The sequence below is a fragment of the Lagenorhynchus albirostris genome, chromosome 9 (genome assembly GCF_949774975.1).
Source record: "Lagenorhynchus albirostris chromosome 9, mLagAlb1.1, whole genome shotgun sequence".
Lineage (NCBI taxonomy): Eukaryota > Metazoa > Chordata > Mammalia > Artiodactyla > Delphinidae > Lagenorhynchus > Lagenorhynchus albirostris.
In genome coordinates this window covers 16,469,643-16,541,731 of record NC_083103.1, presented here as the reverse complement: position 1 = coordinate 16,541,731, position 72,089 = coordinate 16,469,643, and the positions used below count along the sequence as shown (strand labels likewise).

Sequence of the window (72,089 nt, the reverse complement as noted above, 5' to 3'; positions counted from 1 at the left end):
ACCTAAGCCAGCATTCTCAACCTTAGCACTAGTGATATTTGGGTCGAATAATTCTTTGTTGTGGAGAACTTTCCTATGCATTGGAGAATGTTAAGCAGCATCCTTGCCCTCTACCCACTAGATGCCAGTAACATCTCCCCCAGCTCTAACCAAAAACATCTCCAGACATTGCTAAATGTCTCCTGCAGGGCAAAATTGCCCCTGTTGAGAACCACTGACCTAGCAATTATATTCTATTAAGAGTGAAGAAAAAGCAATGATCTGAGTACTCTTTACTGAGTAGATTTGGGTTAGGAAGAGAGTAATGGGGGGAGGGGAAGTATCATTCTCTGCCTGTACTTTGTAAACATATTCATTCATCTAGAAGCTGCTACTCTTCTTATCTGATGAATCCACATCATGAATCTTTAACCTTTGCCTGAAGTACTTTGGATTATGACTGCTAGGGCTGTGACATCAGTGCCTCTGATGTCACAAGGCACCGATGGAACGTCTGTCACTCACTATACTTCCCTCCCAGCTGGAATCTCTGAAAATGCTGAGGGATGGTGGAAACTGACTTGAAGAGTGATCAAAGAGATCTTGCAAATTAAGAGGGATGTCATTACTGAACTTTAAAGGAGACTGGCAACTAAAAAGGAGAATCATTTTGCTCCTCTCTTTTTAAAATATTCAAAGAACTCCTAGTTTAAAACCTTGAACAAGGGCTACAAGGCCCTGAATGATCTGGTCATCTCTCTGCCCACTTGTTTCCTCCTTTCCTTGCTCCTCCCTCCCTGGCATCCTCCCTATCTCTCTACTGCACTCAGTTTCCTTTTGGACTTCTCTCTTCCTGGATGGCTTTCTCTAGATTCTCTGCCTAAGTCCTATTCATATTTCAGATCACAGTTGTCAGTTCCTCAGGGAAATCTTCCTTGACCCCTCAGACTAGGATAGAGACCTCTTTTACTTTCTCACAGGAACCTTCATAGCACTACAACAATTATAACTAACAAATATTTCTTTAATGTTGAGTACTAGATTAAGAGTCCCTTGAGGCCAAGAACTGTGTCTCCTTTGTGGACTGCTGTATCCCAGCACATAACACAGTACAGTAGACCCTCAATAATCATTGAATGAAGGAACACATAAATAGATGAATGAAGGAGTGGTATCAGGGAGAGAAAGAAAGGGGAGAGAGACAGACAGACATGGAAAAAAGGCAGGCAGAGAGCATCAGCTTGCCTTCTGATAGAGTGATTTCATGTCAATGAGATCCTGGGGGCAAACACCTCCATGCCCCTGATCCCCAGAAGACACAAACAACACTTCCTCTCCATGTCTGACTAGTAATTTCAGATGTCAGCCGACTCCCTCTGTTCTCCTTGGAGAGACACAGCCCTGAGGAATCGGAATACACTCCCTGCACATTCCCTTGTAATAGCAGACATGGTGAATTGAATCAGCAGCCTGGGCTTAGGGACAAATTGCATTTGGAAATTGTATTTATGTATCAAAAACTAATTACTGACAAGTTCCACCTCAGTAGTACTTGATGATTTCATTATTAGATCTAATGGCACTTCTATTTAGGAAAAGAGTTTACTGTCTTTTCATTGATAATGGAAATTGAAGATACAAAAACGTGAATGGCTGTGAAGCCTCTTTCCTTAGATGATTTCTGGTCCGTGCAAAACAAAGTAGCCTTCACCACTTTCAGGCCAAAAATGCAAATGTTTGTTTTATGTTTGCCTGTGTTTTGTGGCCTTTTGGTTTCTGCTGACCTCCAAAGATGAGACCCAACAGTTTGTAGCCACTTTTAGGAATACACCAAAAAATATAAGCTTTCACGTCTGAAGTACTCACTTTCACAAAACCACAAATGGCTTATTCCTACGAATATCCTCCATTCTTCCTCTGACATGAGAGGCAGAGCAATGGGAGGTACATTTCTTCATAACCATTTGGAGAGCAGGCTGGTGCCACTGTCCCCAGAATCGGGGCAGCTCTGTCTCCAGCTGGGATGGAAGGAGCTTTGGGCTAGTGTCATGGAGTCACCAGCAGGACAGGTGAGGCAGGATGTTTTTCCCACTCACCGAAACTGGGAGCAGCAGGGCCTTCCATACCACTGGGTCCTGCCACGTTTTAATGAAGTAAAGCACCAGATTTTCCCTGTTAGCGTTTCTGATTTGTCATTTTTATTGAGTGGCGAAAAGGGCAGCCAGTTAGCAGCTGAAGCAGAAGAAAGAATCTGAACTCCCAAAATCTAACAGGAAGATCCCCATCCTGACCTATGCCCAGAAAGAAGGAAACTCTCTGCCTTAATAGTGGGTGTTAATTTAAAAAGAAATTCAGGGAAACATCACACAGGGCTCTGGAGGTATTTTCACAGCTGTGGACTTCCTGCCACCTCATCAAAGGAGCAAATGTTGGCTGGCTGGGTGGACGGATGGCTTGTGTGTTTCCTTCTTATGAGCAAGGTCCCGGCTCCCTGGCTTCTCACACCTTTACCTCTTTCAAGTGCCTCTATTTGGCCTGCGGCTCTTTAGCCTGGGTCTACGCAGTCAGTCAGCTGGAGGATGACAGCATGTAACCACGGTGTGCAGAGATCCAAGGGCCAACGGGCAGCTAGAGGACAAGGACACAACCTCTTTAGGAGATGAAATTTGGCGGGGCTCCCACTGTTTAATCAAGTTCTTAATAGGCTTCACTCCCTGGTTCCATCACATCCTGCTCTCATCAGAGAAGCGACGTCCTCTCTGACACTCCTTGTGTCTCTTTGTCTCAGTCTTTGTTGTGTTTGGTTTCTTTTTCTGTCTTTCTTTTATTCTCATCCTCTCTCTGTCTCTCCCTCCCTCCCTCCCCCCACTCCTTCTGTCTCTTTCTCTCTCTCTTGGTCTATGTATCTCTCATCTCTCGCTCTCCGTCCTCTTTGTGTCCCTACCTCTCCACATGTCTCTAATTTCCTCTGTGTCCACTTTTCTCTCTCATTAGAAAAGCAAAGCCCAAGGCTGGATGGGGGGTGGGTGGGTGGAGTCTGGGAGAGAATGGATACATGGACATGTATGGCTGAGTCACTTTGCTGTACCTGAAACTAGCACAACATTGTTAATCGGCTATACTCCAATATGAAAATAAATAGATATAGATATAGATATATTTTGCCTTGAAAAAATCTAAAAATTAAAGAAAAAATTTTAATAAAATATATAGAAAAAAGAAGAAAAATTCTCAATTTTATTAGTAATTAAAAAACAAATTACAGGCTTCCCTGGTGGTGCAGTGGTTGAGAGTCCACCTGCCGATGCAGGGGACACGGGTTCGTGCCCCGGTCTGGGAAGATCCCACATGCCACGGAGCGGCTGGGCCCGTGAGCCATGGCCGCTGAGCCTGCGCGTCCGGAGCCTGTGCTCCGCAACAGGAGAGACCACAACAGTGAGAGGCCCGCGTACCGCAAAAAAAAAAAATTACAGAAAAGAAAACGAAAGAAAGAAAAGCAAAGACCAGACCTTGCCTCCTGTTCGGGCTGAGCCGCCTTTCCATCGGCCCCCCTAACACCTCCACAAGTTCATCCTTTCTGACCCCTCCTCTCCCTTCTCCCTAGAAATCCAGAACCAGCTCCTGGCTTCCTGGGGCCCACACCGACCTGCTCCTCGACTTTGCTCCCCTTCTCAGGCTCCACAGCTTTCTGGTGCTTGCTCCCTGCAGCCTTGATTAGCCCCTCCTGACAACGGTTCTCCAGGGTCTCACGCTTCCTCCAGCCCTCCTACTCCAGTCACTCCAGTATTTCTTTCACCTGCCTCATGGAGCAACCCATCGAGGAACTCCATGCTTCTCCTTTCCCAAGAATCCTGAGTAAACCACAGAGCAACATTAAACCATTCCAGTGCAAAGCCAGTATGTGCATTTCTTTTTTTTTTTTGCGGTACGGGGGCCTCTCACTGCTGTGGCCTCTCCCGTTGCGGAGCACAGGCTCCGGACGCGCAGGCTCAGCGGCCATGGCTCACAGGCCCAGCCGCTCCGCGGCCTATGGGATCTTCCCGGACCGGGTCACAAACCCGTGTCCCCTGCATCGGCAGGCGGACTCTCAACCACTGCACCACCAGGGAAGCCCCAATATGTGCATTTTTAACGTTCATTTTTAATAATATTGCTTCTGGCCAATTCAAATAAGGAAATGCCCAAAGCCATATCCATTTTGAAGATGAGAGATGGTACCATGCAATCTCTGCAATGTCTACGTGAAAATATTTCCCCTGCCGTTCTGTGAAACGAATGTGTTTATTCATTCTACAAACATTTACCGAAGGCCTACTACATGCTAGCACACAGGGCCACTGATATAAAAACGGAAAGTCATATTCCCTGACATGCTCAACAGGCCATGATCCAGCACACTCATCCCCTGCGTAATGACTCTCATTTACCCCTGAAAATCCTGCCTCTATGTGAAAAACCATTAAATAAAACAATATTTTCATTAATTTTAATGTTAAAAAAATAGAACATACGGCATCCTAACCAATGATAACCAATTTGCACAGATAGAATGATACATCAGTTGAACAGTGAAGGCAAGTTTCTACAAGTAATAAACAATAATTTGAAAGTAAATGCAGTCAGCACATGAAACATGGTGCAATCGAGATTCATTACGTGTCACGCGGGATGAAGAGCAGGTGGCAGGCGATGGGTGAGAGGAGGTGAGTGGGAGCCCAGTCGGGGAAAGGTGAATTCTCCTTTCTGCACCACTGGCTCCATCAAAATGCACTCAAAATAAAGTTATAGCGCAGAAAAATACATTTAGGAGAAAATGAAGTCCAAACAGAAGAAGGCTTCTAAACATGGGGAAATGATGCTCCTACATAACGCGCTGAAAACTCCTCATGGATGTGACCTCCTCCTCTTTTTCTTTCTAAAATGGACTGGTACAAAAAAGCGTGCAGGTTAACTTTGTTTGCAATGACAACAACTATTTTTAAAAATGATTTTAAAAAAAATAACCCTGACCATCACCCAAATGCCCTTTGATAAGGAATGGAAGTAAATCAAGGTACATCCGTGCACAGTAATCATTTGTAATAATTTTTTAATGAACAAGGTAAATCTATAGTTAATGGTATAGAACAATGCCCAAGATATAGCGTTAAGTTAAGAAAAACAAGCTGTGGAAATATGTGAGTATGATTTATACACTCATAAATATATGCTGTTTTTTTAATGATCTTAGATGGATAACACAAGAAACGATTTACAGGTGTTAGTCCTAAAGGGTGTGAAGGAAGAACAAGGGGTAAGAAGGCAGTCTTTCACTTTTTTTTTTTTTTTGCAGTACACGGGCCTCTCATTGTTGTGGCCTCTCCCGTTGCGGAGCACAGGCTCCGGAAGCGCAGGCTCAGCAGCCATGGCTCACGGGCCTAGCCACTCTGCTTTATGCGGGATCTTCCCGGACCGGGGCATGAACTGGTGTCCCCTGTGCTAGTTTCAGGCAGGCAGACTCTCAGCCACTGTGCCACTAGGGAAGCCCTCACTTTTATTTTATATCCCCTGTGACTGTTTGAATTTTATCATAAGCATTGATTATTGTTAGAATAAAAAGTAGATAAGAATTTTTGAATTAAGATCAAAATATAGAGAAAATTTTGTTAACTCTGAAAATTTCACATTGTTATCTAGATGTCTGGTTATTCCAGGGTCCGCAGCAGTGCTGAGAACATTCCCATTGGGATCGTCTTTACGTTTTGGATTTTCCCGAAATGCTTTCTCCTCCAGCCTCCAGCTCAGCCTGTCCTCCTCAGCCTCTCCTGGTAGAAGGGTAGGTACTTCACAGCATCCTCATTTACCTAATTTACCCTCTCCATGAAATTGCTTGAGGGATTTTCCAAAGTAACAATACCCTCTTCTAGATATTAATTAAGGAGTCCTGTTGCCACTTCACTTACTATCCTAAGGTCCAAACAGAAAAGTCTAACTTCTCTGACTCCACAGAGGCCAATAAAATGCCTCTCTGAGGAGACTTCATATAAGCAAAGAAAATTCATTTGAAAAGGTGAAGCCCATCAGTCAGCAGGAAGCTCCCAATCCTGCAGCAGGTACATGCCGGGTGCTTACCTCCACTGTAATAATATCTGTTTCTGTGGAGAGGGAACTAAATTCCATCACGCTGGGCTCTCAGGGCCCCAGTTCACGATGCGGTGACCTGTGCTGATGCCTCCCGAGATGAATCTGTTCTTTTGTTTGTTAGTTTGTTAAAGCAGCTTGGGTACTCTTTCTTTCTTCCTTTCTGTCTTCCTTTCTTTCTTTCGGCTGTGTTAGGCCTTCATTGCTGCACGCTTTCTCTAGTTGCGGCGAGCGGGGGCTACTCTTCGTTGCAGTGTGCAGGCTTCTCATTGCCGTGGCTTCTCTTGTTTCAGAGCACGGGCTCTAGGTGCACAGGCTTCAGTAGTTGTGGCTTGCAGGCTCTAGAGCGCAGGCTCAGTAGTTGTGGCAGACGGGCTTAGTTGCTCCGCGGCATGTGGGATCTTCCCAGACCAGGGCTCAAACCCGTGTCCCCTTCATTGGCAGGCGGATTCTTATCCACTGCGTCACCAAGGAAGTCCGTGAATCTGTTTTTGCCATTCTAGTTTCCCCATCTCTTAAATAGAGGTGCCTATTCTTGCCTCTGCTGCTATTTTGGGGGGAAGAAATCAGTCAGGGATGGCCAAAACACTACATAAGTGTCTATAAAATACAATAAAATAATCGTAGCTCTTATAACTTAAAAACCCACCAGGGCCTCCAAATCACTTGGGGAAAGCATTTTATGTGTGACTATAAATCATACCATCTGCTGCAGTCCCCTGATTTTTAAATCAGATCACTGCCAAATCCAAACATCAAAGAAAGAAGCAAATAAGACCTTTTTGAGCTTTCTCATACCTTTGGGCCTCTGCACCCCACAGCAGCTCAGTTCTTCCTTCTAAGACCTGGGTCTTCCCTAAGGATATTTATTCAGATCAACTTCACAACTGACTGATTTTTAAAAAAAATGTATTCATCACACACACATGTGCCACTGGAAGGCACTCTCCAAATACTGGAAAGAATTGGTATTGGATTATCATGTAGGAAGGAAAGAAGAATTTTTTTTAGAAATTAACCAAACTAGGGATCTAATTCTGAAGAAGTTGGTGAAAAAGACTAGAAAGTAAAAGATAATCTACACATGTAAAAATGTGTAGCCTCCTCCAACTTCATTCGATAAATTTTTATTAGTCACCTACTGGGAAGGAGTGGGGAGGTCTGGAAAGAACACAGGCTTTGGAAAAAGAATGAACCTGGGCTCTATGACTTACTACTTCTATGGCTTTGGGCAAGTTGCTTCACCTCTCTGATCCATAGTTTTCTCTTCTATTAAGTGAGGATTTTAATATCTCCTTTACAGAATTGTTTTGGGAATTAATAACAAAACATATGTAAAATATTTAGCACAGTCCTGGCGTATGGGAGACCCTCAATGTTTGTTATCTATTCTCATTCTCTGTCCCGAGAAACGGTGACAGGAGAGACAAATAAGACACTTCTGATCCTCAAAGTGCTCACGAAGAGAAACGTTCCTCCCAAATCCTTTCTTGTTCAGGGAAATACTGAGTCACACCTAGATTGGGGATGTTAACATCTCATCTGCTTCCAGGTCACAAACACAGCTGAATTGCACACACAAGGGAAGATCAAGCAAGAAACCCTTTCCTGAGGAAAACTGGGGCCAACCCTGAAAGGCAAAACTGCATCACACCAATTATTCTAATCCAGGCAGAGGTGTCTGGACGCAGCAGATAATTAGTGGCTGCCCCAGTCTTTGCAGTGATATGACTGGTGCTGTTTACTGTAATTACATTACAGTAAAATGATGAGTTTTCCCATAATTGATAGTTACAGCATAATGGTGACTACACAGAATATTAACACCTTAGTTGCCAGAGCCTTCCAAAAATATTAGCTAAGTAAATATTTCCCTTCTCTCTGGGCAGCAAAATGAGGGAACTGGAACTTTCTAGGACAGCCTTTCACATCTGCCCTTCTCGTACTTCATACACCAATCTCCTCAGATTTTTCAAGGGATCCCACTTTGATCTCTGCAAGGACCCAATGTCATGGACTTTCCACCTTCCTTCCCTATTAAACGTGTGGTGACAACCAGCAAGCATCTGACAGATTCATTTTATTTGCAAGTATGATAGCAAGCACTATGCTGAGAGTGAGGCAGGCCTGGTTCAAATCCTGACTTGCCCACTTTATTTCCCTGTGACTTTGGCAATCATGTAACCTAGCTAAGCCTTCTTTTCCTCACTAAAATGGAGATTATACCACCCACCTCGTGGTGGTACTAACGCTTTCAACGAGCATTTTGTTTGCCTTATATTTTTGCCAACTTCTATTATCTTATATTTGGAAAGGTACTTGGCAATACTAAAAACACAGAAATTTGTGTCTTAAATTGTGACATCTCAGAATCTCCATAGAGATGAGCATCAAGGTAAAACAGAATTCATTAAATGAGAGGGGACAGGTTTATGCTTTACAGTGGAATGGCTATCATTTTGTCTACCCAGCTTTTGCTTTCTGGTGGGAATGTCATTCCCTGCCCACCCTCCCCACATACAAACTGTAACCATGAGGTTTATATAGGAGTAGCCACATTCTTACAGATCACAACCCTAAGACCACTAATGATTAGTCTTAGATTGGGCCCCAGACTCAAACAGAGCCATGATGATATCCTAACCACCTGGCTGCAATTGATTGGCTCAGGGGAAGCCACCTGACTCCTCCTATCACCCCCAGCCAATCAGGCGCTTTCCAAGGATTGAACCATAGATTGTGTGATTAAGTTGTTTCCAGCGGTAGGAGCTGTAAGACATAAAACTTAGAACCACTGGCAGCAATGCTTCCCCTCCCTTTGTAAAAAAAGAAAAAGAAAAAAGAAACAAAAGAAAAAGAAGCAGTTTCTAGTGAGAAAGAATGCAGGTGACACAGTGACAAAGAGAGGACTAGTGATGCTCCAGCCCTTGTTCTAGTCTTTTCTACTCCTCATATTTCTAGGATTTGATTAACCAGCCTCCCTTAGATTTCATGGGCTAATCAATTCTCCTTTCTGATAAGTTTTATTTCCATCTCTTGCAACCAAAAGAGCTCTCTTTAGATTTCTCCTAAATCCTGAGAAGCAGCATAATGTCATCTTTAAAATTCATATGTAGGTGGGTTTTGACACCTTCACCAAAAACTTTCTCAATTGCTTTCACCGAGGGAAAGAAGAGACGGGCTGTGTGGTTCAGTGAATAAAGCAGGAAAGAGGAAGAGTGTCAGGCCTTGGGCTGGAGAACTACCTCCACCGTTCTCCAGCTAGTAACATGGGCAGGCCCTTTAGCCTATTTAAGTTAGGGTTTCCGCATTTATAAAATAAAAGGATTAGATTACAAGACTTCTAAGACTCCTTCAAGCTCCTAACTTTCAGTTTCACCTCTCTAAGTCAACTGCTTCTGGGGTATCAGGATTCACAGGTGTCTGTCTAGCAGAAGTTGTTTTTCAAAACTTCTTCCCATTCTCCTTTGGTTAGTCTGGAAGCTTGTGTTAGCATTTGAGCACTAATTTTCTCACTCATCCTTTCTTCAGTTAAATCCAGCACTTCCTGGAAACTGGCTGGAAGGCTACAGCTTGGATGACGGAGAAAGAGGATTAACAAGAGCAGCTCATTGGCGAAATAAGACTAATGAAGAAACAGTGTGTGGTGATCGCCTCTCTGGAGAGGAGTTTAACCTTGGGAAGGATTTCACCTGTGGTGGTTGAGGATGCTGGTACCTTTGAGAGAGGGTTGCAGAAATTAGCTTAGGGTTACACTCAGCGAGGCAGAGGGCTTTAAGGAAAGGCACTTGGAATTTGTTCAGGCCCATCTGTGGGGAGCAGATGTCACCAGGAGCTTGAGGCCAGGATGTGAGCCAAGGTCGAGGAAGAAGTCAGGAAAACCCTAGTGACAGATCTGCAGAGCCAGCGGCCACATGCCTTATAAAAATGAACCACTTGCTTCCAACACTTGCAGCCAGCTTCGCGGTATCTGGGAACGAAGATGAAAAGATGAACGGTGCCTGCCAAGCAGATCACAGCCTTGCCTGCGACATCGAAAACGGCATGTTTAATCACTGCAGCGCACTTTCTCTAGCCTCCTAAGGACAGAAGGAAGTCCCTAATGAAATTATTGCTCTGCTGGCTGAATTAATGATTTCCAGGTAGGGTGCTGGTAAACACACTGCGCTACGTGTTCACAGGTTAACGGAGGCCACATTGTGGAGACCCTGACCCCACGGCTAACTCGTCACAGGTAGCTAAGTGTTGGGAAGAGAAAGGGCTAACCAAGGGGAACCAGCTGTGGGTACCATAACACTGAGTCTGGAAGACAGCTTCCCATTAGGAAAAGGGGGAAAGGGAGAGAAGAGGATGAGAACTGTATCTAAAGATGGGAAGGAAGGCACCAGAGGACAGATAAAGCCACTCCTGTCCTTCATGGGCAGCCTCTGCCATCTCCTCCACCCAACTTCCTACCCACTCTTTTTTTTTTTTAATTGGCGTATACTTGATTTACAATGTTGTGTGAGTTTCTGCTGTACAGCAAAGTGACTCAGCTATATATATACACATATATCCACTCTTTTTTAGATTTCCTTCCCATTTAGGTCCCCACAGAGTACTGAGTGGAGTTCCCTGTGCTATTCAGCAGGTTCTCATTAGTTATCTAGTTTATACATAGTAGTGTCTATAGTTATCTAGTTTATACATGGTAGTGTCTATATTATCTAGTTTATACATGGTAGTGTCTATAGTTAACTAGTTTATACATGGTAGTGTCTATAGTTATCTAGTTTATACACGGTAGTGTCTATAGTTATCTAGTTTATACACAGTAGTGTCTATAGTTATCTAGTTTATACACGGTAGTGTCTATAGTTAACTAGTTTATACATGGTAGTGTCTATAGTTATCTAGTTTATACACAGTAGTGTCTATAGTTATCTAGTTTATACACAGTAGTGTCTATAGTTATCTAGTTTATACACAGTAGTGTCTGTAGTTATCTAGTTTATACATGGTAGTGTCTATATGTCAATCCCAATCTCCCAATTCGTCCCATGCCTCCTCCCACCCTTTTCACACCCACTCTTGCAGACTTCACCCTTCCCACCGTCAGCTCCTCTCTCTCATCCCACATCACACAGTTTGAAGCCACACTGAGTCGATTTGCCCCATGGTGAGCCTCATACAAGGATCCAACATGTTGGAGAGAGAGAAAACAAATTTTTTTCCCCTGAATGTGTTTTTTAAAGCCATCAGGAGCCCATCCATCTTTAGAAGTGACAAGCTCACCTGTGGCCTCACAGGGTCCACAGCGAGGATGCCACACACGAGCCAGCCTCAGAGGTGACAGGCTGCATCCCATTTCCTGTGGCTGCTACTGCTACCATCTGCATCTGAGTCAGTCGGGGACGGAGGTGCAGCAGGCCAGCCACAGGGACTGCCAGATGACAGAGGGGGCAGCGCGAGAGCGGCGGGGGGGAGGGAAAGAGGAAGCCCACTATAGCTCGCAAGCATGTCTTCTAAAAAGCGTGTTAACCAAGCAAGCTGCCATCCCTTAATCCCTCCCGCTCCTTCCCCAATGTACACTCATTGAAAATTAAGTTTTCAGTTTGAAGCCATTTTCTAATTCTGTCTCATTCAGGAACAGTGAGAGCCCCGGTGTTTTGCTGAATTCCCAACGTGCTTTTCACGAGCTCCCTCAGGAAGCCGACAAAAGAGCCTTGTCAACATGTCCCTGACAGCAGCAGGTGGGGTCGGGACAAGGGTAAAGATTCTGCAGATCTCGACTGGAAGTGGCAAAGGGAACCCTCTCGCTCATCACCGCCCTGTCCCCAGTGTGTTAGGGAAGCCCTGCCAGTTAGACCATAAGCTCCCTGTGGGCAGGGACCCTGGTACCTAGATGGCCCTTGATCTCCTAGGGTAACTGACTCCAGGGAATGGCTCTACTTAAAGGAGAACAAAATGTCATAGTAAATATTGAAAAACAGGTTTATCGGAGGCTCTGTATTAAAAACTGAAATCGAAAGTTATAAAAATGGATTTATTTTGGCGTATATTTGATAAAATTTAGGTCATTATTATTCCAGAACCAAGAATAAATCATGTGCTGATTCCTCTGGCATAATTTTTCCACACAATTGTATGACTGCACAGTAGGGCATTCTTGATTTCGTATTTAACTTTCACAGCAAGAGCAAATGAGAGAATCATTTTTGAAAAATATTTAAAGTCTTCCTCATTTTTCCCGAGGGACTCTCTTAAGCACTGGATATTCTAATCACTGTCTATTGCAGAAGCTCAGATGTCCTTATCCTTGTCGACTGCTTTAATTTTTAAGGGTTCTTCCCAGTCTTGTTTTGCCAAACAGCATATATGCAACTCAGATGTCCTTCCAACCTCGATTCCACTGACTTCATCAAATCCTACACCTTTTTTTTTTTTTTTGCAGTACACGGGCCTCTCACTGTTGTGGCCTTTCCCGTTGCGGGGCACAGGCTCTGGACGCGCAGGCTCAGCGGCCATGGCTCACGGGCCCAGCCGCTCCATGGCCTGTGAGATCTTCCCGGACCGGGGCACGAACCCCTGCATCGGCAGGCGGACTCTCAACTACTGCGCCACCAGGGAAGCCCATATCCTACACCTTTTACGGTATTTCCAGTTTCACTTTGCAATCGACTTACATTGAATTTGCTTTGCAGTTATCAGATATTCACCCTTCATAAAACATCAAGAGCCTGACACCCACCCACAAAGACATTGGGTAATACAAGAGGAAGGAGACCAGAGCGGATCTGGAAAGGCTGTCTGATGGGAACTGTTGTAATTGGCAGGTTCATTAGTGAGTATTTTCATTTGCAAAACCTTTCCTGTGTGATTTCATAGGATTCCTGTGATTTGTTAAGTAACTCAGATATCCACCACAGGTTGTTACCAAGGGGTGATTTCAAAATAATCTAATTCTAATGAATGGTTGGGCTACCAGGAAGGAGAAGGAAGGAGGCTTTGTTTGGGAACTTAATTAATGAAGCCTTCCCAAGGCATCATTATAAATAAACTACGATAAATGACATGGCCACTGTAACCCCCTTTTCAATGTCTATGACAAGCAAGAAGCTCATGTGCTTTGACTGAAATGTAGGTGTGAAATGCAGATTTTATGATTAATGGAACTTGAGTGACATAAGTGGAATGCTAGAGAAACTGAAATCTTGGGGACAAAAGGAAATGGGTAAATAATATGTGTGAATTTTCCTGGGGCTTGAGGAATCGGAGGGGGAGCAGCGGTGGTGGTGCATAAGCTTAAAGAAGCTTCAGATGGCAGGTAGAAGTAAAAAGATTGGAGGAAACTCCAAGATCAGGCTGGAGAGGAAAGGAAAAGAAAGATCCAAGGAGTTAAAATATCAATTCACCTTGCTGGAAAGGGACTAGGACACCAGCTATTAAAAGTGCAATTCAGGGCTTCCCTGGTGGCGCAGTGGTTGAGAGTCCGCCTGCCGATGCAGGGGACACGGGCTCGTGCCCCGGTCTGGGAAGATCCCACATGCTGCGGAGCGGCTGGGCCTGTGAGCCATGGCCGCTGAGCCTGCGCATCCGGAGCCTGTGCTCCGCAACGGGAGAGGCCACAACAGTGAGAGGCCTGCGTACCGCAAAAAAAAAGTGCAATTCAACTATATCTGAATAAAAAAAGAAACAAAAATAGGTACAATTCACAGAGACAAAAGCAGCGGGTTCCTGGCTTGAGTGCTTATAGCGAATGTAGTTTCAACAAGGAACCTGAGAGTTGCACTTGGTTCCCTCACATGACTGTGCTTCAAAGTCTGACTCAACCGTTGTGTGACCACAGGAAAGTGACCTAACTTCTCTGACCTTCTGCTCCTCATTAATAAAACGAGATGTCACTCTCCAAAGAGATTTCAAGGGTTAGAACTAGTATCCATGTTATTGTGATACACAAATAATTCCCCTACATACGAAGGGTTCTGTTCCAAGAGTGCGTATGTAAGTCCAATTTGTTCATGGGTCCAACAAAGTACTATATAGTACTGTACTGTAATAGGTTTATAATACTTTGCACACAAATAATACATAAAATACAAACAAACCAAAAAAAAACCATTTTTAATCTTACAGTACAGTCCCTTGAAAAGCACAGTAGTGCAGTACAACAGCTGGCATCCAGGGGCTGGCATCGAGTGAACAGGCAAGAAGAGTTACTGACTGGAGGAGGGAGAGGAGGTGGGAGATGGTAGAGCTGAAGGATCGTCAGCAATAGGAGGTGGAGGGCAAGCTGCAATTTCACTCATGCCTGACGTGGATGGCACAGGTTCTGGTTCCTTGCTGGATTCAGTTCTACCATCTTGAAAAAACGATCCAGTGATAGCTGGGTAGTAGCTCTTTTTTTCTCATCATAGATGACACGGTAGCACTGGATTGCCTTCTGAACAGCAGCTGCAACGTTCGTGTACCATTCTACATTCGGGTCCTGTGCCTCAAAAACTATCAGTGCCTCCTCAAATAAAGAAAAATCCCCTTGCTATTTCCTGTGTTGTGACTCTTTTCGGTTCTTCGGTTACTTCTTCTTCCTCTTGTCTCTCTTCTTCCTTTCTCTGGGCCTCCAATTCCATCAGGTCTTGATTAGTAAGCTCCACGTTCACATCTTGGAAAGTTTGCAACTTGAATGTCGGTATGTAGGGGACTTCCTGGATACTATATCCTGACTGGCAGAGTCATTCTCTAAGTGGTAGCCGTGATTATAATGATGATGATGATGTGGGCAGGGCTAACATGTACCCAGCCAACCTGGGGACAGACAGGTAGAACAGTGTTAGCCTGAACCAACAACAGTTACTAATCCTGATCCCACTACAAAACAGACTTTGTTCTCTATACAAACGTCGGAGGAGTGAGCACTAAGGAATACGCTGTCATAGTGAAGTAAAGAAGAGCCTGTAGCAATCCAGCATTGAGATAAAGTGAAGAGAAGCACTCCACTCTCAGAGGTGGCCAGGAGCCGTGAAGAAGCAGCCTCCCCTGCGTGTAGCTGGGACGATCTCAGCCCAGAAATCAGTCACTGTGTGTGGAAAGTTTTGCCATCCTCGGCATTACAAGATAAATGGCAGGAAAAATAAGACATAATCGCAGTACGAAATCATGGAAAAGGCAGGAAGACTGGGAGGTGAAGTCCTGGCTCCTTGAAAATGATAATAACAACATCAATCTAATGCTTTTATCCTGGGTACTTGGGTCAAGTTGGGTTCCCTAGAAGCAGAGCCTGAGGCAGGGACTCAGATGCATGTGACTTGTTGAGGCCATGTGCTCAGGAAGGACCCGTATGGGAGTGAGGCAATAGGAAAAAGCTGAGCAAGGATGCGGTCTCAGATGAAGTCTAGGCTTGGTCAGTAAACTGGGGAGGGGGGAAGGGAGAGAGGTCAACCTCCCAGGCATCTCCAACAAGGTGGTCCTGTCAGAACAGGAACCAAAGACAATTCTCCACAGGAGTTCACAGGTTGGAGTTGTTAGCCACGGATCAGAACGGGTGCACAACCTAGTGAAGGATCTGGGAGGGGCACCAGTGCTTTATACTACAACACCTTTCTAGGCAGATGCTTTAGGTGTATGAATTCACGACAATCCCATGAGATTCTCCTGACTTACAGAGGGGGAAAATGAAGCTCAGATAGTCTAAGTAACTTACTCTCATACTCTCAATCACCCAGCTTATGTGACAGAGCCAGGTTAGGAACCCTGGCACTCTGGTTCTGGAACCCACACACCTGGCCACTGTTCTACTTTATGAGGTACTGTTATAGGTTGAATTGTGTCCCCTCCAAAAAAGATTTTGAAGTCCTAACCCCCAGTACCTCAAAAAGTGACCTTTCTTGGGTATAGGGTCATTGTAGATATGAGTTAAAATGAGGTCATTGTAGAGTAGGAAGTTCTCTTAATCCAACATGACTGATGTCCTTAAAAGAAGACACATGAGGAAAGAACACCACGTGAAGACAGAGGCAGAGATTATGCTGCAGCAAGCCACAGGACTCCAAGGACTACCGGCAAATCACTGGAGGCTAGGAAGAAGCGAGGAAGGATCCTCCCCTACAGATTTCAGAGGGAGCATGGTGCTGCAGATGTCTTAATTGCATACTTCTAGCCCCCAGAACTGGGAGAGAATACATCTCTGTTGTTTTAAGCCATCCAGTTCATGGTACTTTGTTATGGCTGCCCTAGGAAACTAATATAGGTGCTAAAAGACGGAACTAAATATTGGGGAAGAAACTGTTCTGGTATAGTTATTAATTTTAAGCTGAAAATAATGATTTACTCAAATGTACATTATAATCATAGGCAAGTGTTTCAAAATGACATATATACGAGGAATTCACAGAACCCTCAGGGAGATTATAAACTGCATGTTTAAGCTCTGGGGCTTGGAGTCATACTGGCTTCTAAATCAGTTCTTTCTTTAGCAGCTGTGTGGCCTTGGGCCAGTGTATTGACCTCTCTTCAGTTTTTCATTCGTGAAATGGTGATAATAATAGTACCCTCTCCTTAGAATTGCCAGGAGGATTATATGAAATAATGCACTTAGCATTTAGCATACAGCCTGGTACATAGTGAGCGCTAAAGGTGAGCTATTATTTCTATTACTGCTTTGAAATCCAATCACTATGGACTTTGGAAAACCTGAGCTCACTTCTCATTTCTACCCCTGGATATCCTTGCACCTCTGAGCCTCCTTTCCTCAGCTATCAGTGGGATTGAGCTAAAGTATTGCTGCAGTCAAACAGGACAATATATGTGTATAAATATACTCTAGGAATAATAACGCTCTTTGTAAATATGACACATGATAACGATGAGAGCTTTTCACTCTCCACTGAATTAAAGAGAACTAACTATGGGGCTGGCAGGAGGAATTGTTTCCTTCTGAGATCTATAGGCCAGAACTTCTCAAATTTTAAGGAGTATATGTGTCACCTGGGTTGCTGGTTAAACTGCAGATTCTGATTCAACAGGTCTGGGATGAAGCCTGACATTCTGCGTTTCTAAGAAGCTCCCAACTGATAACCACACTGTGGGTCCAAAATGCACTGAGACATGAGATTTACCAGTCAGATGGGGTTCACATCTTGACCCTTAGGACTCCATCCCTTCTGGAATTTAGGGAGATAATGTATCCTCGTTCTGGGAACAAAATAGAAGGCCTTTTGTTATAAATTTTGTATCTGTGCTTACTGTGTTGGGGATAAACACTAACAGAAGAGCTCTAGAGAAGTCCCCCTGGAAATGAACACCTATTTGTGCCCTGAGGGGTGCTGAATTTTTCCCAAGGGAGCCCCCTCAATCTCAATTGTTTCCACCATCCCCGTGGTCCCATGAACAACACAGCCCGCCTCAGGGCTGAAGAGTAAATGCTGGATGAAGAAAAATGATGGAGACTTATCGCCACCTACTGGATGAGGAAAGAAAAGTAAGGGTATGTATAGTAAAATATTGCACGGATCCCAGCTCTTAAATCTGAGAAGGGCCAGGAAAAGGAGGGGAATTATAAAACCAGAAAAGACCTTGGAGACTGCAGGTTCAACCCTCCAATCATTGAGTTCATCCCAGAACATAAACCAGCTAGGCCTGATGCCATCTCTTTCCTCAGTCTTTTTGCCAATTCTGGGAAGAATAACAGCTATAATTCACTGAGGGCTTACTATGGGTACCCAGGGACATAATTTGTATTATCTCATTTAATCCTCATAGCATCTCTCAAGTTAAAGAATACTGTTATCACCACCTTTGCAGAGAAGGAAACAGAGGCTTAGAGAAGTTAAAAAATTTAAGTTCACCAGGCATTACGTATTTGCTCCAAAGTCTGAACCTAACAGATAACTAAGGGCAGGCACAGACCAACCGGCTCTCTGCCTTCCTGGTTGTGTGGGGAAAGCACAGTCACTAAAGTGCGGAGTCAGGATCCCCCTTTTATTCTCTTACCTCTTCCCCCATCATCACCAAATTATATCCTTAACCTTAGTTTTTGGAAACACTCCACAGTTGAGGCTTCTTTCGTCAGCAAGCTACAGAATAGTACCTTCTCCATCCTGGAATGTATATCCCACTGCACTAGTTTTCTAGGGCTGCTGTAACAAAGTGCCACAAACTGAGTGACTTAGAACTTTATTCTGTCAGAGTTCTGGAGGCTAGAAGTATGAAATCAAGGCATCAGCAGGGCCATGCTCCCTATGAAAGCTCTAGGGGAGGATACTTCCTTGCCTTGTCCTAGCTTCCAGTGTTTGCCAGAAATCCTTGCATTCCTTTGTTTGTATTGGGTTGGCCAAAAAGTTCGTTCGGGCTTTAGTAACATGGAACACCCGAATGAACTTTTTGGCCAACCCAGTAGATGCATCGCTCCAATGTCTGCCTCCGTCACCACATGACTGTCTCCCCTGGGTGTCTGTGTGTCTCTTCTCTTCTTATAAGATTACCAGTCACGTTGGATTAAGCCCCCCTGCCACTCCAGTTTAACCTCATCTTAACCAATCACATCTGCAACAACTCTATTTCTAAATAAGGTTATATTCTGAGGTTCTGGGAAGGACTTGAATGGGGATGTGGGGCAGGGGGGTATCATTCAACCCAGTAGATCCACCCTAGTGGCTCTGAGAGTGACCACTGAAGTCCAACTACCTAGGTTCAAATCCTGGCCCCAGCCCTAACCAACTGTATAATTTGGGACAAGCTACCTAACTTTGTTAAACATCAGTTTCCTCACCTATAAAACGGGTATGATAATAATTATGTCCATCTCATAGGCTTACTGTGAAGATTAAAAGAGTTAATACATAGAAGGTAACTCTCAGAACCTGGCGGTATGATGTAATTTCTAAAGCCCAGTTGCCTGGGGTTTGAGTCCCAGCTGTGTTGCTTACTAGCTTTACAGTCTTGGGCAAGCTACTCCACACTCCTAGGTCACAGGATCCTAATTTGTAAATTGAGGAATGATGAGGATGATAATTACACCTACCCATGGGGAGCAGGGCGGTTGTGAACATTTGAAGAGTTAGAGCAGAGCTTGGCACATAATAAATGGCCAATAAGTGTTACCTAATATTACCTAAGATCATCTCTCTCAGAGCTCTGTTGAAGGATTAACTGATGGAATCCATTGAGACCATGGGTCTCAGTACCTGCTCACTAAATATTGATGATGATGATGAATTTACACTAGGCCTGTAAGAGAAAGAGAGAAACAGCTGGAGCCTTAGGCCAGAGAGACTCCATAGGCAGGAAAATAAAGAGTCAGTATTCTCAGTTCTCCAATTTTAACTTCAAAGTAGGGATTATGATCGTAACTGAGTTGGAAGAGTCTCCAGACTGTTAACTCCCCAGGGTGACACCTCTGTTCCCTTCCTTCCTGCACAAGCCCAAAGGCCCTGTCGTCTTCCTGCCTTCTGGTCTACCTCCTGGGGTCTCTTTCCCTCAGGGTTGCTGTGATGAGTGACACAGTCTCTCCAGTTCCTTCCTTCCTTCCTTGGGGTCTCTGCCATCAAGCCCAGTTTCCTTTCCACTTTCAGGGCTTGATTCCTAATCTCTGAAGGAGAAGTAAAATACAACAAACTGGAGAGGAGATAAGTGTTCCTCAACTTCCCCCAGACATAGACCACAGTCTGTTGTTTCAGACTCTCTCCCTTAGAGGATGCCTGAAAATCTTGGGTTTTTTAAATAAATTTATTTATTTATTTATTTTTGGCTGTGTTGGGTCTTCGTTGCTGCACACGGGCTTTCTCTAGTTGCAGCGAGTGGGAGCTACTCTTCATGTGTGCAGCCTTCTCATTGTGGTGGCTTCTCTTGTTGCGGAGCACAGGCTCTAGGCACTCGGGCTTCAGTAGTTGTGGCACGCAGGTTCAGTAGTTGTGGCACATGGGCTTAGTTGCTCCACGGCATGTGGGATCTTCCTGGACCAGGGCTCAATCCTGTGTCCCCTGCATTGGCAGGCGGATTCTTAACCACTGTGTTACCAGGGAAGTCCAATGCCTGCAAATCTGATGGTCTCCTCTTCTTCTCTGTCTTTCCTGAAAATGGTGTTCACCAGTCCTCTGGCTATCACAGACACCAAGCCTTCCTACAGGCACAGGAATTTCTTCCTACTGGTGTAGTTTAGGAAGATTCAAACGGAATTATCCGCATTCATTCATTTGAAAGATATTTATCCAATATTTTCTAAGGGCACATGCTATGCCAGCCTCTGGGCAGTGCAGCAGTGAACTCTGCACTCTCTAGAGCTTTGCTGTCCAATCTGGTAGCCACTAGCTACATGTGGCTATTTCTATGTAAAGTAACTGAAACCAAATAAAAGTTAAAATGTATTTCCTCACTTTAACTAGCCACAAGCCAAGTACTCAAAAGACACTTGTGACTCTTGGCCACTGCATTGGGCAGTGCAGGTATAGCACATTGCCATTATTGCAGAATGTTCTACTGGAGGATGCTGGTCTAGGAGAGAGAGGCAGTGAGCAAATCCACAAATAAATGGATTCAAGAATTGCTTCTCTCAGCATCTCCAGAAAGGGTGGTGTCAATCTTAAAGGGCCTCTAACCCTGACCCACTTAGGAAAAGTCGTACCCAATTCTCTCCTGGGCCTCCTTACACATGGGGGCTCTGAGAGGGAGGGGAAGGGGACACCATTTCTTGAAAGCCCCTTTCCCGCCTGGACTCTGGATTCAGAGCAACACTTCAGGACTGGAACTGTGATACCTGCACTTTTACAGCTGAGGGAGCAGAAGCGGAAAGAAGTTATGCCGAAGGGAAGTTGACGTCACACAGAGCCAGGAGTTGAGGCTGGATTTGACTCAAAGCCTGGGCTGCCTCCCAGCAGTGTAAGCCCACCGAGAAGAGCTCTCTTCCAAGAGGCAGAAGGCGACAACAGAGAGAATCTTCAGTGGCTCCTGGATCCTAGGGCCCCACTGAATCCGAGTGGACCAATATTCTCATTTTTCGTCATCCCTCAGGAGGTAAGCCTTCTTGGGGTTCATAGCCTGGGAAATCTGCATTCCAGTCTGACTCCCACTATTTATTAGCTGCAACTTGGCAATAATTTAGCCTTTCTGTCCCTCAATCTTCTCACTTTTAAAGTGAGGGAGAATAATCGTACTTACCTCCTAGGGTCTTAAGAGGTGGTTTTTGTTGTAGGGATAATTGACAAATAAAACGGTAAGATATTTAAAGTGTACTGTGTTACGATTTGTATACATATATAGTGTGAAAGTGAAACCACATAGCTCAGATTTGGGACTTGAACCCACAGTCTTTTTTTTTTTTTAATTTTTATTTATTTTTGGCTGCGTTGGGTCTTTGTTGCTGCTCATGGGCTTTCTCTAGTTGCGGCGAGCGGGGGGCTACTCTTCGTTGCAGTGCGCGGGCTTCTCATCGTGGTGGCTTCCCTTGTTGTGGAGCATGGGCTCTAGGCGTGTGGGCTTCAGTAGTTGTGGCACACGGGCTCTAGAGCGCAGGTTCGGTAGTTGTGGCTCACGGGCTTAGTTACTCTGAGGCATGTGAGATCTTCCTGGGCCAGGGCTTGAACCCGTATAGCCTGCATTGACAAGCGGATTCTTAACCACTGTGCCAAACCCACAGTCTTTTAACTGAGATCACACACCTGGTCCCAGGACTTAATGAAGCTCAGGTTCTTTATGTCTCATCGCAGAAGGAATTCAGGGACAGACAAAGTGATAGGTAAGAAGTGGATTTATTTAGAGAGATACACATTCCGTAGACAGAATGCAGGGTCCGTCTCAAAAGGTAAGAACGGCCCTGGGAGAAACACACTCCACAGACACAGTGTGGGCCATCTCAAAAGGTGAGAGGGGGCTTCCCTGGTGGCACAGTGGTTGAGAGTCCACCTGCCGATTCAGGGGACACGAGTTCATACCCCGGTCTGGGAAGATCCCACATGCCGCAGAGCGGCTGGGCCCGTGAGCCATGGCCGCTGAGCCTGCACGTCCGGAGCCTGTGCTACGCAACGGGAGAGGCCACAACAGTGAGAGGCCCGTGTACCGCAAAAAAAAAAAAGGTGAGAGACCCCAAAGTATGGCGTGGTTAGTTTTTATGGGCTGGGTAATTTCCTAGGCTAACCGGTGGGAAGATTATTCCAACCATTTTGGGGAAGGGGTGGAGATTTCCAGGGACTGGGCCACCACACACTTTTTGACCTTTGATGGTTAGCCTCAGAACTGTTGTGGTGCCTGTGGGTGTGACATTTAGCATATGCTAATGTATTACAAGGAGCATATAACGAGGCTCAAGGTCCACTGGAAGTCTAAGCTTCCACCATCTTGGACCTAGTTGGTTCTAACCAGTTTCTGTCATGTCCTATGGCTGTGTCACTCTTTTAAAGGTTGTGCCCTGCCCCCTTCCCTCCTGTTTCATAAGGATTCCCACCACTGAAATGTGGATTCCTTCACATTCATCACCTCATGTATTTATCTTTTTTTTTTTTTTGGTGAGAACATTATGAGTTTCAAATGAAGCAAACTTTATGAACCACTTACCACAATGTCTAACCCATAGTAAGCACTCAGTCGTCATCATTATGGGATGGCTGGGGAGACAGTAGAATGGGTAGAGGTTAGAAGGGAACAAAACCTGCCACCCCAAAATGTGTCTCTTTGGCTTGAGGATTAATTTAGACTGATAGTTTTTAAGAAACAAAGGCTCAGCAAGCCCTTTTACCTCCTCCCCTTAACCGTTCAGAAGAATTTAGATAAAGGGCCTGTTTCAGGAAAAAGAAGTATCACCGTGGGTAACTAAAGCATAATATGAACCAGGTGTGGTCATCCGGGGGAAAGTTAGCAAGGCCTGTGGCATCAAAGTCCTCTCCACCTCATGGTCTCTGCATGGCCCAGCAAACATTTGCTCTTGTTCATTTTCCTGTAATTTGCCTTCCTTCCCTTTGCAGTCCTAACCTCTACCCGCTTTCCTTCCCTCAGATGGCATACCAGCTTCCATTGACTAACTTGTTCTTGGGACCCATATTCTTATGGAACTCCTGTATGTGTGTAATTAAATTTGATTTTCCCTTCTGTTAATCTGTCTCATGTCAATTTAATTCTTAGGCCATCCAGAAGAACCGAGAAGGGGAGAGGAAGTGTTTTTCCTCCCTGACAAGGTCAAAGCTCTAAGTCAGCTGACCTAGTTTAAATCCTGCCTTGACCCAGCCAGCACTAGCTTCGTTTCTTGGGCAAGTTATGTATCCTCATTTGTAAGTTAAGGATAACAACGCCTACCTTAGAGTCCTAGTAAGGATTAAATGAGACAATTTCTGTAAAGCGCTTAGCATAGTAACTTGCTAGGCACAGAGTAACTTCTCAATAACAGTTAAAACCAGGCAGGATCCTGTGGGGAACTCCAGGGCATAAAAACCTTTCCCGGTTCCTGGTTTCTTGTTTGCAGGAAGAAGGCTTTCAGTCTCCTAGACGTTCCCTGAGTTCCAAAGGGCAGATTCAAACAGTTACAGGGGCCTGGGCCTGGTTCCTCCTCTGGGGTTGTACCTAACATTTTGATACTTATCTCTGAGTTCTTCCTTAGGAGCTAAGGCCCCCCACCCGGATGGAGGAGGCTAAGTTCAGGCTGAGCCCAAGCACCCAGACCTCAGACTGGTTGGAACCAGAAGGCTGACATGGAAATTCCTGGAGCACCACCCTGTTACCTCACCATCAGCCTATCACAGGAGAGTTACAAGCCCCGCAGCCCTCCCCATAAGTTTTGCCTATAAAATCTTCTTCCCTGAAACCCATTGGAGTTTGTGTCTTTTGATGAGCCACCTGCTCTCCTTGTATGGTCCTTTCTCTGCTCCAGACTCCGATATTTTGGTCTGTTTGGCCTCGCTGTACATTGGGCATGTGAATAACACTGTTAGCTATCAATAGGGTTACTAAAGTGCAGAGGGAAGGGAGGAAGATAAGCCCCTGGCAGACAGAAGTTTCAGGAATGGAGGGTGAGCGCCATCTAGTGGCCTCCAACTGAAGGCCAAGTACAGCAAACAGCACAGTCAAAGGCACAGGACTTCATTTCTAATTTAATATTCCCAAGAAAGAAGATCTTCTAGCCTCTTCCTGCCCACTTCTTCATGTCCAGGCTCTAGAAGCTGATGTAGGAGTAGAAGAGGAGGAAAAAAGCAAAACAGACAGGTAGTTTTCTAAAGCCTTCTCGGCCAGCCCTACTAAAATGCTCAAAACCCATAAACTGCTACTATCAGGAAATGTCTCGAAGGCCCTTGAAGCATTAGGGACAGAGTTAATGGAGCTCCGAGAAGTTAAGCTTCATCTGAGCTGTTTTCTTCCCCACCACGTCATGGTCTTTCTCATCTCTCCCAGTGTACAACTTGGTGCCTGGGAAATATCGTCTCACACCTGAGTTCAAGGCCGAACTCTCCCCTCCACTAGCTCTGAACTTCATGGAAGTCATTTAACTTCATTAAACCACAACTGCCCCATCAGTAAAATTTACCTGTACTGCCCAGTGTGGGAGGAGCGCCAGCTCCCATGTGAGAGAGCTGGGTTCATGTCATGAGCACCAATTTGGCTTTTCTGAACTCCTGATTTCTCTTCCACCAGATGCAACAAATAACTCCAACCTTGATGAGTTGTTAAGAAAATGGCATGAATGAAAGTTTGTAAACCACCTGGCATATAGAAACCACTAAACATATCATAGCTTTCTTCATTAGTTACTCTGCCGGTTTGCTGTCAGGTTTGAATGGCAAGATGTATGTGAAAGCTCATCGCACAGTGCCTGGTCCACAGTAGAAGCTGTATGTTGTGGATGCTCTGGGGTGCCACCCAGATCCCCCCAAAACCATCAGCACTGAGTGGTGATAACTGAGAGCTCACAGCTGAGTCTCCCTCTGGAAATTGTTCTAGACTGAAGACAGCAGCCTTGACCAAGGTCACATCCCTTACCAGGGTGGTCCACACCCAACGAATGGTCAGTTTGTGGGTTAAACTGACGTTTAAAAGGTCCAAACCACTCGCCTCACTTGGGTCCACTCTGCAGGGTTATTCCAGCTTCAGAACTCCCCGTGGGATGACTGAGGCAGCTGAATCACACCCCAACTCCCCCCTCTGCCCATTTCTGCTTCCTACACTTCCCCACAGCTGTCATTCAGAAAGCACTTCCCAATGAACTTGCTTCATGCAAATCTTCTCAGAGTCCGCTTCCTGCGGAATTGCTCCATGACACTTCAGTGTTAGTTCTTTCTTACAGTCCCCCAACTCCCTGCCTCTTTCTTCCCCATCTGTAAACTGGAACAAGTACACTTGTCTCTTACCAGCTTCATTGGGCAAGAATAAAGATAACTGGGACAAAAACAAACCAAAAAACCTAACACCTCAATCTCACTTTCCTCCCCTTTAAATTGACATTAATTATTACTGTGCTATGTATATTTTTAGGCACATCAATGAGATATAGAAGTGAGAACACTTTATGTAAAAATATAAATAATCTATAAAAATCGAAGGAATTAAGAAACTACAGAATTGACTGACAGTGAGTTAATAATAGCAACAATTTGCTGAATATTTAGTATGTGCCAGGCACTGTGATACTTTACATGGTTTGTCATTTAATTGTCACAAAAATCATAAAGGTGAATGCTATTATTATCACCCTTTTATAATTGAGGAAACTTGGGCTTAGAGTACTAAGTGGTTTGCCCAAGGGCATCATCCAAATGGATGGGAGTGGATGGGAGGCAGGATTTGCTTCTCGGCAGCTTGATTCCAGAATCGGCACCCTTCTCCACCAGGTAACAGGGCAGGGCTCTCTATTTCCTTGATGATTATGCAATCATTCTTTTTTTCTTATCTATAGATTTATTTATTTTTGGCTGTGTTGGGTCTGCATTGCTGCATGCGGGCTTTCTCTAGCTGCGGAGCACAGGCTTTAGGCATGCAGGCTTCGGTAGTTGTGGCGCGTGGGCTCAGTAGTTGTGGCTCGCAGGCTCTAGAGCGCAGGCTCAGTAGTTGTGGCGCACGGGCTTAGTTGCTCCGTGGCACGTGAGATCTTCCCGGACCAGGGATCAAACCCAGGCCACCTGCGTTGGCAAGTGGATTTTTTTTTTTAATTTTATTTATTTATTTATGGCTGTGTTGGGTCTTCGTTTCTGTGCGGGGCTTTCTCCAGTTGCGGCAAGTGGGGGCCACTCCTCATCGCGGTGCGCGGGCCTCTCACTATCGCGGCCTCTCTTGTTGCGGAGCACAGGCTCCAGACGCGCAGGCTCAGTAATTATGGCTCACGGGGCTAGTTGCTCCACGGTATGTGGGATCTTCCCAGACCAGGGCTCGAACCCGTGTCCCCTGCATTGGCAGGCAGATTCTCAACCACTGCGCCACCAGGGAATTCCCTTATGCAATCATTCTGATTTTTGAAGACCATTACTTAAGAGTTCTAGGAATTTTGGTCGAAATCCCAGGAAATCTGAGACTTCTGGGCAATAATATGTGGATGGGTCGGTCAGAAGCCACCGTTGTATGGGGACAGCTGAGCCTTTCTAGTGATATATATCAGGCTAGGAGTCTTCCGTTTTACCACCTTCGCTGCCCCTTACGCAGTGTGAAGCCGTCCTGCTCAGACTCCACGGAGCCTCAGGGTCCCAGGGCAGGAGGAGAGAGTGGCCCCCACTCACCCGAAACTTAGGAGTAGGCACCCTTCACTCCCAGGGAAAGGAGCACTTCCACAACCATTTCTTTCTGGCCCTTCTAGAACCTTTTGATGAGAAGCTAAAAACACACGCTGATGACTTTCTAATTTTCCTAGGGCCAGGTCTGAGAAAGGAGGGCATTCCACCTCAGGGAGCCACTGGGAATGAAGTCACACGGTGGAATGTTCTCGGGAATGAGGACGCCTGGAACTCAGAAGAGACAATGGCAGGACGTTTCCATTATTTACTGCAACAAAACAAACTGTCCCCAAAACTTAGTGGCCTAAAACAGGGCCAGGAAACCTCAGCGCGTGGACCGATTCAGCTCGCCACCTGTTTTTGAAAATAAAGTTTGTTTGGAAGACAGCCACACCTATTCGTTTCTATGTCATCTACGGCCGCTTTCACACGATAATGGCAGAATTGAGTCATTGTGATAGAAACTGTATGACCCAAGAAACCTAAAATAATTACTATCTGGCCTTTTCCAGAAAAAAGTCGGATGACCCCTGGTCTGACAACAATTTTTCATATCTCAAAATAATGCAGTCTGTGCTGGTTTCTCCCATCTCACTCGGGCAACCACATTTAGCTGAAGGGATAGCTGGAAGAGGAGCTCAGCTGAGACGGCTGGGAACACTGAGCCTCGGTCTCCCGGGGGTCTCCATCCTCAAGGAGACCAGACCAAGTTCCCCCACATGGTGGTGGCACAAGCCCCAGCACACAAGTGCTTATCAAGCCTCTGCCTGCGTCATGCTTGTTGATGTTCCACTGGGCAAAGCAAGTCACCTGAGGAAGCCCAGGGTTAAAGTGGAAGGGTATGAACACTGCAATCATGAACCCTGGAAGGGGTGGGTCATCAGGAGACACCAAGGCACCGTGTACCACATTGGCTTTCAATATTTTTTGGTTGAATAAATAAGTGCAATAGGTCTGGCTGAAGAGTAGTGTTTATTCATTCACTCATTCAGCAAAGATTTAATGAGCCCCTACCCTACACCGGGCCTGATCTGAACGATTGCATTGGTCCAACGATTTATCTGAAAGTGAGTCGGTGATATATTTTTCACAAAAGCTAAATTTGTATTGATTCTCTTGCAGTGAAGACATATTGCGCTTAGATGTTTTACCTAGTATGTAAACATTTTAATGTATTCTAAGAACATTCAGTTCAATGCGAATGACATGCCTCCCAAAAAGGAACCCAAAGTAATTGTATCTTTATTGTGTCCAGTTTATGAAATGAAAACACATGTGAAAGAAGTGGGAGCTTCTCCATTTGTTACCACGATGCTGTTTTGCCGAAAGTTTTACTTTCGTTACAGGTTCGAAGGACTCGTTAACAAAAAGACACCACTCATCACACCAGTAGACAATTTCAACTTAACTTTAATAGAAAATCATTAAAAAGAAAGAAATAGAAATGAAAAGGGAAAGAAAAGTAAAAGCATGTACACCCTCAGATTGGGCCGACACCTACAGCCAGACTTAGCGCGGAGAAGTCCCGAAAACAGCAATCTGGAGTCCCAATTGGGAAAGGTCCTGGGCGGTGCGTACACTCTGCGGGTGAGACTTCAAATTGCAGTTTAGGGGAGTCCCGCTTATAATACCAGGCTGCAGACTGATATCATCCATTTGCGTGCAAACGTGCAGCTCTGGGTTTCTTCAACAATGCTATTTATCTCATTTTGTGTATCATAAGAATTTCTAGGCCCCCGGGAACTCGCCAGGTCCCCGAGGCTCAAGAAATTCCACAGTCCACTCCCTTCTTCATCTTAAGTGCTGCCGGTCTTGCTGGCGGCAGCTCACAAGTAGGCACATAGTCCAGGCAAGGTCACGAGTCAGTTAGAGGCCTAATATTGCCTCTGAAGCCTAAACAAGACTGCTTCCATTTCAATCCTCCTAACAGATGTGTAGCATGGGTGGTGTTGATTTCAGTCGTGCTTCAGACCTCAAGCTCTTAATAGGCATTTAGTTGTCCTTATAGTAGTGCCACCTCCAGAGGGAAGGGTCCTGGACTCGAGGGCCAGAGTTCTAGATTCTCATCCTGGCTCTACCAGTACCTCACTTTGTGTCAATGTACTGAGGTCAAGATCAATTTTTCACTATTCACACGTTTTGCTAACATCCTGTTTCCCTCTCTTTTGGGGCACAAGGAAAGTTTGTACTTCTCTGCCACTTGTAGTTAAGTGTAGCCGTATAACTTGCTCTGGCCAATGAACTATGAGTAGAAGAGACCAGGTGGAAGTATGAAATTGCCAGTGCTCAACACTACTCCTCACTCTTCACGTTTACCTTTTTGGGGTTTTTTTGCGGTATGCGGGCCTCTCAGTGTTGTGGCCTCTCCTGTTGCGGAGCACAGGCTCCAGACGCGCAGGCTCAGCGGCCATGGCTCACGGGCCCAGCCGCTCTGCGGCATGTGGGATCTTCCCGGACCGGGGCACGAACCCATGCCACCTGCATCGGCAGGCGGACTCTCAACCACTGCGCCACCAGGGAAGCCCTCACTCTTCACTTTTGACAGCACATGTAGATAAAAAGTGCAACCTGAGGCATCACATGCAGGATGGCTGCCCTAAAAAGTCACCCAAACCTACAAAAACTTAGTATGGGCAAGAAATCAAGCTTTCTTCTTTTATCCACTGAGATTATGGAGATGTTTGTTACTGCAGCATAACAAAACCCAGCCTAACAAAACCAGATTTCTTAGAAACAGCACTGCATCTGTTTGGGTAAAGTACCCTGACATGCTCTCAGTGCAAAGAAGGAGCCTTTCTGACATGCTTAAGCAACAAAAGATAAGCTAAACATCTATGTGTCCGATGGGGAAAGAAACTCCAGAGAGAGAGATACAGAAAAGAAAGGGAAGGGGGAACCCACAGGATGCTGGGGATGTGCATATGCTAATGTGACTCCTCCTCCTGCGACCTCTACAAGTCTTCAGTAAAGTGGACTTCAAACGTTTAGGAATGCTTAGAGAGAACGGAATTGTTTTGATCATTTATGAATATGCTTTTGTTTCTTGTTCACTTGTTTGCTGTGGTTTTTGTGGCTTTTCAAAAATTTTGTTTGTTTCGGTGGAAGCTGGGTCTTAAGAGGCTGAATTGCAAGACACAGGTTGACACTGGGAGGAGTAGAGACAGCTCGTGCCACCGCAGGCAAGGATCGGGGGCGGGCAGAGAGCGCCATAAAGGAGAACTGCAAGCCCATGGGAATTTGTAGGCCTCACCAGCCCCAGCCTCAGCCCCACTGCAACAGCAGATGACACTTCCAAAGTAACCACCATGTAGCACTTTACACAATGAGCGCGTTAAATCCTCATAATATTACCTTTAAATTCTGTACTCTTATTTTCATCTTGCAGATGAATGAACTGAGGCATCGAGGAGTTAAGTTGGCCATGCAAACAGCTCCCCTTGTGGACCCCTCTTCCAATGACCGGTTCCCTCTCCTTCAGGTCCTAACACAAATATTTTGTCTTCACAGAGACTCTCCCCAGGCACTGTTATCCACCTCTGTCATGCTAGGTCACAGCACCTATCACAATCCATGGCAAGTTGCTAATACTTTTAATTTTTGTATTGTTTTCCTCGGTTTATGTGATCGTCAGCTCCAGGACCACAGGAGCAGTGCTTGCCGTGTTTACTGTTTTATATCCCCCCCACCCCCAGTGCCTAGTGCAGCCATGAATGAACCAACATGTTGAGGAGCATGAACTGAGGTAACAGTGGTTGGATCTGTTAGGTGGGAAATCAGAACGCTTTCAGCCGCCAGTCACAAACGACCTGATTAAATGACATTAAAAAAATCAGGATGATTATTTTTTTCTTTTCACATAGCAAAAAATCCAGTGTTTTATATAAACTAGAATTTGTATGTTTACCTATAAATAAGAAAAAAAATTCTTTTTCAGCAAACATACCAAAATGTTAACAGAGTTTGTCTCTCAGGGCAGGCTAGTAGGAGAATTTTATTTCCTTCTTTGTGCTTTTCTTTGCAGTTCCCATTTTCTTCAGTGAACATCTATTACATTTGTAATAAAAAATAGACATAAAAACCATTGGTACTTTTTTTAAACATCTCTTTGCCTTTGAGGTTGTGAATGAATTCTGGGGTCATTCTCTTCCACTGCTTCTCCTTCTCTGGACAAAATTAAGCCAATATCAACTGTATCACTTTGCACACAGTAGTCATTTCTACCTGTTTTGATTAATGGATGGGGAACATGGAGGGAATAAAGAAGCACAGAATCTGTTCATTGTCCGTGAAGGGAAAGCTAATGGAGGGAAGACTTTTCTTCACGGGCTTCAGCTGGTTGCTGCAATGGAAGATGGTGTGAAAGATATATAAAGCTGTAGAGTCCAAGAGCTCAGGTTTTGAAGTCAGATGGGTCTGGGTTCAAATCCCACTTCTGTTACCAATCTAGCTGAGCAACTCTGGGAAATTTATGTAACCTCCTGACCTCTCTGATGTGACACAGAATTAAACCTTTTCTTCACAAGCCAGAAGGGAGAGAGGGAGATCCCACAAGGAAAAGCAGAGAGAAAGTGCTCAATATGTTAGCTATCACTTTTGTGGCTGTCATTACCATTATCGTCAGCCGTGACTGCTACATCATCTCAGCTGCTCTCTCCCTCCCTCCCTCCCTCCTGGGCTCTCCACCCATGGAAACCCTAAAGGGTTGGCAATCAATCCAAGCTGGGAAGGTGGGACCAGCTTCAGCCTCCACTGCACCTTTATCACTGTTATTCACAAACTCGTAAACGTCCTGATGGTTAAGGGTGGACTGTATTTATGAAACATTTTTGCACTGGATAGAGTGCATACAAAGCTTTTTGCAGGAGGTGCTATACTTCAGATGAAACAGACTTTCTTTAGTTTAGGGAGGCGTTCTCAATTATTTCTTTCAGTCTTACAGACTCCCTAGTTAGTTAAGAAATCTAGAGCCTCACTTCCTGCCCCAGATCACTTCCCCATTTTTTTTAAATTAATTAATTTATTTATTTATGGCTGTGTTGGGTCTTTGTTTCTGTGCGAGGGCTTTCTCTAGTTGTGGCAAGTGGGGGCCACTCTTCATCGCGGTGCACGGGCCTCTCACTATCGCGGCCTCTCTTGTTGCGGAGCACAGGCTCCAGACGCGCAGGCTCAGTAGCTGTGGCTCATGGGCCTCGTTGCTCCACGGCATGTGGGATCCTCCCAGACCAGGGCTCGAACCCGTGTCCCCTGCATTAGCAGGCAGATTCTCAACCACTTCACCACCAGGCAAGCCCCACTTCCCCATTTTTACACATACACCTAACACTTCATTGCATACCTAACTTAGCGGATGTGATCCAAATACACCTTTGTTATTTGTCTTTGCCTTTGTTATTTGTCTTTCACTATCTCTTTAAAATTTATTGAAGTAGAGGAATCTCATTCGGATCCTAGAGAGAAATTCTGGCAGATCCATAACTTTTCTGCTTGCTCTTAGTTAAAAAACAGCCCTCAATTCAGAAATTAAAATGTCCATTCTCACAGGTGAACCCAAACTCTAAACTTGAGTTACAATCATATCTTCTCTGCTCCATCTGGGACCTGCTTCCCATCCTGCCTTTCTGCTCTGTATTCCCCACCCCACCTGGTAAGCAGTTTCTAAGCCCTCCTGGGCATATGCTTTGAGAGGGGGACGTGAGAAGAGAGGATACGTTAGTACATGTGCAGTACTACATGCCTTCTCAGGTTGGTAGAGACTAGGTCTTTTCCATAGGCCACTCTGTGGGACCTTCAGAGGTGACCCCCAACTGTGACCCCCATGAGGTGCTCATGTGCTGCCCTCAAACGTCACACAGTTTCTGTTGCCACTGATTCCTGCCGTGGGGGATTTCTCATGCTCAGACAGATGCCCCCTGAAGCAGGACTTGGAATGGATCCAGAATCTCTCTCTCTCTCTCTCTTTTACAAGCCTCTCTCTGGTACAAGGGAATCCCTCTGACCCCCTTGTTTCCAGGAAAAATCTGGGATGGCAGGTAGATCCCAACATGGCCACCTCCACTCTGCTGCCACAGGTAACTCAAGCTTTTTCAGGCATACGTCAGGCACCAGCCCTTCGTGTCTTCCAACTCCAGGGATTACATTTCAGGCTCCTCAGTATGGTCCCAGGCTTGAGGGAACGAGGCCACAGTTGCCCCAAGCTGCTCACAAGCACCAGATCTCTCTCCAAAAACACCCTCACCAATCCCTCTCCTTCTACTACCTAATTTTTTTAATACCCTTAATCTAAACGAGGAGTACAAGACCCGAGGAACTGGTTTGTAACCATTGCCTGCATATATTCTGCACGAGTGAATCTGGCTTTGAAATTTACCATCTATTACAGCTGATGTTTCAATCTTGACATTTCAATATGAACACACATGCACATAACTTTGTTTTGTACGCTTTGGGGTTTTTTTATAATAAAAATGTAATCTTTTTATACCTGTTTTGCAACTTCCATTTTTTTCATCTAAACTTGTATCTTGCAGACTCTTATCAGTAAGTATATATGGTTTCAGTTATTTATTACCCTCTTGGTTATTAGACACAATCAGGTGGCCCAAACTCTACTTCGGCAGCCAGCAAAGATAAACTTTTCCAGTAGGGCAAATTTCACTCCTAGACCTGTTTAGCCTGGTGGACAGAAGTTTTTTTTGTTTTTTGGGTTTTTCTGTTTTGTTTGGACGTTGAGTTTTGTTTGTTTGTTTGTTTAATGACAACTGAGTGATTTTTGCTCAAAAAAACCACAAAACCCAAAATAAAAAATAATAAAAGCAACACTGAACCAATTGCCACAGATTTGTGTTACCTTCCCTGAGTCAGTTGTAAATAGAGTTTATGACTTCCCATACAGCTTGCACTCTCACTCCTCATTCTGTTTTTCTCCCCGTAAAATCACTTTTCTGGCCAACGTGAGGTCTTTTAAGGGCAGAAACGCAATTAGCTTTGTATTTTCCTCCAACCCGCACCAAGATCTCCTAGCCAGGCACAGTCCTTCCAAAAAAAAAAAAAAAGAAGGCATGAGCTAGTTCAATCGTCCTTGCCGCTTTTTGCACCTCCCACCGCTAGAGGGCAATAAAACAGCAGGTGGCGCATTGGCAGTCAAAGAAGGCCGCTCCCGACGCGCACGTCTTTACGTGGACGTTGGGGGAGGAGCTGTCCCGTGCGAGGTGACTGGCGGCGGCACTGGCGGCAGCTGGAGCCGTAATAGTGCGGGTCGCAGGCTAGGAGAACTTCAGAGGCGGCGGTGGCACCAGCGACGACGAAGACAACAGTAACAGGCCCTGGGCTTGTCGTTCACCATGCCGACCGTAGAGGAGCTTTACCGCAACTATGGCATCTTAGCCGATGCCACGGAGCAAGTGGGCCAAGTGAGTTCCCTAGCGGCCTGCGGGGCCCGGCGCTCTGCGGCCTTTCGAAAGCGCTCCCCGGGCCGGCGGGGGCTACTGCTTCGCCCTCCCGCGGGCTCCCAGCCGCCCCGGCTGTATCGTCGGGGTGGGCCCCTCGCCGGGAGTGCAGACTCGGGCTTCACCAGGGAGAGCGCGGTCCCCGGGTTCCAGGCTCTTCTGCCTCCCTTGATTAGCCTTTTCTCACCGTGGCGTTTCCCAACTCAGCCTCTTCAGCCCCCCCGTCCCCGCCCCGTTCAGTCTCTTTCCAAGCCTTGTCCTCCAGATTCCACTGAAGTTTTTCTCCTTTTCGGTGGCGCTCAGTCCCTTGGAAGATTAGATTGAGAGTCCTCGAGAGGTCAAAAATGTCTTTCTCGAGGCAAAAATCTGCAATTAATTTACGAAGAGAATTTGGGAGACAGAAGTTTGTGAAATACAGAAAGGCCCTTTCGTCCAGACTTTAACGAGGGCTTATGATTTCATTATTCAGTACATTTTTTGAGCGCCTGTCATGGACCAGGCTCTGCGCCGGGCGCTGGAGGTACGAGACAGAAAAACACATGCGCTCCCAGAAAGCACCTTTAGTGAGGGAGACTAGTGATAAATAAGAAAGAGAGATGCTTCCCCCCCCTTCCCCCAATGAAGAGTGTCGTGAAGAAAATATAACAGGGCCGTAGGGGGGGTTGGGGGAGAGTGCAGTTTTAAATAGAGTTGTCTGGCAAGTGTTGAATTGGCTGTACGAGCCATTGCTTCTGTGTGAATTTTCAAGTACTGGAGTCCTTTGAAGTTGAGGAATTGACAAGTGGTTGTGTGTTTTCTTGGGAAAAGAACTAGGCTCTCCCCGCGGTAATCTTGACCATTGTTGTTGGAAATCCCATGCTGTATCTTTTCAGTGCCTAGAACGTCATATGATTCTTCTGCTTACCCATCTCTTGGAGTAGTGAGTGGCAGATCCTAGAGTATGATAACATGAGCAAAGCTGTGGCTTTACCTCTCCCATCCCCTTTTCCAGACATTCAGGAAGAACCTTTCTGAGCCGAACAAAAAAAAAATTTGATGTTGGGACCTTATTTTAGCTTAATCTAGAATTGTGAATATACCATTTTCAGATATCAGTTGGTTTTCCTTCCCTGCACGTTTTCATTTCAGTAGGAAATTTTGACATCATCAATGAGAAATATATACTGACAGTCAGTCTGTTGTAGATGTATGTAGGGTGTGTGTGTTAAGTTGGCTGTGAAGGAGACATTTTCTGCCGATTAAGGCAAGGTGGGAAAAACTTATGGTCACTCAGTTTGAGTTTGTTGTCCTTGTTCCTATAGAGAACTAGTAGTGAAGATAGTTTCATTCATTATGACTGAGTTGGGGGAGATTGTAGCCAATTGTTCTCCCTGAAATTGACTTCGTTGCACATCAACAGATGGATGGATGGAATAAAAGGTACAACAGTGATTCTCAAGTCAGTTTGTATATGGTGCTCTCCCAAAGAGGTGATTCAGGAATCTTCTAGGGAAACTTTGAAACTGTATGCAGAGTGCTGTCCCATAACCCCACCCTCAGTTTTTGCTGGAGTAGGATAAAGGTTGACAGCCACCTACTTACAGTATGTTAGAGCAAATAGAAGCCAAATGGGAGTTTTTATATTCTATGAATAATGGAGAGTTGCTCTCATTTCCCTCTTATATTGTCTTTAATTATAAATACCAGTTTAGATTCAGAGTTCTCTCTCAAGAGGTCAGTAGTGTTTCTCAAGGCAAAAATCTGCTTTTAATTTAGGAAGAGTGCTTAGGAGACAGAATTTTGTGAAAAACAGGAGGGACCCTTTTATGCAGACTTTCATGAGGACCCACAATTTCATTTATTCAGTATGTTTTCTTGAGTGCCTACCATGTACCAGACTGTGCTGGACAGTAAAATTTTAGCACGGTTCCCTTAGGTGATGGGAGATCAGTACCTTCATGACACTGTAATGACAATTGTCAAGCAACTAAATAAGGAAAAAAAATCTTCGGGTGATGAAAGGTTGTGATTTGCTCAGTCTCAAACAGTGAGTTCTGGGAGAACTGAAGCTAGACTAAACCGTAATGCCAACTAATTCTGCTCTATTGTGTAATACTTCTTTCCTTTTAGAGAAAATTCCTAAAACTGCTCACCCAAAAAGGTGTATTAAGCTTCAAGATACTGCATGTGAATTTAATTAACAAAAGCAAGAGCCAACTTAACGGAAGGGACACCATTCACGTTTTTTTAAGGAGAGAAAAAAATATTTGCATTCATAGTGTAGCACAGCCAGATTTTCATGTCACCTTGTTAAGATTTACAGTCAAGACTTTAAATTTCCTGGCGGGTACCTATCTGGACACTTCTGAAACCATATTTGAGTTTCTTAGTCTAGAACTTACTTCTAACTTTATTTTGATTTTCGCCCTTTTTAAAAGAGATGAGTACCACAGATGCTGCTCACAGAGCCACCACTGAAGGGAGTGCCCTCTCTGCTACTGTCAGTACTCCTTTTATTTTATTTTATTTTATTTTATTTTTTTAATTAGGAATATCTGCTTGCTTTTTTATATAGCCTATTGAAGAACATTTTTTTTACATTTTTATTGGAGTATAATTGCTTTAAAATGGTGTGTTAGTTTCTGCTTTATAACAGAGTGAATCAGTTATACATATACATATGTTCCCATATCTCTTTCCTCTTGCGTCTCCCTCCTTCCCACCCTCCCTATCCCACCCCTCCAGGCAGTTACAAAGCACCGAGCTGATCTCCCTGTGCTATGCGACTGCTTCCCACTAGCTATCTATTTTACGTTTGGTAATGTATATATGTCCATATATACACTACCACTCTCTCACTTTGTCCCAGCTTACCCTTCCCCCTCCCTGTGTCCTCAAGTCCATTCTCTACTACGTCTGTGTCTTTATTCACGTCTTGCCCCTAAGTTCTTCATGACCTTTTTCTTTTTTTTAGATCCCATATATATGTGTTAGCATACGGTATTTGTTTTTCTCTTTCTGACTTACTTCACTCTGTATGACAGACTCTAGGTCCATCCACCTCACTACAAATAACTCAATTTCATTTCTTTTTATGGCTGAGTAATATTCCATTGTATATATGTGCCACATCTTCTTCATCCATTCATCCGATGATGGACACTTAGGTTGTTCCCATGTGCTGGCTATTGTAAATAGAACTGCAATGAACATTTTGGTACATGACTCTTTCTGAATTATGGTTTTCTCAGGGTATATGCCCAGTAGTGGGATTGCTGGGTCATATGGTAGTTCTATTTGTAGTTTTTTAAGGAACCTCCATACTGTTCTCCATAGTGGCTGTATCAATTTTCTCAAGGTATATGCCCAGTAGTGGGATTGCTGGGTCGTATGGTAGTTCTGTTTGTAGTTTTTTAAGGAACCTCCATACTGTTCTCCATAGTGGCTGTATCAATTTACATTCCCACCAACAGTGCAAGAGTGTTCCCTTTTCTCCACACCCTCTCCAGAATTTATTGTTCGTAGATTTTTTGATGATGGCCATTCTGACTGGTGTGACATGATATCTCTTTGTAGTTTTGATTTGCATTTCTCTAATGATTAATGATGTTGAGCATTCTTTCATGTGTTTGTTGGCAATCTGTATATCTTCTTTGGAGAAATGTCTATTTAGGTCTTCTGCCCATTTTTGGATTGGGTTGTTTGTTTTTTTGATGTTGAGCTGCATGACCTGCTTGTAAGTTTTGGAGATCAATCCTTTGTCAGTTGCTTCATTTGCAAATATTTTCTCCCATTCTGAGGGTTGTCTTTTCGTCTTGTTTATGTTTTCCTTTGCTGTGCAAAAGCTTTTAAGTTTCATTAGGTCCCATTTGTTTATTTTTGTTTTTATTTCCATTTCTCTAGGAGGTGGGTCAAAGAAGATCTTGCTGCGATTTATGTCATAGAGCGTTCTGCGTATGTTTTCCTCTAAGAGTTTTTTTTTAATTTTATTTATTTATTTATGGCTGTGTTGGCTCTCCGTTTCTGTGTGAGGGCTTTCTCTAGCTGCGGCAAGTGGGGGCCACTCTTCATCGCGGTGCGCAGGCCTCTCACTATCGCGGCCTCTCTTGTTACGGAGCACAGGCTCCAGACGCACAGGCTCAGTAATTGTGGCTCACAGGGCTAGTTGCTCCGTGGCATGTGGGATCTTCCCAGACCAGGGCTCGAACCCGTGTCCCCTGCATTGGCAGGCAGATTCTCAACCACTGTGCCACCAGGGAAGCCCTCCTCTAAGAGTTTGATAGTGTCTGACCTTACATTTAGGTATTTAATCCATTTTGAGTTTATTTTTGAATATGGTGTTAGGAAGTGTTCTAATTTCATATTTTTACATGTAGCTGTCCAGTTTTCCCAGCACCACTTATTGAAGAGGCTGTCTTTTCTCCACTGGATATTCTTGCCTCCCTTATCAAAGATAAGGTGAGCATATGTGCGTGGGTTTATCTCTGGGCTTTCTATCCTGTTCCGTTGATCTGTAATTCTGTTTTTGTGCCAGTACCATACTGTCTTGATTACTGTAGCTTTGTAGTATAGTCTGAAGTCAGGGAGCCTGATTCCTCCAGCTCCGTTTTTCTTTCTCAAGATTGATTTGGCTATTTGGGGTCTTTGTGTTTCCATACAAATTCTGAGATTTTTTGTTCTAGTTCTGTGAAAAATGCCAGTGGTAGTTTGATACGGATTGCACTGAATCTGTAGATTGCTTTGGGTAGTAGAGTCATTTTCACAATGTTGATTCTTCCAATCCAAGAACATGGTATATCTCTCCATCTGTTTGTATCATCTTAAATTTCTTTCATCAGTCTTATAATTTTTTTTTTTTTTACATACAGGTCTTTTGTCTCCTTAAGTAGGTTTATTCTAGATATTTTATTCTTTTTCTTGCAGTGGTAAATGGGAGTGTTTTCTTAATTTCACTTTCAGATTTTTTCATCATTAGTGTATAGGAATGCAAGAGATTTCTGTGCATTAATTTTGTATTCTGCAACTTTACCAAATTCATTGATTAGATCTAGTAGTTTTCTGGTAGCATCTTTAGGATTCTCTAATGTATAGTATCATGTCATCTGCAAACAGTGACAGCTTTACTACTTCTTTTCCGATTTGGATTCGTTTTATTTCTTTTTCTTCTCTGACATCTGTGGCTAAAACTTCCAAAACTATGTTGAATAATAGTGGTGAGAGTGGGCAGCCTTGTCTTGTTCCTGATCTTAGTGGAGATGGTTTCAGTTTTTCACCATTGAGGACGATGTTGGCTGTGGGTTTGTCATATATGGCCTTTATTATGTTGAGGTAAGTTCCCTCTATGCCTACTTTCTTGAGGGTTTTTATCATAAATGGGTGTTGAATTTTGTTGAAAGATTTCTCTGCATCTATTGAGTTGATCATATGATTTTTCTCCTTCAATTTTTTAATATGCTGTATCACATTGATTGATTTGCATATATTGAAGAATCCTTGCATTCCTGGGATAAACCCCACTTGAGCATGGTGTATGAACCTTTTAATGTGCTGTTGGATTCTGTTTGCCAGTATTTTGTTGATGATTTTTGCATCTATGTTCATCCGTGATATTGGTCTGTAGTTTGCTTTCTTCATGTCACCTTTGTCTGGTTTTGGTATCAGGGTGACATTGGCCTCGTAGAGTGAGTTTGGGAGTGTTCCTCCCTCTGCTATATTTTGGAAGTGTTTGAGAAGGATAGGTGTTAGCTCTTCCCTAAATGTTTGATGGAATTTGCCTGTGAAGCCATCTGGTCCTGGGCTTTTGTTTGTTGGAAGATTTTTAATCACAGTTTCAATTTTAGTGCTTGTGATTGGTCTGTTCATATTTTCTATTTCTTCCTGGTTCAGTCTCGGAAGGTTGTGCATTTCTAAGGATTTGTCCATTTCATCCAGGTTGTCCATTTTGTTGGCATATAGTTGCTTGTATTAATCTCTCATGATCCTTTGTATTTCTGCAGTGTCAGTTGTTACTTCTCCTTTTTCATTTGTAATTCTGTTGATTTGAGTCTTCTCCCTTTTTTTCTTGATGAGTCTGGCTAACGGTTTATCAATTTTGTTTATCTTCTCAAAGAACCAGCTTTTAGTTTTATTGATGTTTGCTATCGTTTCCTTCATTTCTTTTTCATTTATTTCTGATCTGATCTTTATGATTTCTTCTGGTAACTTCGGGGCTTTTTTGTTCTTTCTTTACTTGCTTTAGGTGTAAGGTTAAGTTGTTTATTTGAGATGTTTGTTGTTTCTTGAGGTAGGATTGTATTGCTCTAAACTTCCCTTCTAGAACTGCTTTTGCTGCATCCCATGGGTTTTGGGTCGTTGTGTTTTCATTGTCATTTGTTTCTAGGTATTTTTTATTTCCTCTTTGATTTCTTCAGTGGTCTCTTGGTTATTAACTAGTGTATTGTTTAGCCTACATGTGTTTGTATTTTTTTACAGGTTTTTTCCTGTAATTTGTATCTAGTCTCATAGCGTTGTGGTCGGAAAAGATATTTGATACGATTTCAATTTTCTTAAATTTACCAAGGCTTGATTTGTGACCCAAGATATGATCTATCCTGGAGAATGTTCCGTGAGCACTTGAGAAGAAAGTGTATTCTGTTCCTTTTGGATAGAATGTCCTATAAGTATCAATTAAGTCCATCTTGTTTAATGCATCATTTGAAGCTTGTGTTTCCTTGTTTATTTTCATTTTGGGTCTGTCCATTGTTGAAAGTGGGGTGTAAAAGTCCCCTACTATTGTTGTGTTACTGTCGATTTCCCCTTTTATGGCTGTCAGTATTTGCCTTATGTATTGAGATGCTCCTGTGTTGGGTGCATAAATATTTACAACTGTTATATCTTCTTCTTGGATGGATTCTTTGATCATTATATAGTGTCCTTCTTTGTCTCTTGTAATAGTCTTTGTTTTAAAGTCTATTTTGTCTGATATGAGAATTGCTACTCCAGCTTTCTTTTGATTTCCATTTGCATGGAATATCTTTTTCCATCCCCTCATTTTCAGTCTGTGTGTGTCCCTAGGTCTGAAGTGGGTCTCTTGTAGACAGCATATAGACAGGTCTTGTTTTTGTATCCATTCAGGCAGTCTGTATCTTTTGGTTGGAGCGTTTAATCCATTTACATTTAAGGTAATTATCAATATGTATGTTCCTATTACCATATTCTTAATTGTTTTGGGTTTGTTATTGTAAGTCTTTTCCTTCTTTTGTGTTTCTTGCCTATAGAAATTCCTTTAGCATATGTTGTAGAGCTGGTTTGGTGGTGCTGAATTCTCTTAGATTTTGGTTGTCTGTAGAAGTTTTAATTTCTCCGTCAAATCTGAATGAGATCCTTGCTGGGTAGAGTAATCTTGGTTGTAGGTTTTTCCCCTTCATCACTTTAAATATGTCCTGCCACTTCCTTTTGGCTTGGAGAGTTTATGCTGAAAGATCAGCTGTTAACCTTATGGGGATTCCCTTGTATGTTATTTGTTGTTTTTCCCTTGCTGCTTTTAATATTTTTTCTTTGTATTTAATTTTTGATAGTTTGATTAGTATGTGTCTTGGCGTGTTTCTCCTTGGATTTATCCTGTATGGGACTTTCTGTGCTTCCTGGACTTCTCCTTGGATTTATCCTGTATGGGACTTTCTGTGCTTCCTCTGCTTCCTGGACTCCTTAACTATTTCCTTTCCTATATTAGGGAAGTTTTCAACTATAATCTCTTCAAATATTTTCTCAGTTTCTTTGCTCATGTCTTCTTCTTCTGGGACCCCTATAATTCGAATCTTGGTGCGTTTAATGTTCTCCCAGAGTTCTCTGAGACTGTCCTCAATTCTTTTCATTTTTTTTTCTTTATTCTGCTCTGCAGTCGTTATTTCCAGTATTTTATCTTCCAGGTCACTTATCCGTTCTTCTGCCTCAGTTATTCTGCTATTGATCCCTTCTAGAGCATTTTTAATTTCATTTATTGTGTTGTTCATCACTGTTTGTTTGCTCTTTAGTTCTTCTAGTTCCCTGTTAAACACTTCTTGTATTTTCCCCATTCTATTTCCAAGATTTTGGATCACCTTTACTATCATTATTCTGAATCCTTTTCCAGGCATACTATTTCCTCTTCATTTGTTTGTTCTGGTGGGTTCTTTCCTTGCTCCTTCATCTGCTGTGTGTTTCCTCTCTTCTCATTTTGCTTAACTTTCTGTGTTTGGGGGTCTCCTTTGCACAGACTGCAGGTTCATAGTTCCCGTTGTTTTTGGTGTCTGCCCCCAGTGGCTAAGGTTGGTTCAGTGGGTTGTGTGTGCTTTCTGGTGGAGGGGATTCGTGCCTGTGTTCTGGTGCATGAGAACATGTTCTGGATCTTGTTTTTCTGGTGGGCTGGTCCACGTCTGGTGTGTGTTTTGGGTTGTCTGTGGCCTCTCTGCTAATGGAGGCAGCCTCTCTGCTAATGGATGGGGTTGTGTTCCTGTCTTGCTAGTTGTTTGGCATAGCATGTCCAGCACTGGAGCTTTCTGGTCGTTGAGTGGAGCTGGGTCTTGGCATTGAGATGGAGATCTCTGGGAGATTTTCGCCATTTGATATTACGTGGAGCTGGGGGGTCTCTTGTGGACCAATGTCCTAAACTTGGCTGTCCCACCTCAGAGGCACAGCCCTAACACCTGGCTGGAGCACCAAGAGCCTGTCATCCACACGGCTCAGAATAAAAGGGAGAAAAAAGAAAGAAGAAGATAAGATAAAATAAAATAAAGTTATTAAAATATAAAATAATTATTAAAAAAGATTTTTTAAGTAATTTAAAAAAAAGAAAGAAAGAAGAGAGCAACCAAGCCAAAAAACAAATTCAGCAATGATAAGCACTAAAAAGTATACTAAAAAAAAGCACAAAAAATGGACAGACAGAACCCTAGGATAAATGGTAAAAGCAAAGCTATACAGACAAAATCACACACAGAAGCATACACATACACAGTCACAAAAAAAGAAAAAGGGAAAGAAATATATATATTGTTGCTTCCAAAGTCCACTTCCTCAATTTGGGATGATTCGTTGTCTATTCAGGTATTCCACAGATGCAGGGTACATCAAGTTGACTGTGGAAATTTAATCCGCTGCTCCTGAGGCTGCTGGGAGACATTTCCCTTTCTCTTCTTTGTTTTCACAGCTCCTGGGGTTCAGCTTTGAATTTGCCTCTGCCTCTGCGTGTAGGTCACCTGAGGGCATCTGTTCCCGCCCAGACAGGATGGGGTTAAAGGAGCAGCTGATTCAGGGGCTCGGGCTCACTCGGGCTGGGAGGAGGGAGGGGTACAGAGTTCGGGGTGAGCCTGCGGCGGCAGAGGCCAGTGTGTTCCATCAGTCTTAGGTTCGCCATGTGTTCTCCCAGGGAAGTTGTCCCTGGATCACGGGACCCCTGGCAGTGGTGGGCTGCACAGGCTCCCGGAAGGGGGGTGTGGATAGTGACCTGTGCTCGCACACAGGCTTCTTGGTGGCAGCAGCAGCAGCCTTAGCGTCTCATGCCCGTCTCTGGGGTCCACGCTGTTAGCCGCGGCTCGCGCGCCCATCTCTGGAGCTCCGTTCAGCTGTGCTCTTAATCCCCTCACCTCGCGCACCAGGAAACAAAGAGGCAAGAAAAACTCTCTTGCCCCTTCGGCAGCTCCAGACTTTTCCCCAGACTCCCTCCCAGCTAGCCGTGGTGCATTAGCCCCCTTCAGGCTGTGATCACGCCGCCAACCCCAGTCCTCTCCCTGCATCCGACCGAAGCCCAAGCCTCAGCTCGCAGCCACGCCCGCCCCGGCGGGTGAGCAGACAAGCCTCTCGGGCTGGTGAGTGCCGGTCGGCACCGATCCTCTGTGCGGGAATCTCTCCACTTTGCCCTCCACACCCCTGTGGCTGCGCTCTCCTCCGCGGCTCTGAAGCTCCCCCCCTCCGCCACCCGCAGTCTCCGACCGCGAAGGGGCTCCTAGTGTGTGGAAACCTTTCCTCCTTCACAGCTCCCTCCCACTGGTGCAGGTCCCGTCCCTATTCTTTTGGGTCTGTTTTTCCTTTTTTCTTTTGCCCTACCCAGGTACGTGGGGAGTTTCTTGCCTTTTCGAGGTCTGAGGTCTTCTGCCAGCATTCAGTAGGTGTTCTGTAGAAGTTGTTCCACATGTAGATGTATTTCTGATGTATTTATGGGGGGGGGGAAGGTGATCTCCACGTCTTACTCTTCTGCCATCTTGAAGCTCCTCCTTCTTCCTGTGTTCTCTTATACAGGAGTATATTGGCTCCTAAGTGTGGAAGAGTGTAAGCTTTACTGACTTATATTTCATGAAATAGCATTCTTTTGGTACTTTTTTTTGGTATGCTTAAGCTAAAATCACAGACCAACCAAGTTCATAATCACTCAAAAATAATGTAGAAGTGTTAACAGTTTAACACATTAAATTCAAACTAAGGTTATTAATTGAGTCTGAGGAAGGAAGTAGTATAGCTTAGCTTACCCATTTTCTTTTTATGTCATACTTGAGAAATTTGTTGAAACTACATCCTGTCTTCTCTTTCTTCTCATCCCCTCTTCTTCTGCTTTATTTCATGAAGGCTGCATCCTGGACCCAAACGTCGCTTACCCGGCACGTCAGTGACCACTTATGCATATCAGTTGTGATTTGACAATCATAATTGCAAGGTTTTTCTTTTAGAATGTGTCTGCTGAATGTGGATCAAATTGTAACTGACTTTTTTACTTGAAAATATCTTAGAGATTGCTCTAGAGTTTTCTCCTTTAATTAGAAATTAAAATCACACATAAATACACAGCTTTAGAAATCCATTAAAAGTATTTACAATTAAAGTTTCTTGGGCTTCCCTGGTGGCGCAGTGGTTGAGAGTCCGCCTGCTGATGCAGGCGACATGGGCTCGTGCCCCGGTCTGGGAAGATCCCACGTGGTGCGGAGCGGCTGGGCCCGTGAGCCATGGCCACTGAGCCTGTGCATCCGGAGCCTGTGCTCCGCAATGGGAGAGGCCACAACAGTGAGAGGCCCGCGTACCACAAAAAAAGAAAAACAACAAAAAAAGCTTCTAATTAGGATCATTAATTTATCCAGCTAAAATATAAATACAACTGTTGGAAAAGCAAAGATACACAGTGCTGTGTAGTATTTGAAACATTTTATTATGGTTACATTCCTACTTGTTACTAAATCACTATGATCACTGCAAATATCACTTATATCTTGTTTCCTACTTTGAAAAGCAGAAGTAGTAATTACTTTAAGGAGATTTCTGTTAAAAAGTCCTGTCCCTGTACTACAGTTAAAGGACATAATTCAAAAAGCTGGCAAGGAAGAATATAATTTTATTTTGCATTTCATAAAGGATAATTAGTTGAAGTCTATTGTAATGTCTGTGAAATTATTTGATAGAACTGATGCCTATTAATGATAAAAACTTTGATTTCTATTATGACTATGTTAAAATGTCTTAACTTTCCAAAGGTCTTGCTGTTTAATATACTACATTTCAATTTATATGCCTGTGTGGAGACTGTATTTAGGACTCAAATTTTACCTTTGACAATCCTCCATCTGGCAAGCTTTTCTTTCTCTCCTCCTTTGTTAATTAAGATCTCAGGACACTAATTTGAAAGATTCCAATTAAAGAAGCTTGGTATTAGGCACAGATCTTGACTTAAAAGGCTATCAGAACCACGTTCAGGTCCTGGATCTGCTACTTAACTAACTATATGTGGTTCTGGACAAATTATTTCACTTCTCTAAGACTTGGTTTTCTCATCTGAAAAACAAGCATAGTAACACCTAATTCAGGATTATTGTGAGGCACGTACAGAAGGCATTCCACAGTTCCATGTAGGCTTTCAGTAAGTGTTACTAATAATCCCTTTTTATTCTATTCCACATTTTTTTCCCTTGGTAGGGGGATGGTTGTTTTAAGCAGGGATCCTTCATTTAATTTTAGACAGTGAATTTTAGACAATTCAAAGGGGTTTATAAGTAAAGTCTGAAGTTTGAGTTACAGAAAATTGGATTGTGATACTCTGCAAAAACTAAGGATGTCAGACTGCTCAATACTTCAGTTTTATGAAGTCTGCTAGAAGCTATGAAGCAAGCCACAGGAGTGTACATTGGTAGAGAAGTCAGCCATGATTTTTATAAACCTTTGCACTAAAAAGTGTATAATACACTTTTTAAAATATAAACTTATTTATTTTTGGCTGCGTTGTGTCTTCATTGCTGCGTGTGGGCTTTCTCTAGTTGCGGCAGATGGGGGCTACTCTTCGTTGTGGTGCGTGGGCTTCTCATTGCCATGGCTTCTCTTGTTGCAGAGCATGGGCTCTACGCGCACGGGCTTCAGTAGTTGTGGCTTGTGGGCTCAGTAGTTGTGCCTTGTGGGCTCTAGAGCGCAGACTAAGTAGTTGTGGCGCACAGGCTTAGTTGCTCTGAGGCATGTGGGATCTTCCCGGCCCAGGGCTTGAACCCATGTCCCCTGCATTGGCAGGTGGATTCTTAACCAATGCACCACCAGGGAAGCCCAAAAGTGTATAATACACTTTTGAAGTAGTAACTCCTGAAGACTGATTTTGTGTCTGCATTTCATAAGGAAGCTAATCTTATTCACAGAAATTTCTGTTATTTAGGGGGTGGTATTAATGTTTAAGATAGTAGAAGGAGTTGTCATTAATCGGTTTGATGGAATTTGTTTATTAGAAATAATTTTTAGAATTTGTTTTTTTAGATAGGTTGGCAATATATGAACTTTTAAAGTAATCTAGTAATTATGCAGATTATATTAAAATGTGTACCTTTAGAAGATCTAATTGTGATCATAGCCTTTTGATACATGGAGCACTTTATTTCTGATTATTTTTTTAAAATAATGTCCTTGGGACTTCCCTGGTGGTCCAGTGGTCAAGGCTTTGAGCTTCCACTGCAGGGGGCACGGGTTCGATCCCTGGTTGGGGAACTAAGATCTTGCATGCCGTGTAGGGTGGCCAAAAATAATGATAATAATGTCCTTAATTGAGATCCCACTGAACCTAAATAACTTTTCATCATGCGATATATTTTTTCACTTAACACAGTATATTGTCCATGAGAAGAATTATCACAAAACTAAATTTGTGGTAATTCTCTAATCCATTTTCTGTTCTTTAGTTTTCCGCTCTTGATGGCATAAAGCAAGCTCACTTATCTAAAGCATTTAGAGAATTTCTTTATACAGAGTAAATACATATTTGTTATTTGTATTATGTTTAAGGTTTTCCAGGAATTAAAAGTATTGTGTAGCTGTGATATTTATTACTTTGTTTGCCAGCTTGATCCATTTAATAAAAGGACTGGTTTGGAGGCAAGTGTGTAGGGGGGATTGGGAACTTGTTGATTCTTCACATTATGAGTATCTGAGGGACAGCACTTCTGAAATTTTTTTTAAAGGAAACAAATGAGCTTTGAATGTATTATTTTAATGAAAAGTTAAATATGTGATATTAGCATCTATCTTCATCGAAATTGGTTGGCCATATAGAATGAATTACTGTTTTTATATCCTAAAATGTGAGGCAAAATAAAGCTTCCTAACCTTCCTCGTATTGCTTAATTTCAAGAGTGTATTCTCTCTACCTTCTGCAAGGTGGTAATTGGAAACAGATAAATATATTTAAGTAAATGTAACACAATTCTTTGAGAATTCTATTATATTCATTACAAATTTTTAAAGCATGATACAATCACAAGGCTAGGGTCAGTAATCAATAGAATAAAGAAGTGTTGGTACATAACAAACTTACTTGCTTTTTCCACTTAATATTAGAGTCATTCTTCTCCTTTCCCAACTCACAAATAATAACATGGGGGACAGGGAGCAGATAGTAGGAAGGTAGCTGTCAAATTTAAGCAGTAAAACTCCAAAAAGAAGCCCATTTCTTAGCCTATGTAAAATTTAACTAATTTAAAGGAGACTCAAAGAAGTTTGTTTAGCTTCCCATCCTTCAAAATTGTGTTTCTTTTCTACTTCATTCTTTCTTTCAGCATAAAGATGCTTATCAAGTGATATTGGATGGTGTCAAAGGTGGTACCAAGGAAAAAAGATTAGCAGCTCAGTTTATTCCAAAATTCTTTAAGCATTTTCCAGAATTGGCTGATTCTGCTATCAATGCACAGTTAGACCTCTGTGAGGATGAAGACGTATCAGTAAGTTTACGTTTGACACTTTTCAACAAGTTTTCAGACGTTGCTTTTGCCATTTTCAGATATTTTCTGCGTGTACCTAATATAACTGAAGTACCAATCATATCAGTGAACAATAAAATACTGCAGTGTGGCCTGGTGTGACAACATACCAAGGCTTAAACCTACATGTAAGAAAATATATTAGTTCTTTCAACTGTGAAAAATCTGTAGAATCACATAATACTTTGTTTTGCTTATTTGTTATCCACTGTTGAAAATGGTTGTGGCTCACATCTTTTCCTTAGATTATTACGCATTGTGCATGTGAAATCAGACTAGTGTTAGTCTGTAGTCAATTTATGCTTGCTTGGATATTTAAAATAATAATAGTATTGCAGCATAAAATATAGTTTTAACACCCCTAAATATTTTGCATAGCAGAAAAATAATTTACCTGTGAAAAAATTGTATGTGATTACTAGACTAAAAAGAAATAGTTTTTGCTTGGAACAGAATTAACCATTAGCATTTCTGGCTGCTGATACAGGTTCCTAAGAATTTTCAACTATTAGCCCCTGGCTTTTCAAATGAAATCATTGAATCATGATTTCATGCATAATTTGTTAGATTTAACTCCCTTGCACTTTTATGTTAAACTAGATAAGCCACGATCGCATATTTGGAATGAGGTTCACAGAATGTATTCACAAATGTATTAAGTATTAAGTAGTACTGAAAGTTCTAAAGTAAATAGTTATTAGATATGACATTGACACTGTAGCCATTCTTGAGGGATACAGTATTACGTACCCACAGGTAGTAAAAACCCAACAGTTGTGTATAATCAGCATATAAACTGTTGTTTATAATCTCAAATCTGCCTACTCCAGATAATTGTATTTAATGTCCCTTTCCACCACATTTTGTTTTAGTATTCTGTGAAGCTTTGAATATTAAATTGGCGTAAATTATTTCTAAAACTGCTAAAAATCTCATATTTTTGCGACTCATATGCCCCTATATGGTTTGTCTGTGGTTTTTGTTTTCTTTAAAGGTTGAGGTTGTTTTTATTTATGATAGTATTTGGTTAATTTTTTGTTTGAAATTATGTTCAGATTCGACGGCAAGCAATTAAAGAGCTGCCTCAATTTGCCACTGGAGAAAATCTTCCCCGAGTGGCAGATATATTAACCCAACTTTTGCAGACAGGTAAGGAATTTTATTAATACTCTTTTATCTAAATATAAATTCTCTCTGAAATAATGACTCTGTTTTTCTTAGCTTTTTTTTTTTTTCTCAAGGTGCTACCTCTGATAGAAATTTAAATTCTCTTTTTTATTCAGTAGTTTGAAGCTTACTGACTTGTGATTATCTAATTTCTGGTTTTGTTTTGAATTCTGTTTATAAAGGTATAATGACTGGATTCTTTGGGGAATTTTTATTCACCACCATCCCCCCCCACCCCCTAATTTCGTGTAGTTTCTCAATTGTACCATCTTAACATAAGAACTTTACAGGTACACTAGATCAGGTTCTCTACCCTTACAAGAAAGATGTATTTTCTTGGTACTTGAGAGAAATGCTTAGTTATATGTCTCCTCTCAATGTAATCTGTGAGAAACTATGTTGAGTCTTAAGTTTGAAAATGAAGCAGATGATATTTTTCATTTATTTCATACATTGTACCACTTTTTTTCTATCCAGATGACTCTGCAGAATTTAACTTAGTGAACAATGCCCTATTAAGTATATTTAAGATGGATGCAAAAGGTAAGGCCACTTCTTGTTCTGAATTGTGTTTGATGTCCTAAAAAATTGGGGAGTTTGGTAGTACTCATTAAGGATAAAGTCTGGGATTCACCCAGACGTCTGTTTCATAAAAATTCTAAGTAGTCTCCAAAAAAAGCTTAGCTCAAGATGTTTGTGACTCAAAAAACCAGCAGAAATAATTGCAAAAACAGATCAAACTTTTCCCTTAGAAGTCTGTTGGAAAAACTCCCTTTGCCACTTTAAAGAAATTCTTCCAAAATACCTGAGTTTATTTATTATTAATAGTGATAGAAAAGGAAAGTCATGCTCAAGCTGATTCTGAATCCGTGAACAAAGCATATGGTCACTCTTATGGTTGGGGCTTTAGAAATTTCAGACAGTTTAACCAGTATCAGTGATATTCAGGAAGTTTATTAATTCACTTGAAAAGAAATACTGTAATTCAAATTAACTTGAAAAATTTCATTCCTATATAGAATTGACTTGCTACATGCAACTGTTTTGTTCTGCAGGGACTTTAGGTGGCTTGTTCAGCCAAATTCTTCAAGGAGAGGACATTGTTAGAGAAAGAGCAATTAAATTCCTTTCTACAAAACTTAAGACTTTACCGGATGAAGTCTTAACAAAGGAAGTAGAGGAACTTATACTAACTGAATCCAAGAAGGTAAGCTTCGGTTATCTTTTAGTGAACTTCTCTAATGCACAAGAACATATTTGAAATTAGCCGTATTCATCAGTGCTGTATGTAGCTTGTGTATAAGGTGATATATCCCATAAGAACCACCGTAGAACTTCAAGATTTTCTTATGTTGTGCTTTGCACTTTGGTCACTTGTAGTGATGAATCAATGTGTTAATTTAAAGGGTTTGATCACATTTAAATCCTTTGTGGTGTTATCCTTAAAATTTATGCATTCATCAGGAAGGAATCATTTCCTTCAGGAATTTTTACCTAATTCCCGCCCTTCCTCCCTGATTTTAGGATATTCTCCCATAGTATTCTGGATCATTTCAGAATGAAACTGAAGTCACCTTGAAATGACCTGTTGTTTCATCCTATCCCATGACCCTATAAGCTCTAGAGACCATGCTTATTTGTGCTCCCAGCGCTGGCATAGTTACAGTTGCTAAGATTTGAAAGGTGCGTCACAATTAACTTTTCATTCATACAGTGCCAACATTTGGGAATAATTTATTTTTATGTGTTGAGGAAAATTCAAAATTTTCTCTAATAGCACCACTCACTTGCTTATTGATAAGATTTCTTTAGTGAGAGAGAAAGGAGCAGCATATTTCACCTATGTCCCAGCTAGTTATCTGGTGGGATACGTCATGATTGCTTGCTCCTTTGGTCAGTGAACAGAAAGGCTTAGACCAACTGATATGGAGCGCTTAAAATTTGCATGGTCTCCTGTTTTGTATACAATTACCATATTAATGTGAATGAGGCTGCTTTTAAATATAGGGAACTGAGTCTGATTTAACAGTTTATTGCCACATTTTCTCCATCTTTTTTTGGCTATCACCCCCTGAAGAGCCTTTTTAGATATTTTTTCCCTTAGCCACTATCCCATGAAACTTTAATACCACAGATATACTGTATATCTGTTTATGTACTGTATGTATATCTGTGCTTTATATGGAAAAGAAGAGTAAAATTTTCCAAGAACCAAATTTTGTTCCATTGGAAACAGTGTAGCGCACCATTGAAAATGCGTGGCTTATTCTGAAGCTAACTTGACTGAAGCTTGAAGTTGTCCTCTCTTCAGTATTTCAGGAACATTAGCAGCAAACTGACTTTGCAAAACAAATATGCTGTGCTGTTTCAGTATTGATGTTTCTTTCCCATTCAAATGATAAAGATACTAATAACTGTTCTGAATCGTCTCTTTCCAGGTCCTAGAAGACGTGACTGGTGAGGAATTTGTCCTGTTTATGAAGATACTATCTGGGTTAAAAAGCTTACAGACAGTGAGTGGAAGGCAACAACTGGTAGAGTTGGTGGCTGAACAGGCTGATCTGGAACAAACCTTCAACCCCTCGGATCCTGACTGTGTGGACAGGCTTTTACAGTGCACTCGGCAGGCGGTACCCCTCTTCTCTGTGAGCTCTTTGTTTTATATACCTGGTATTTTGATTACTGTATTAGCTTAAAATTCTATAGATACACACTTGAGCATTCTTCTCAAACCTTTGTATAAAAGTATTAACCCAATGGAGCTATTATTTATTTTATGGAGGCCTAGGTGAAGAGCCCAAAGCAGCAAGAAATTTCTATATAGTCTTGCTTAGGGACTTTTTAAAAGTCTTGAGATTTTGCATCATACTTTATAGTTTCACTGAGTTTTTAAAACACTTAGTTTAGTAATTTAACTTTTTTTTTCCTTAAATTTTTTGGATTGTTGTTGTAGGTGTATTTGCTCTTTATCTCTGGCTTTGTGCTTCCTCTGGCCATGAATCTTCTGAGATGTGCCTAGCACAGTTTGAAAAACACAATTTAAAGGAGCTGTCCTGGTACTTCCCTGGTGGGACAGTCGTTAAGACTCAGCACTCCCAACGCAGGGGACCTGGGTTCGATCCCTGGTCAGGGAACTAGATCCCACGTGCATACCACAACCAAGGAGCCTGTGAGCTGCAACTAAGGAGCCCGTCTGCTGCAACTAAGACCCGGCACAGCCAAATAGATAAATAAATGTTTTTTAAATAAATAAATAAAGGAGCTGTCCTTCTAAAGGGAGAATGTACAGTCTAAAATTCAGCACTAAAGTTTCCCCCGAAATTTGACCTGAGAATCAAATAAGAGTTGAAAGATGTATAAAAGTCCCAATGCTCCAGATTACTTTGCAACAAAGTATATATTGTCTATTGAGGTTACTCCTGGGGTGCTTTGGGGTATGCACTCTGTTGTATTTTAGCCACAGTACTTGATGCTTTGGTACTGAGCATTTGTCTATTGACATTCTACTGTTTGGGAGAATATAATGTATGTATATCTATATATTTTTTTTGACAATTCAGTGTTCTTTGGATTTTTACAGAAAAATGTTCATTCCACAAGGTTTGTGACTTATTTCTGTGAGCAAGTTCTCCCTAACCTCAGTTCCTTGACGACCCCAGTGGAGGGTCTTGATATACAGTTGGAGGTAAGAGAAAATTTCTGCTTTTAGCACTGAAAAGTCATTCCCGTATTTCAACATAAATGTAAACCACTAACTTTGATCTGATTTCTAAGAGATTTAAGGCCTGGCGGTGGCTAGCTAGTAACCTCTCCCAGGATTAATTACATAGGAATGCTTTATGGATTCATTGAGAGTTTGCTACAGTAGGAAAGCACCGCCTATAGTTTTCATTATAGTCTAAGTCTCTGCCTTTGTAGCCTTAATACTTTTAAATACGTTGTTCAATTATGACAGTTCCTATCTCTATGACTGATAGAGCCAGATTTAACTGATTAACACAAAACGTCCTTTATCCATTCTCCAATAGAATTGACTACTCTCTATCCCCTTTATATCTCAACTGTGATGTACATATACATTTTTTTTGCAGCATATAAAATACTCACATTTTTCTCCCCAATTTAACCTTATTCCTCTCTGAATCCTCAGAATCTAATGTAGAATTCTGAAGAGCACCTAGTAATGATTATTGAATTGAAATATGGAAATGTATGTGCCATTTCCTTCATGGGTCTTTAGGATAGAGAAGAGTCTCACTGTGCACTTACACTGTGGTTTCCTTCACATGTCCTGGGTTTGGCTTATCAGACTGGAATTGAGTAAAGCAGAGATGAACCTAAAGAATAGTGGCAATTACTGACACTTTGAGTTAGTATCCAGAGACTAAGTTTGATAGCAAAGGAGGCCCATCCTAAATGTTAGTAAATAATTCTTTGCTGTTAAGAGTTCTTGCTCATTGTCTCTTTCTTGTACATTGTTAACCTGTAGCAGAAAGTGTATATTCTTTTCCTTACCAATTCTCACAGATATACTGAGAGTCATGAGATCTGGGTCTTAGAGTCTGCCCTGCCACTCACATACGTTGTGACTTTGCCAAGTCACATAATCTCTCTGACCTTCAGTTTCCTCAACAGTAAAATAGGGCTGCATCTCTAAATTTTTTTTCCAGTTCAAATGTTATGATTCTGTAAAAGCCTAACTGAAAAATAAGCAGTATTAAATAGTTATGTAGAATAATTATTATTTTATAACCCTTGCTCATTCAAAAAGAATGCTAATAACAGTGAATTGTGTGTTTTAGGTATTGAAACTGTTGGCTGAAATGAGTTCATTTTGTGGTGACATGGAAAAGCTAGAAACAAATTTAAGGAAACTGTTTGATAAGTTATTGGTAAGAACTTTTTTCTTTCCTTATGGCATAGTCAGTATAGAGCCCCAAAGTCTAATAGTGTAGTATTAATTTCTAGATTATAGAGAACCAGATTTTGAAATGATTTAGATAATAATTGTAGTGTTGTTAGCTGCTCAGACAACACGTCTACTTTAAAAATAAAATCTGTTTTAATCTTACGCATTTCTTCTGTTGTTGATGCTTTAGACAAAATATAATACAGGATTTATATAGTAAGTCTTTCTGCTATTCCTTTATCAAAATATTTTAAATGTTTGCACCAGATCACCATCAAGGTTGCTGCTCAAGGCCAAATGGCTTTAGCAACCTGGAAATAAAGTCATTAATCATAATTGTGGAGAAAATAAGCCATCTTTTTTAGTTTTTAATTGGAGTATAATTGCTTTACAATGTTGTGTTCGTTTCCACTGTGCAATGAAGTGAATAAGCTATATGTATACATAAAACCCCTCACTCTTGGACCTTCCTGCCAACGCCCCCCATCCCACCTGTTTAAGTCATCACAGAGCACTGAGCTGAGCTCCCTGTGCTATACAGCAGGTTCCCACTAGCTATCTCTTTTACACATGGTAGTGTTATTTATGTCAAACCTAATCTCCCAATTCGTCCCACCCTTCCCTTAGCCACCATGTCCACATGTCCGTTCTCTACCTCTTCATCTCTATTCCTGCCCTACAAATAGGTTCATCTGTACCATTTTTCTGGATTCCACATATATGCGTTAGTATGTGATATTTGTTTTTCTCTTTCTGGCTAACTTCACTTTGTATGACAGACTCTATCTAGGTCCATCCACCTCAGTACAAGTAACTCAATTTCGTTTATTTTTATGGCTGAGTAATATTCCATTGTATATATGTGCTACACCTTTATCCATTCATCTGTTGATGGACACTTAGGTTGCTTCCATGTCCTGGCTGTTGTAAATAGTGCTGCAGTGAACATTGTGATACATGACTCTTTTTGAATTATGGTTTTCTCAGGGTATATGCCCAGTAGTGGGATTGCTGGGTCGTATGGTAGTTCTATTTTTAGTTTTTTAAGGAACCTCCATACTGTTCTCCATAGTGGCTGTATCAATTTACATTCCCACCAGCAGTGCAAGAGGGTTCCCTTTTCTCCACACCCTCTCCAGCATTTATTATTTGTAGATTTTTTTGATGATGGCCATTCTGACAGATGTGAGGTGATACCTCATTGTGGTTTTGATTTGCATTTCTCTAATGATTAGTGACGTTGAGCATTCTTTCATGTGTTTGTTGGCAATCTGTATGTCTTTGGAGAAATGTCTGTTTAGGTCTTCCCATTTTTGGATGGGTTGTTTGTTTTTTTGATGTTGAGCTGCATGAGCTGCTTGTATATTTTGGAGATTAATCCTTTGTCATTTGATTTGTTTGCAAATATTTTCTTCCATTCTGAGGGGTGTCTTTTCATCTTATGTTTTCCTTTGCTGTGCAAAAGCTTTTAAGTTTCATTAGGTCCCATTTGTTTATTTTCGTTTTTATTTCCGTTACTCTAGGAGGTGGGTCAAAAAGGATCTTGCTGTGATTTATGTCATAGACTGTTCTGCCTGTGTTTTCCTCTAAGTTTTATAGTATCTGGCCTTACATTTAGTTCTTTAATCCATTTTGAGTTTATTTTTGTGTATAGTATTAGGAAGTGTTCTGATTTCATTGTTTTACATGTAGCTGTCCAGTTTTCCCAGCACCACTTATTGAAGAGGCTGTCTTTTCTCTGTTGTATATTTTTGCCTCCTTTGTCAAAGATAAGGGGACCATATGTGTTTGGGTTTATCTCTGGGCTTTCTATCCTGTTCCATTGATCTATATCGCTGTTTTTGTGCCAGTACCATACTGTCTTGATTACTGTCGCTTTGTAGTTTAGTCTGAAGTCAGGGAGCCTGATTCCTCCAGCTCCATTTTTCTTTCTCAAGATTGCTTTGGCTATTCAGTGTCTTTTGCATTTCCATACAAATTGTAAAGTTTTTTGTTCTAGTTCTGTGAACAATGCCATTGGTAGTTTGATAGGGATTGCATTGAACCTGTAGCTTGCTTTGGGTAGTAGAGTCATTTTCACAATGTTGATTCTTCCAATCCAAGAACATGGTATATCTCTCCATCTGTTTGTATCATCTTTGATTTCTTTCATCAGTGTCTTATAGTTTTCTGCATACAGGTCTTTTGTCTCCTTAGGTAGATTCATTCCTAGGTATTTTATTCTTTTTGTTGCAGTGGTAAATGGGAATGTTTCCTTAATTTCTTTTTCAGATTTTTTGTTTTTAGTGTTTGGAATGCAAGAGATTTCTGTGCATTAATTTTGTATTCTGCTACTTTATGAAATTCATTGATTAGATCTAATAGTTTTCTGGTAGCATCTTTAGGATTCTCTATGTACAGTATCATGTCATCTGCAGACAGTGAAAGTTTTACTTTTTCTTTTCTGATTTGGATCCCTTTTATTTCTTTTCCTTCTCTGATTGCCTTGGCTAAAACTTCCAAAACTGCCCCTATCTTTTATCTTTTTGATGATAGCCATGCTAACAGGTATGAGCCAATATCTCATTGTGGTTTTAATTTGCATTTCCCTAATGACTAGTGATGTTGAGCATCTTTTCATGTGCTTGTTGGCCTTTCGTATATCTCTTTGGAGAAATGTCTGTTAAAGTTCTTTGGTACATTTTTTGATTGGATTATTTGGTTTTTTGCTGTTGAGCTGTATGTGTATTTATATATTTTGGATATTAACCCTTTGTCAGATACATAGTTTGCAAATATATTTTTCTGTTTCACAGGTTATCTTTTCACTTTGCTATATAGAAGCTTTTTAGTTTGATGTAGTCCCATTTGTTTTTTTTTATTTTGTGGCTTGTGATTTAGGTGTCATATCCAAAAAATCATTACCATGACCCACATCAAGGAGCTTTATTCCTATGTTTTCTTCTAGGAATTTCATGGTTTCAGGTCTTACACTTAAGTCTTTAATCCATTTCAAGTTAATTTTTGTGAGTGGTGTAAGATATGGGTCCAGTTTCATTCTTTTACATGTACATATCTAGTTTCCCAGCACCATCTACTGAAGAGACTGTCTTTTCTCCATTGAATATTCTTGGCTCCCTTGTCAAATATTAGTTGACCATCTATGCTTGGGTGTATTTCTGGGCTCTTGATTCTGTTCCATTGGTCTGTTTCTCTTTTTTTATGCCAGTACTATACTGTTTTGATGACTGTAACTTTATAGCCTAGCTTGAAATCAGGAAGTGTGATGCCTGTTGCTTTGTTCTTTCTCAGGATTTCTTTGGCGGTTTGGGGTCTTTTCTGGTTCCATATAACTTTTAGGAGTATTTTTCCTAGGAGCATCAACTTTTTTTTGTTTTAAGTATAGTTGATTTACAATGTTGTATTAGTTTCTGGTGTACAGCAGAGTGATCCAGTTATATATATTCTTTTTCATATTCTTTTCCATTATGGTTTATTATAAGATATTGAATATAGTTCCCTGTGCTATATGGTAGGATCTTGCTGTTTATCTTAATTTTATATATAGTAGTTTGTATCTGCTAATCCCAAACTCCTTTTTATCCCTCCCCCTCCTTTCCCCTTTGGTAACCATAAGTTTATTTTCTATGCCTGTGAGTCTGTTTCTGTTTTGTAACTAGTTCATTTGTATCATATTTTAGATTCCACGTATAAGTGACATAAGATAATTTGTTTTTCTGTCTGACATACTTCATGTGGTATGATTATCTCTAGGTCCATCCATGTTGCTGCAAATGGCATTATTGCATCCATTTTTATGGCTGAGTCGTATTCCATTGTGTTTGTGTGTATGTGTGTGTGTGTACCTATATATATACCACATCTTTGCCCATTCATCTGTTGATGGACATTAAGGTTGCTTCCATATCTTGGCTATTGTAAATAGTGCTGCTGTGAACATTGGGGTGCATGTATGTTTTTGAATTAGATTTTTCTCTGGATATATGCCCAGGAGTGGGATTGTTGGATCATATGGTAACTCTATTTTTAGTTTTTTAAGGAACCTCCATACTCTTTTAAGAACATCAGCTTTTGATGTCAAACCCAGGTTGAATCCTGTCTCTTCAGCTTATTAACTTTGGGAAACTTACCTAAGCTCTCAGAACTTCAGTTTGTTCATCTGCCTAGTACCTAATAAATATTAGTCACTTTCACTGTCATTAGTAGTGGTAGTAGTAGTAGCAGCTATACTATAGGTTAATATGGAATGTTGACAGGCTGGGTTATTGATCCAATATGTAAAAGGGATATCTTACTTAAATTTCTGATCTTGGAAGTTTTTAATGCTTCATGTCTTCAAAGCGTGCCTTATAATTACGTGAGTATATGCTTATAATTAGAGTGTCTAGAGCAGATTGCATACATCTCTCTATTTTCATCTCTTAGGAGTATATGCCTCTCCCTCCAGAAGAAGCGGAAAACGGGGAGAACGCTGGTAATGAAGAACCCAAGCTGCAGTTCAGTTATGTGGAATGTTTGTTGTATAGCTTTCACCAGTTGGGCCGAAAACTTCCAGATTTCTTAACAGCCAAGCTGAATGCAGAAAAGCTCAAAGATTTCAAAATAAGGTGATGTATGGTTGAAGTGGCCAGTCTTTGACAAAGGTGAAAGCTATCTTGAAGCTCCCTAGATTTTGTTTTCATTTTATAAGAGCTTTTTCCCCACCCTGCCTTACTGCAGTGCAAAAGAATGGAAGATCTACAAAACAGGAGTGTATATAAACATACAACTATTGTGGCATAGCAAATGCATGGGAGAAGATGACCTTTTTCAAAAATGGACTTTGGCTCTCCCTACTTGCTTCATGATCTTGGGCAGGTTCCCTAACCTCTCTAACACCCCAAATTGTCCTCAGCTGTTAAATTTATTGATAATAGTACCTGCCTTATAGAGTTGTGAGAATTAAATGAGACAATGGATGAAAAGCTTTAAGCACAATGCCTGGCACATAGTGGGTATTCAGTAAACTGTATCTGCTATTACTATCTTATAGTGTTATTAATATCTTACAGTGCAGCTGGAGGAGCAGCACTGGAGAAATCAATATAAGTCATTTTCCTGAAGATACTTTGTATTAAATCATTGCATGAACAAATTCACATCTTAAGTTTTGAGATGCTTGGCCACTGTATCATCTGTTATTGTCCTCTATGCTTTGGTAAGGCAGAGGTTTAATACTTGGTGAAACGTTTGACCAGAAGCAGGCATCTTAGGAAATTACTCTGAAAGTGAAAAAAACAGCGATGCCACGTTGTTAAGTAGAGTTCCTAGAAGTCGGCAGGGTGGAGTTACGGTACCACCTTTCTTCACATATTAACTGGGAACAAATTTGAAAAAGAGATTACTCAACATCCTTCACAAAATCTGCAGTTTTGTTTTATTTTTAAACTGGACCCTTAGGTGCAAATGGGTCAAACACTGTCCCTCCTTAGCAGGTAAACATAGAGATTAAGTGACTTATCTGTGTCACTTGACCTTCATTTGGCTAGTGGAAGAGAAGAACCCAGGCCACCTGATTCTAGTCCCTGGCTCCTGGTTGTTTCTAATTTAGACACATACCTTGCAGGTTAACATAACAAGCTTCCTTAGCACAGTGCCAGAAGTGTTTCCCTTGCCAGGTTGAGTGTGGATCTATTCCAATTTTTGACGAAGAAAAACTGCTTTTATTTTACTTATTTGTGTATCTCTTATGATCATACATTGATAATTAAAAGAAAGTTCCCCTCAAAATTTACTCTTTATTGGTAAAGGCCATTTAGCTATAGTATTCTTTGAATTTAAAAACACAGTTGAGGTATAAAAGCAAAGTTGAAGTGATGATTTCTTAATTAGCAAATACTTCTTCATTTAGGCTGCAGTACTTTGCACGGGGCCTGCAGGTGTATATCAGACAACTTCGCTTGGCTCTCCAGGGTAAAACAGGCGAGGCCTTAAAAACAGAAGAGGTAAGAATACTCAGTTACATCTTGTTGGGAAATTTTTATAATAGCCACCATTTATTACAAATTCAGACTGAATTCATATATTGAAATGTAACATTCGACTTTATTTGAAGGATGATACAACTCTAAGTTGAAGATACAATGTTAGAAGACTACATATTTAGTTATATGCTAAGTTATATAGATAACTTTATCATTGTTGAAATGTCTTGAATGTTTCCAGTGTTTGTGAACAATGTTATCAAATGTTGATGCATACCAGTCTTTCATTAGGGTCTCATTAGCAGCATATTTTGTTTAAATATTTGATTAGCAATTGTGATATTTTTAATTTCACCTTTTTGAAGCCCAAATATTAGTTTACATTAGAAAAAAATACTAAACTGCCAATTCTATACCAAACTATATGTGTTTATGTTGGGATTTTTGGTTTTCTCTGATCTCATCTATTTTGATCAATCTTCATTTTGGTCCTAATGAAATATTTTAAGTTTTCATTGTGTCTTCCTGTAACATAAACTGATATTTTTTTAAAACAACTGCTATGTGCCCATGATCTGTCCCCTACTCGTTTTTCAAGTAAATTGTAGATATAACACTTCTAACCTGTCAAGGGAAGATAAAGATTATTTGCTTTCTTTGCCATCTCTACACTTGTTTTAGAGTCAAGAAATAGGATTGAGCATTATCAGTAAATATAAACCAAGGAATTCTCTAACTGTAGAAATGATTCTGAAAGAGAAATGGAATTATTCAAGTTCTATACGGGAATGAAATATACATCATGAAAGTTATTGGCATTTTAATTTAATTTTGTTTTCCTTTTGCAGAACAAGATTAAAGTTGTTGCATTGAAAATAACAAATAATATCAATGTTTTAATCAAGGTAAGTCTTCCTTTCTTATCAAGTCATCCCAGCCAGCTAGAAAGTTAGTGCAAGAGGTTTTCCGTATGTCTTTATGTCTGCAATGGTACTGGTTAAGGAGAGATGCCATTACATTCCAGACGTTTGGCCTTTTAAAGCTTTATGCCTTTTATAACACCGAGTGATGTTTTTGTAGCTATTATAGAATAATACATTGTTTTATTTATTTAAAAGTTATTGCAGAAGATACTGCAAAGAAAGGGAGGCATGCAGAGTTTTTCTGACCCAGAGCATTGGAGCAGATACATTTAGACTCAGAAATTTCACTGACTTAAGTTCCTGTAGTCTTAATACTATCGGGTCCTTTTGAATGACCAATAATACCCTGCTTTGCTTACACTAAGAATGAACAGTCTTATGTGGCACATGAAATGTTGTCCTGTGGTCTTTTCTGTTAACTTGTCTATGTAATAAATTGAGAGTTTTCTATACTTACATTAAGCCATAAATATCCTTCAGTTCTGTTTACCCTCCCCAAGTATCTGTTAGCCTAAACAAAAAACTAATGACCTGAGAGAACAAAAAAGGAATCACAACAAAGTAGCCATCATTTGATACTGTAAGTTAACAGTACTGTTATAAGTTGATAGTATTGTAGCCAGATGGGAGAAAGAAATATTTGTAACACTTATAGCACAAAGCTTAACAGCAACAAAATCAGGGCTAGTGATATGCCTTAAAACTAATCTGGTAAAAATCCCATGGAATACTTACTTTTTATCAGAAGAGAAAGGGAAGCTTTTCAGAGAAAACAGTGAGACATTGAGGGATGAGTATCATTGCCAACAGGAAAAGTGAAAAGGCATTAACGACAGAAGAGGTAAGAATACTGACTCACATCTCAAAGAAAATTTTTATCATAGCCACCATTTATTTCAAATCTTAAATATAAATAATTTCAAATGGTGGATTAATACATTAAAATGTGAGATTTGACTTTATTTGAACTGATGCTATAAGTCAAAGTTGAAGATATACTATGATGTTAAGAACATTTTAAACTTAGCAAATACTATGACCCAACACATGGAGATGAGACAGTTTCCTGTTCAGGAAACCATAGTGATTTAAAGATGACTGCAGTAGGAAGTTGCATGGGGAAGAATGATGAATAGGGTCAGCAACCAATGTGTAGGGTACCTGACCAAAAAATTCTGAAATATTTTTTTAATATGACATAATTCTTTGTTTTAGGGAAATCACAAGAAAAACTGGTGTGCTTTGGTCCATCCATGGCATCTGCTTGCCATCTTTAGTTCCTACCTAACCAGACGCATCTAATTCCAAAATTTACCTTCACTTCTATTTCAGTGAATCCACAAACTATACTCCAGTTTCCCATTGTCACCTGAGATTTAACATGTTTAAAATTGAAGACTTCCCCCTTCTTCTTCCTGTTGACACTTTCTTAATAAATAACATTATTATATGCTAAATCACTCCAGCTAAAAACCTCAAGCATTTTTGTTTCAAAGGACTTTATATTGGCTAATTCCCTGCATTTATCTGGTACCCTGGACTTAAGTTTTATATAGTAGGAGGTGATTTTTATTCACATATTCATTTTAACTGTGAAAGAAACTTAGTTTACTTTTATCAGATTTTGCCTGTATATAAAAATTAGAGTAAAACTGGTAAGAAATGTTAGGTAAAATACCAAGAATAAATATATTTAGAAATTCATTCATAGTTTTGAGGGTATTATGAGGTTAGATTATTTCAGTTCTAGATTATGTTAACATTTAAATTCAGCAAATATTTGCATTACCTTATATTAATAATTTAGTACTTAAATCTTGTGGGTTTTTTCCTTATTGGTAATATATAGATATTTGAGGGGAAGAAAAACATGATTAGCCAGACCTTTAGTTTTGTTCTAGTTTTGAACCACTTAAAAACCTGCAAAAGCAAATGCAGAGTGCACCATTGTATCTTCCTTAAAGCACGTCAGTGACTGCTCCTGTGCAAAAGAAACTACTTGTGGATTTGATTAAAGTTGATAAATATTGATATTTTTGTCCTATAACTTGAAATGACATTTGAAAAAAGTTAGCTGCAGTTTCTTAAGTGATGTGTGCAAAATAACATTGAAGTAGTAGATGTAATTTGTAAACAAAATTGTCCTTGTTTACTTTTCTCTTGCAGTTTATTTTTTAGGTTATTATTTTAGTCATCAGCACAAAAGCAAGAAGGATAAATTAGTTTCCCGTCCTAAAATTAAAATGTGTCTCCCTGTTTCCTACCCTTAACCACCACTCCCCGCACCACCAAACACATTAGAAATCTCTAATTTTTTCTCTTCAGGATCTCTTCCACATTCCTCCTTCTTATAAGAGCACAGTAACATTATCCTGGAAACCTGTACAGAAGGTTGAAATTGGGTAAGAAACATATTTAAAGGGATTAAAGTGTTCTAATATTTGATTTACAAATACGAAAAAATCTGAATTCAGATTTTACATTTCCTGTACAAAATGGTACGTTATTAAACGATTCTTAATAAGATGTTAAACTATGATTATTAAAAGCATGCCTTAAAATATAAAATCTAATCTAGTATTTATAAAATAAACTGGTAGAATACAACTCTGGAATTTTCAAGCTTTTGTCCGTATTGCTGTAACTTAATAAGACTTTCCTGACAAGTTTTATAAAATGAGTCACTTGTGTATAATCGGTGAAGCTACATATTTCAGATTGTTGTAAAGCCTTGTAAATGCCCCTCTGACAATGTCTGCATAACTAAAGCACAGTTAATTTGATGACATCAGAATGTTATTTCCTTTTTTCTGATGTGACTGTCATCTTTTGGATGTCTTTTGTAACAGATATAATAAATATATTGATAGCCTCTGGTATAAAAGAATTTTTTTTAATTGCTGTTCTTCCTACCATTATAGGCAAAAGAGAGCCAATGAAGATACAACTTCAGGCTCACCACCCAAGAAATCTTCAGCAGGACCAAAAAGGGATGCCAGGCAGATTTATAATCCTCCTAGTGGGAAATATAGCAGCAATTTGGGCAACTTTAATTATGGTGAGCGTTTCCGTTTGGGTACAAGCAATATGAGAGATTAGGCAGAAATTGTGTTGTACTTGATTTTAATTACTAATTAAATAGACTATCATAGTTCTTTCAGGTGACTTTTCGAGTTAGTTTGGGGAACCTGAACTGTTGGGGAAACAACTTAACCCGTTCCTTTCTGACTCACCCTTGTGGGCTCACTGAATTGAGCATGTAACACTGAGAACCTGAAAAATGTGCCTCTTGTATTCAGAGGAGCCAACAGAAAAAGAAAGGAAGGAAGATGGCATGAACCATCTATTCCTGGTTTTCCCTGTTTTAGCTTCAAGGCAAGACATTTTGTGCATTCTCCCTCAAGAATGTATATAGCTTCCATTCTTGGCAGATGTGGTATTAATGATCCTTCTTGGCCTTAGTCAGCCTACTGCTTGTCCTCCCATCTTCTGCACTACTTCAAAAGGAGAAGTTCTAGAAGGTAGAGTGAGATGTTAAAGCATCATCTAGCAAAGAAGATGTGTCCTGTTGCAGTCTCCCCCACTACCCAGAGTGCAGTCCTCCTTTCAACTTTAGACATTAGTGCAAGGAGAGCTTCCCACTAGTCCAGTCTCTCCCAGGACTGTTGAATCAGAAGTGAAGTTTGTCTCACTGGCTTATAAAGAAAAATGGACAAAAATTTCACTGACTCAGATTCTTAATCTTGCTTAAGAAGACCAAGTTTAATATTCAAAACCAAACATACTTGTGATTGGTTTTGGTTACCAAGCAGAATTGATTCTGCAGTAATTATTCCCAAAAAAGTACATTCTGAAGAATATGCTCTCTATAATTGTTTCCAGGGTGAGATGATTGTGACGTTAAGTAAATTCCTCCTACGATAGCTAAATTCCTCTAATATCTGAGCAAACAGATTATAGAAAGGCAATTTTAGATTGTGAAATGAACCCTTCTACTCCAGTCAGACTCTTTGAGGCAACTTTAGTGTAGAAAAGATCACTGAACTCTTTTACTTATATAATAATAAGTAAATGTGCATCTCTTAGCTTCTTTTCCTACCTGAAATAAAGGGATAACATAGAGCTTAAAAACTTCAAAAAATATTTGCAAAAGCATTTTTTAAATGGAAACGATGCTGTTACTTCATTGCACGAAATATTGTCCTCTGTCATTTGTATGATTTAATGTGGTGTTTATCAAAACCATTCTTAAAATCAACTATTCTCTCAGATACTATCTTCATTTGATATAGATGAAAGTAATCAAGAGGTATGGCAATACATGGAGAATTAAATTGTATTTATTTTCACTTAAGCAAGTCAGTTACTCTGAATTTCCGTAAGCATTTTGCCCTGTGAAATTCATTACCTGCCTGATAGGGAGAATCAGATGATGTGATGCATGTGGAAAAGAGATGTGGAAAATGCAAAGCCTTAGGTTGTATGTGATTTTTAAAAAATTATCAATGTGAAAAAAATAAGCAGTTTTACTCAGGACAAATATCCAGGGAATTCCCTGGCAGTCCAGTGGTTAGGATTCCACACTTTCACTGCCGGGGGGTTCGATCCCTGGTCAGGGAACTAAGATCCCACAAGCTGCACAGTGCAGCCAAGAAAAAAAAAAATCCAGGAGTCACAACCTGAGTTGTTCCATAGTCGTCAAAGTAACAGAATGGCAGAACAGACAAAACTGTTGTCTTTTGTGTCTGGTATTCTTGTACTTTAATATTCCTATAGGGGTGAACCTTGTAATTGGAGTGCTTGTCATAAATTGAATTACAAAGCAAACTAAACTCTGATTGTTCTTATTGGAAAGTAGGAACAAAATTTCTGCTAGTACTTTTATTTTGGGGAGTTGAATGTGTCAGATTGTAAGTATTCTCATAGTAACAATTCAGAGAGTTTCCCTGAATTTCTTTCACCCATTCGGTTGAAAACCGTTCTTGGTACTATAGATGAGAATTGGTGGACCAATCTACCTCAAATTTTTTCTACCTTTTTTATGTCCTTTCCTTAGGGAACTGACAGTGGGTCAGGAAGAAGGAGAAACTGTTGGATTTTTTTTCCTGGGATGTCAGAGTTGTCTCAAAGTTGGAGGGAAAAAATGTTTTGTGTTCTTGAGTCTTTAATACATAGATTTTATTACCCACATTTGGCAAAAACATCATAATTCCACTTCTCTATATCAGCCAAGCTCAATTTCATTTTTCCAAGGAAGACTTGGTTGCATGGGGGGTTTTTTGTTTTGTTTTTGAAGAGTCATACACACTGAAGGGTTGGGAAATTTACTCCTTTTGTGTTATAGGGAACCAGGTAATACTAATATCGCTCTTATTACAGTGAACAAGTCTACTGCAAAGAAAATAGATTGTGCCAGGGTCATGGGCCTGAACTTGTTCACTACAGAGAAGGAGCCAGAATTTGTGATTGTTCTTTGAGTCCATGTAGGCATACTTAGACTTCTTTCCTTATCCAAGTTTATCACTTTACTAACCAATGTCTCTGTTATTTGCTTTATCAAATGGCATTTGTTCCCGTAACTTAGTTCAGCTTCCTGGTGCATTTTCAGTCAAATTATTTGCAAACATATACCCATGTTTAGTTTTCCTTCATGCGGAACAGAGTTCCCTGGTAACCCACAAGTACTAATTCTACGTTTTGTGACTTGTATCCTTCAACTTTTACCTTTTTAGAATATAAAAATAATTTTTAAAGTATAATTTTAACTGTAAGCAGTGTTAGTAAGCTTGAAACCATTGAAAAGATCATTAAAGTGCAGAATAGTCCCTCAGGATGAAGAAAAAAGAAAGTTTGGTGACTCCCTGTACTGTAGAAATGGCTGCCTCGGTTGCAGATCAGAAAGAAATAGCCAATATAGAAAAGATAATCACAGCAAATAATACCTTCATACTATGTTTTTAATATACTTATTAGATATACTGAACAATTGAGGGTAACTGAGTTCTTCATATTAAAATTGATTGAAAAACAATTGAAAGGGTAGATTTTAGTAGTCTGTTAGCTTATAGCTAATAATGATAGCTATGGGGGTGTTGATTTGTTAAGTGTGTCGATGTAAACTGAGAAATGAAGGTTATATAATGAGTATGATAGGGGGAAAATATGCAGACATCTGCATGGGTAAAGCCAAGTCTTAAACAGTCAAAAATGCAGGAGTTACAGCATCAAGAAGTTGCTGTATTAAGGTTGCTATGCTCCCAGAATGCACCACAGTCATTGCATCTATCACTGGGAGTATCTTACCCACAGACGACCTCTGATTTTCTGAACGTGTTGGCTCACGATGGTTTCGTTTAAACAGTTTGCGTACCAATCAACTTAGAAAAATGTGTCATGACATGAGAGGTGACTTCGAATCAGATTCTGTTCTGTTACACAGGTAAATGTTGGCTAAGCTGGGGAAAGGTCTAGTTAGTTTTCTAACTCAAGAGTTTCTGGAGGGAAAAAAAAAAAAGAAGAAATCAAAACATCACCCAAATACAGTAACTATATTTCTAGCCATAATGGCAAAAAATGGATTGCAATACTGACTTGATAGGAATTTTTCAAGCCTCCAGTATTATGGATCAAAAATGGCAACACCAGATTCTTTTTATTGCTCCTAACAAGATTGCTGCAATGAGGAAGTTTGAAAAGTTCCAATGAGGAGATTCTATCTCCAGAATTAGAAGTTTGAGACTAACTTATACATGATGAAAAGTCCTGCCTTGCTGATAACTTCAATCAGTTTTCTTCACTGGAAAGACTCCTTTGAGGAATATTTCTCTGGAGCTGTAAAACAGACTGACCAATAAATCAAGGACTCAATCTACCATATGACACAAGTAACTTGATTTTTCAGCAAAAGATATCCTTAATTTACATCAGTAACCCAAACACTGTAATATATACATATCACCTTTTTGGCAGCACTCTGAGCAGCTCATACATAGCTGAAAAAGCAGTGAGGAAAGCCATCAGAATTTGTATCAACATTATTTTGAAATATGGTGAGCAAAACAAATTGCCTGTTTGTTGCATTTGAAAGGTACATTTTTCATTCTAGCCTGATTTTTCAGAATTGATCATTGATAGTCTAAGATATTTTACATATATGGCACTAACTTTTGAAGGCCAGTGGCTTTAATTCCATATTAAGTATAGAAATTTTTCTAGTTTTGTTAATTATCTTTGGTAGTGATAGACCCCAAAATAAAGAACTAACAATGTAGTTATAACATTGTCACCTTGAAATATCTTTATTAATGGGATACATTTAATTGAGTACCTCCTGTGAATGTAGGCACCTTGCGATATGTGCTTTGGCGTATATGATGCCCTGGTTTTATGTGAAGACTGAATTTGTAGATGGACTAGCAGAATACCGATGCTGTTTGTATAGAGCCTACTGCTGCATTCAGAGCTGCGAGCTACATTACTTCTGTGTGTGCTGTCCCGTGAAGTCCTGAACAAGACCTAAACCCTTGTTCGCTTTTTCGTAGAGCAGAGAGGAGCCTTCAGGGGAAGTAGAGGTGGCCGAGGTTGGGGAGCACGAGGAAATCGTAGTCGGGGAAGACTCTACTGAGTGAGAAGTCACAGTCTTCAGCATTGTCTTGAGCTTAATATACTTAAATTCTACTACTCTACTCATTGGATTGCCGGGGATGTCCCTTTAAAAAGACTGCTGCCTTCAGCTAAAAACTTAATGTTCTTTATACCTTTGTATGTATGATCTACTTTTGTAATAGACCATGGTTGTGTCCAAGGTAAAACCACAGCGATATTTTTGGATGCTTTGTCTGCAATCTTGACTTGTTTTTGCAATATCACCATTATTCAGACTTCATATTGTGAATCTTTTAAACATCTTGATAATTTGTTATTGAGAGCTATTCAAATCTAAAATGTAATAAAATTCAGTCTAGTTCTGATAACTGGTAAAGATCATCAGTTCTGAAAGGTTACTGACTTTCCTGTCCTCTCTGTCTTGCCCCCAGCCAACATATGGAGAAGAGTAATGGTCAGTCTTAACATTTTATTTTCATTGTTATTTAATAAAGCCGCTAGGCAATGGTGCAGCATTCCTGGCTTCTGTCAGTAAAGCAAAATACTTACCAGCTTTCTTAAAATGTAGAAATGACATTACATTTTTAGGAGGAAGTAAGTTGCTTTGCACTGCTTACTTAACTCTTCTCCATATGTTGTGATATAAATTTTTGAATATGGGATCTTACTATTTGCATAGAAATGTGTATGTATAATATACATACATACATGAGCATATATCTGTGTATGTGTGTGTGTGTATATATATATATATATATATATGCATGCTGCGAAACTTGACTACACAACATAAGTCATTTTTTAAAATTCCAGGAACGGGTAGTCTTTGACACGGTGATTATCCTTTTGAGGCTGAATCCATTATTAACTTGTTATCTAGGTTTTCCTTCCAGTAGTGAGGGCTTTTGAGTCAGTTGCACTTACATGATTATTGTTATTTAAAACTAAAAATAAACAAAGGCTGCATTTTCAAAGATAAATTTGGAGATCCCTGTTGGAGAAATACAGCCAGAATATTGAATCTGATGTACATATAGGTTTCTACAGGATGAGATAGAATAATTTAGAATTTGGGGATTTGATAACCAGGGCAGCCCAGAAAAAGTGACTTGGTAACATGGTATACCAGTAAGTAAGGGATGCTCTCTCAGTTTGCTTTTGCCACTTTCAAGATTTTAACTTCTCAGGTTATTAATCAAAATTATTGTATAAGTTAGTCAATAGAGTCTTTAGGTTAAAACAACAGATGGGGGGTTTGTGGAGTGTTTAATGTCATGGGCATTTTTAGTAGCATAGGCCCTTTGCTCTGCATTTGAATGTTTCATATATTTTTGTTCCACAGTTAATCTTCCCTCCCCAAGTTTGCTATTCAAATCCAATGCCTGAGTGACATTTTCTAGTAGTTTGACCTTTTTTTTGAGGCATAGTTTGTGATTCCAATACAGGTGTCTTCATTACTGTTACCTCTATACTGGGGGTATAGGCAAAACCCCTTTGTTAGAATTACTGCACATGTATATGGGGAAAATATTTTTTGAAGACTAGAATGATACGAGTGAGCAAAAGAAGTTGGTCAGCTTGACTATGGAGTGGTGGCAATAATCTCTAAACATTCCAAAAGACAGTGAGCTGAACCTAAGCTCCCTTGGAATCTGAGCAGACACAGGAACATGGAATTTCCATTTGAAAACTGTGACCAGGTAGCCTGGACCTCAACGGCAGATCAGCCAGTGGCCTAAAGCCATTTCAAGTATAGATGCTGTTTTGGGACAGTTATATAAATTTGAACATTAAGTGTAATTTTTCCTCTTTTTCTTTTTAATATTTGTAAACTCAAAGCTGAGCAGAAGTGACTTTACTTTCTAAAGTTTGATATTAAGTTGACTGTGTTCCTTCCTTTACCGCCTCATTGTTCCCCTTCCCTTTCCTAAGGCAATAGTGCACAACTTAGGTTATTTCTGCTTCAAAACTTTGAACGAAAAACTTCATGCCACGAATTTTTTTTCTTTTGCAAGACACCTGTATATCCCCTTGTTCAAATGTAAATGTTCCCTTATGCTTTTGAAATAAATTTCCTTTTGTAATTTTGTTTTGTGTCTTGTGTTACGATTATAGCTTCAGATTCTTGGATATTCATTAAACATTTATTCATTGCTTCTCATGTGCCAGTGTGTTAGACCATGAAAATATAAAGATGGAAAAAATACTGCTCTGCTTTCAAGGGTTCAGTATTACAAGTTATCTTTCATTTTCAACCTTTTGGATTTATTTTTAGAAGCTAATACCCTTCTGAAAAAAGGATTTGGTTCTTTCTGTCAAAGCAAAACATCAGATACTTGCCAAATCATTATGAAATAATTTCTTCCCTCAAGTTATTATGTAAAGCAACTTCTTATTTTGACTCCCAGCCTTTATTTGTTTTCCTGAAGTAGCACCAAGGATGGATCAGAAAAAGTTACCTAAATTCTCTTGGTGATCACATCCAGTCCTATGCCTGTAATACCATCTACATGCTGAGGACTGCCAAATGTCTATGTCCATCCTTTCTTGCCTGGAGTTTCATAATAGCCTCCTGATTGATCTCCCAGCTATTACACTTGACTATAGCCTGTTCTAAACACAGCAGCAAAGAAACATACACTCTTCTACTTGAAGCTGTTCAATGACTCCTCGTTTTAGAATAAAAATCAAAAACACTGCCATGGCTTAAAAGTTTCTGACCTCAGCTGCTGCTCTGCCCCAGTCAGTCAGCTTCATGCAGCTAGGCAAAGACACACTCCTACCTTAGAATCTGCACTGGCTGTTCCTTCTAGCCACATATCTGCCTGTCTGACTCCACCCCTTCGATTCCTCAAAGATCACCTTCTCAAGAATCCTGTTTAATACTGCAATGCCCCTTTCTACCCTGCCAAGACTTCAGAACCCACTTACCCTACTCAATGTTCTCTGGAGCATTTGCCAACTTCTAACATACTATCCTAATTATACTGTATATTGGGTTAGCCAAAAATTGCTTTCAGTTTTTAAGTAAAAATAAAAGGCATTTTTCATTTTCACGAAGAACTTTATTGAACAATGTATTCACCCTTTTATTCCACTACCTTCTGCCATTTTTCAGGCAAC

At 41.0% G+C, this 72,089-nt stretch overlaps 1 protein-coding gene across 2 annotated transcripts; it reads left to right on the top strand.

Annotated features, from left to right (window-relative positions):
* The first annotated feature begins 33,963 nt into the window (after positions 1-33,963).
* On the top strand, positions 33,964-71,054 carry API5 (apoptosis inhibitor 5). Of its 2 annotated transcripts, none has more exons than XM_060159375.1 (14): positions 33,964-34,159; positions 48,199-48,360; positions 49,455-49,548; positions 50,044-50,109; positions 50,622-50,773; positions 52,005-52,211; positions 53,147-53,251; positions 54,369-54,458; positions 58,901-59,082; positions 60,366-60,459; positions 61,287-61,343; positions 63,687-63,763; positions 64,283-64,419; positions 68,908-71,054. In XM_060159375.1, the coding sequence occupies exons 1-14, from the start codon at positions 34,091-34,093 to the stop codon at positions 68,928-68,930; spliced, it is 1,515 nt and encodes a 504-aa protein (XP_060015358.1). In that variant the 5' UTR covers positions 33,964-34,090; the 3' UTR covers positions 68,931-71,054. The 2 variants fall into 2 exon arrangements, with proteins under 2 accessions (XP_060015358.1, XP_060015357.1); XM_060159374.1 differs by having other exon boundaries at positions 68,903-71,054.
* Positions 71,055-72,089: the final 1,035 nt, after the last annotated feature.

Bases quoted from the DNA above. Each gene is read 5' to 3' on its own strand.
- API5 (XM_060159374.1), top strand. From the start codon at position 34,091: ATGCCGACCGTAGAGGAGCTTTACCGCAACTATGGCATCTTAGCCGAT. The intron at 34,160-48,198 runs GTGAGTTCCCTA...TCTTTCTTTCAG, and splicing joins CCACGGAGCAAGTGGGCCAA to CATAAAGATGCTTATCAAGT. The intron at 63,764-64,282 runs GTAAGAAACATA...CTACCATTATAG, and splicing joins GTACAGAAGGTTGAAATTGG to GCAAAAGAGAGCCAATGAAG.